This window comes from Ranitomeya imitator, chromosome 4 (genome assembly GCF_032444005.1).
Source record: "Ranitomeya imitator isolate aRanImi1 chromosome 4, aRanImi1.pri, whole genome shotgun sequence".
NCBI classification, from domain to species: Eukaryota; Metazoa; Chordata; class Amphibia; order Anura; family Dendrobatidae; genus Ranitomeya; species Ranitomeya imitator.
The window spans coordinates 705,585,369-705,657,457 of record NC_091285.1 but is presented as its reverse complement, the minus strand read 5'-3'; positions in this window follow the sequence as shown (position 1 = coordinate 705,657,457).

Here is a 72,089-nt window from a genome sequence, read left to right as displayed (position 1 = left end):
GCTTCGATCTTCATGCTCTCGTTTAGTAGTTGTTGGAAACTACACTGCATTAGGCCTACAAATTGGGTATGGGGTGTAGAGAGATGGTGTGTTCCACTCCAAGGTGTTCCCCAGGTTTCCTCTCCATTGTTTCGATCTTCATGCTCTCGTTTAGTAGTTGTTGGAAACTACGCTGCATTAGGCCTACAAATTGGGTATGGGGTGTAGAGAGATGGTGTGTTCCACTCCAAGGTGTTCTCCAGGTTGCCTATCCTGAGCTTCGATCTTCTGGCTCTCGTTTAGTAGTTGTTGGAAACTACGCTGCATTAGGCCTACAAATTGGGTATGGGGTGTAGAGAGATGGTGTGTTCCACTCCAAGGTGTTCCCCAGGTTTCCTCTCCATTGCTTCGATCTTCATGCTCTTGTTTAGTAGTTGTTGGAAACTACACTGCATTAGGCCTACAAATTGGGTATGGGGTGTAGAGAGATGGTGTGTTCCACTCCAAGGTGTTCCCCAGGTTTCCTCGCCATTGCTGCGATCTTAATGCTCTCGTTTAGTAGTTGTTGGAAACTACACTGCATTAGGCCTACAAATTGGGTATGGGGTGTAGAGAGACGGTGTGTTACACTCCAAGGTGTTCCCCAGGTTTCGTCCACATTGCATCGATCTTCCGACTCTCGTTTAGTAGTTGTTGAAAACTACACTGCATTAGGCCTACAAATTGGGTATGGGGTGTAGAGAGATGGTGTGTTCCACTCCAAGGTGTTCCCCAGGTTTCCTCTCCATTGCTTCGATCTTCATGCTCTCGTTTAGTAGTTGTTGGAAACTACACTGCATTAGGCCTACAAATTGGGTATGGGGTGTAGAGAGATGGTGTGTTCCACTCCAAGGTGTTCCCCAGGCTTCCTCCCCATTGCTGCAATCTTAATGCTCTCGTTTAGTAGTTGTTGGAAACTACACTGCATTAGGCCTACATATTGGGTATGGGGTGTAGAGAGACGGTGTGTTACACTCCAAGGTGTTCCCCAGGTTTCGTCCACATTGCTTCGATCTTCATGCTCTCGTTTAGTAGTTGTTGGAAACTACACTGCATTAGGCCTACAAATTGGGTATGGGGTGTAGAGAGATGGTGTGTTCCACTCCAAGGTATTCCCCAGGTTTCCTCTCCATTGTTTCGATCTTCATGCTCTCGTTTAGTAGTTGTTGGAAACTACACTGCATTAGGCCTACAAATTGGGTATGGGGTGTAGAGAGATGGTGTGTTCCACTCCAAGGTGTTCCCCAGGTTTCCTCTCCATTGCTTCGATCTTCATGCTCTCGTTTAGTAGTTGTTGGAAACTACACTGCATTAGGCCTACAAATTGGGTATGGGGTATAGAGAGATGGTGTGTTCCACTCCAAGGTGTTCCCCAGGTTTCCTCTCCATTGCTTCGATCTTCATGCTCTCGTTTAGTAGTTGTTGGAAACTACACTGCATTAGGCCTACAAATTGGGTATGGGGTGTAGAGAGATGGTGTGTTCCACTCCAAGGTGTTCCCCAGGTTTCCTCTCCATTGCTTCGATCTTCATGCTCTCGTTTAGTAGTTGTTGGAAACTACGCTGCATTAGGCCTACAAATTGGGTATGGGGTGTAGAGAGATGGTGTGTTCCACTCCAAGGTGTTATCCAGGTTGCCTTTCCTGAGCTTCGATCTTCTGGCTCTCATTTAGTAGTTGTTGGAAACTACGCTGCATTAGGCCTACAAATTGGGTATGGGGTGTAGAGAGATGGTGTGTTCCACTCCAAGGTGTTCCCCAGGTTTCCTCTCCATTGCTTCGATCTTCATGCTCTCGTTTAGTAGTTGTTGGAAACTACACTGCATTAGGCCTACAAATTGGGTATGGGGTGTAGAGAGATGGTGTGTTCCACTCCAAGGTGTTCCCCAGGTTTCCTCTCCATTGTTTCGATCTTCATGCTCTCGTTTAGTAGTTGTTGGAAACTACGCTGCATTAGGCCTACAAATTGGGTATGGGGTGTAGAGAGATGGTGTGTTCCACTCCAAGGTGTTCTCCAGGTTGCCTATCCTGAGCTTCGATCTTCTGGCTCTCGTTTAGTAGTTGTTGGAAACTACGCTGCATTAGGCCTACAAATTGGGTATGGGGTGTAGAGAGATGGTGTGTTCCACTCCAAGGTGTTCCCCAGGTTTCCTCTCCATTGCTTCGATCTTCATGCTCTTGTTTAGTAGTTGTTGGAAACTACACTGCATTAGGCCTACAAATTGGGTATGGGGTGTAGAGAGATGGTGTGTTCCACTCCAAGGTGTTCCCCAGGTTTCCTCGCCATTGCTGCGATCTTAATGCTCTCGTTTAGTAGTTGTTGGAAACTACACTGCATTAGGCCTACAAATTGGGTATGGGGTGTAGAGAGACGGTGTGTTACACTCCAAGGTGTTCCCCAGGTTTCGTCCACATTGCATCGATCTTCCGACTCTCGTTTAGTAGTTGTTGAAAACTACACTGCATTAGGCCTACAAATTGGATATGGGGTGTAGAGAGATGGTGTGTTCCACTCCAAGGTGTTCCCCAGGTTTCCTCTCCATTGCTTCGATCTTCATGCTCTCGTTTAGTAGTTGTTGGAAACTACACTGCATTAGGCCTACAAATTGGGTATGGGGTGTAGAGAGATGGTGTGTTCCACTCCAAGGTGTTCCCCAGGCTTCCTCCCCATTGCTGCAATCTTAATGCTCTCGTTTAGTAGTTGTTGGAAACTACACTGCATTAGGCCTACATATTGGGTATGGGGTGTAGAGAGACGGTGTGTTACACTCCAAGGTGTTCCCCAGGTTTCGTCCACATTGCTTCGATCTTCATGCTCTCGTTTAGTAGTTGTTGGAAACTACACTGCATTAGGCCTACAAATTGGGTATGGGGTGTAGAGAGATGGTGTGTTCCACTCCAAGGTATTCCCCAGGTTTCCTCTCCATTGTTTCGATCTTCATGCTCTCGTTTAGTAGTTGTTGGAAACTACACTGAATTAGGCCTACAAATTGGGTATGGGGTGTAGAGAGATGGTGTGTTCCACTCCAAGGTGTTCCCCAGGTTTCCTCTCCATTGCTTCGATCTTCATGCTCTCGTTTAGTAGTTGTTGGAAACTACACTGCATTAGGCCTACAAATTGGGTATGGGGTGTAGAGAGATGGTGTGTTCCACTCCAAGGTGTTCCCCAGGTTTCCTCTCCATTGCTTCGATCTTCATGCTCTTGTTTAGTAGTTGTTGGAAACTACGCTGCATTAGGCCTACAAATTGGGTATGGGGTGTAGAGAGATGGTGTGTTCCACTCCAAGGTGTTCTCCAGGTTGCCTTTCCTGAGCTTCGATCTTCTGGCTCTCGTTTAGTAGTTGTTGGAAACTACGCTGCATTCGGCCTACAAATTGGGTATGGGGTGTAGAGAGATGGTGTGTTCCACTCCAAGGTGTTCCCCAGGTTTCCTCTCCATTGCTTCGATCTTCATGCTCTCGTTTAGTAGTTGTTGGAAACTACACTGCATTAGGCCTACAAATTGGGTATGGGGTATAGAGAGATGGTGTGTTCCACTCCAAGGTGTTCCCCAGGTTTCCTCTCCATTGCTTCGATCTTCATGCTCTCGTTTAGTAGTTGTTGGAAACTACACTGCATTAGGCCTACAAATTGGGTATGGGGTGTAGAGAGATGGTGTGTTCCACTCCAAGGTGTTCCCCAGGTTTCCTCTCCATTGCTTCGATCTTCATGCTCTCGTTTAGTAGTTGTTGGAAACTACGCTGCATTAGGCCTACAAATTGGGTATGGGGTGTAGAGAGATGGTGTGTTCCACTCCAAGGTGTTCTCCAGGTTGCCTTTCCTGAGCTTCGATCTTCTGGCTCTCATTTAGTAGTTGTTGGAAACTACGCTGCATTAGGCCTACAAATTGGGTATGGGGTGTAGAGAGATGGTGTGTTCCACTCCAAGGTGTTCCCCAGGTTTCCTCTCCATTGCTTCGATCTTCATGCTCTCGTTTAGTAGTTGTTGGAAACTACACTGCATTAGGCCTACAAATTTGGTATGGGGTGTAGAGAGATGGTGTGTTCCACTCCAAGGTGTTCCCCAGGTTTCCTCTCCATTGTTTCGATCTTCATGCTCTCGTTTAGTAGTTGTTGGAAACTACACTGCATTAGGCCTACAAATTGGGTATGGGGTGTAGAGAGATGGTGTGTTCCACTCCAAGGTGTTCTCCAGGTTGCCTATCCTGAGCTTCGATCTTCTGGCTCTCGTTTAGTAGTTGTTGGAAACAACGCTGCATTAGGCCTACAAATTGGGTATGGGGTGTAGAGAGATGGTGTGTTCCACTCCAAGGTGTTCCCCAGGTTTCCTCTCCATTGCTTCGATCTTCATGCTCTCGTTTAGTAGTTGTTGGAAACTACACTGCATTAGGCCTACAAATTGGGTATGGGGTGTAGAGAGATGGTGTGTTCCACTCCAAGGTGTTCCCCAGGTTTCCTCGCCATTGCTGCGATCTTAATGCTCTCGTTTAGTAGTTGTTGGAAACTACACTGCATTAGGCCTACAAATTGGGTATGGGGTGTAGAGAGACGGTGTGTTACACTCCAAGGTGTTCCCCTGGTTTCGTCCACATTGCTTCGATCTTCCGACTCTCGTTTAGTAGTTGTTGAAAACTACACTGCATTAGGCCTACAAATTGGGTATGGGGTGTAGAGAGATGGTGTGTTCCACTCCAAGGTGTTCCCCAGGTTTCCTCTCCATTGCTTCGATCTTCATGCTCTCGTTTAGTAGTTGTTGGAAACTACACTGCATTAGGCCTACAAATTGGGTATGGGGTGTAGAGAGATGGTGTGTTCCACTCCAAGGTGTTCCCCAGGCTTCCTCGCCATTGCTGCGATCTTAATGCTCTCGTTTAGTAGTTGTTGGAAACTACACTGCATTAGGCCTACATATTGGGTATGGGGTGTAGAGAGACGGTGTGTTACACTCCAAGGTGTTCCCCAGGTTTCGTCCACATTGCTTCGATCTTCATGCTCTCGTTTAGTAGTTGTTGGAAACTACACTGCATTAGGCCTACAAATTGGGTATGGGGTGTAGAGAGATGGTGTGTTCCACTCCAAGGTGTTCCCCAGGTTTCCTCTCCATTGTTTCGATCTTCATGCTCTCGTATAGTAGTTGTTGGAAACTACACTGAATTAGGCCTACAAATTGGGTATGGGGTGTAGAGAGATGGTGTGTTCCACTCCAAGGTGTTCCCCAGGTTTCCTCTCCATTGTTTCGATCTTCATGCTCTCGTATAGTAGTTGTTGGAAACTACACTGAATTAGGCCTACAAATTGGGTATGGGGTGTAGAGAGATGGTGTGTTCCACTCCAAGGTGTTCCCCAGGTTTCCTCTCCATTGCTTCGATCTTCATGCTCTCGTTTAGTAGTTGTTGGAAACTACACTGCATTAGGCCTACAAATTGGGTATGGGGTGTAGAGAGATGGTGTGTTCCACTCCAAGGTGTTCTCCAGGTTGCCTTTCCTGAGCTTCGATCTTCTGGCTCTCGTTTAGTAGTTGTTGGAAACTACGCTGCATTAGGCCTACAAATTGGGTATGGGGTGTAGAGAGATGGTGTGTTCCACTCCAAGGTGTTCCCCAGGTTTCCTCTCCATTGCTTCGATCTTCATGCTCTCGTTTAGTAGTTGTTGGAAACTACACTGCATTAGGCCTACAAATTGGGTATGGGGTGTAGAGAGATGGTGTGTTCCACTCCAAGGTGTTCCCCAGGTTTCCTCGCCATTGCTGCGATCTTAATGCTCTCGTTTAGTAGTTGTTGGAAACTACACTGCATTAGGCCTACAAATTGGGTATGGGGTGTAGAGAGACGGTGTGTTAGACTCCAAGGTGTTCCCCAGGTTTCGTCCACATTGTTTCGATCTTCCGACTCTCGTTTAGTAGTTGTTGAAAACTACACTGCATTAGGCCTACAAATTGGGTATGGGGTGTAGAGAGATGGTGTGTTCCACTCCAAGGTGTTCCCCAGGTTTCCTCTCCATTGCTTCGATCTTCATGCTCTCGTTTAGTAGTTGTTGGAAACTACACTGCATTAGGCCTACAAATTGGGTATGGGGTGTAGAGAGATGGTGTGTTCCACTCCAAGGTGTTCCCCAGGCTTCCTCGCCATTGCTGCGATCTTAATGCTCTCGTTTAGTAGTTGTTGGAAACTACACTGCATTAGGCCTACAAATTGGGTATGGGGTGTAGAGAGATGGTGTGTTCCACTCCAAGGTGTTCCCCAGGTTTCCTCTCCATTGCTTCGATCTTCATGCTCTCGTTTAGTAGTTGTTGGAAACTACACTGCATTAGGCCTACATATTGGGTATGGGGTGTAGAGAGACGGTGTGTTACACTCCAAGGTGTTCCCCAGGTTTCGTCCACATTGCTTCGATCTTCATGCTCTCGTTTAGTAGTTGTTGGAAACTACACTGCATTAGGCCTACAAATTGGGTATGGGGTGTAGAGAGATGGTGTGTTCCACTCCAAGGTGTTCCCCAGGTTTCCTCTCCATTGTTTCGATCTTCATGCTCTCGATTAGTAGTTGTTGGAAACTACACTGCTTTAGGCCTACAAATTGGGTATGGGGTGTAGAGAGATGGTGTGTTCCACTCCAAGGTGTTCCCCAGGTTTCCTCTCCATTGCTTCGATCTTCATGCTCTCGTTTAGTAGTTGTTGGAAACTACACTGCATTAGGCCTACAAATTGGGTATGGGGTGTAGAGAGATGGTGTGTTCCACTCCAAGGTGTTCCCCAGGTTTCCTCTCCATTGCTTCGATCTTCATGCTCTCGTTTAGTAGTTGTTGGAAACTACACTGCATTAGGCCTACAAATTGGGTATGGGGTGTAGAGAGATGGTGTGTTCCACTCCAAGGTGTTCCCCAGGTTTCCTCTCCATTGCTTCGATCTTCATGCTCTCGTTTAGTAGTTGTTGGAAACTACGCTGCATTAGGCCTACAAATTGGGTATGGGGTGTAGAGAGATGGTGTGTTCCACTCCAAGGTGTTCTCCAGGTTGCCTTTCCTGAGCTTCGATCTTCTGGCTCTCATTTAGTAGTTGTTGGAAACTACACTGCATTAGGCCTACAAATTGGGTATGGGGTGTAGAGAGATGGTGTGTTCCACTCCAAGGTGTTCCCCAGGCTTCCTCGCCATTGCTGCGATCTTAATGCTCTCGTTTAGTAGTTGTTGGAAACTACACTGCATTAGGCCTACAAATTGGGTATGGGGTGTAGAGAGACGGTGTGTTACACTCCAAGGTGTTCCCCAGGTTTTGTCCACATTGCTTCGATCTTCATGCTCTCGTTTAGTAGTTGTTGGAAACTACACTGCATTAGGCCTACAAATTGGGTATGGGGTGTAGAGAGATGGTGTGTTCCACTCCAAGGTGTTCCCCAGGCTTCCTCGCCATTGCTGCGATCTTAATGCTCTCGTTTAGTAGTTGTTGGAAACTACACTGCATTAGGCCTACATATTGGGTATGGGGTGTAGAGAGACGGTGTGTTACACTCCAAGGTGTTCCCCAGGTTTTGTCCACATTGCTTCGATCTTCATGCTCTCGTTTAGTAGTTGTTGGAAACTACACTGCATTAGGCCTACAAATTGGGTATGGGGTGTAGAGAGATGGTGTGTTCCACTCCAAGGTGTTCCCCAGGTTTCCTCTCCATTGTTTCGATCTTCATGCTCTCGTTTAGTAGTTGTTGGAAACTACACTGAATTAGGCCTACAAATTGGGTATGGGGTGTAGAGAGATGGTGTGTTCCACTCCAAGGTGTTCCCCAAGTTTCCTCTCCATTGCTTCGATCTTCATGCTCTCGTTTAGTAGTTGTTGGAAACTACACTGCATTAGGCCTACAAATTGGGTATGGGGTGTAGAGAGATGGTGTGTTCCACTCCAAGGTGTTCCCCAGGCTTCCTCGCCATTGCTGCGATCTTAATGCTCTCGTTTAGTAGTTGTTGGAAACTACACTGCATTAGGCCTACATATTGGGTATGGGGTGTAGAGAGACGGTGTGTTACACTCCAAGGTGTTCCCCAGGTTTTGTCCACATTGCTTCGATCTTCATGCTCTCGTTTAGTAGTTGTTGGAAACTACACTGCATTAGGCCTACAAATTGGGTATGGGGTGTAGAGAGATGGTGTGTTCCACTCCAAGGTGTTCCCCAGGTTTCCTCTCCATTGCTTCGATCTTCATGCTCTCATTTAGTAGTTGTTGGAAACTACGCTGCATTAGGCCTACAAATTGGGTATGGGGTGTAGAGAGATGGTGTGTTCCACTCTAAGGTGTTCCCCATGTTTCCTCTCCATTGCTTCGATGTTCATGCTCTCGTTTAGTAGTTGTTGGAAACTACACTGCATTAGGCCTACAAATTGGGTATGGGGTATAGCGAGATGGTGTGTTCCACTCCAAGGTGTTCCCCAGGTTTCCTCTCCATTGCTTCGATCTTCATGCTCTCGTTTAGTAGTTGTTGGAAACTACACTGCATTAGGCCTACAAATTGGGTATGGGGTGTAGAGAGATGGTGTGTTCCACTCCAAGGTGTTCCCCAGGTTTCCTCTCCATTGCTTCAATCTTCATGCTCTCGTTTAGTAGTTGTTGGAAACTACGCTGCATTAGGCCTACAAATTGGGTATGGGGTGTAGAGAGATGGTGTGTTCCACTCCAAGGTGTTCTCCAGGTTGCCTTTCCTGAGCTTCGATCTTCTGGCTCTCGTTTAGTAGTTGTTGGAAACTACGCTGCATTAGGCCTACAAATTGGGTATGGGGTGTAGAGAGATGGTGTGTTCCACTCCAAGGTGTTCCCCAGGTTTCCTCTCCATTGCTTCGATCTTCATGCTCTCGTTTAGTAGTTGTTGGAAACTACACTGCATTAGGCCTACAAATTGGGTATGGGGTGTAGAGAGATGGTGTGTTACACTCCAAGGTGTTCCCCAGGTTTCCTCGCCATTGCTGCGATCTTAATGCTCTCGTTTAGTAGTTGTTGGAAACTACACTGCATCAGGCCTACAAATTGGGTATGGGGTGTAGAGAGACGGTGTGTTACACTCCAAGGTGTTCCCCAGGTTTCGTCCACATTGCTTCGATCTTCCGACTCTCGTTTAGTAGTTGTTGAAAACTACACTGCATTAGGCCTACAAATTGGGTATGGGGTGTAGAGAGATGGTGTGTTCCACTCCAAGGTGTTCCCCAGGTTTCCTCTCCATTGCTTCGATCTTCATGCTCTCGTTTAGTAGTTGTTGGAAACTACACTGCATTAGGCCTACAAATTGGGTATGGGGTGTAGAGAGATGGTGTGTTCTACTCCAAGGTGTTCCCCAGGCTTCCTCGCCATTGCTGCGATCTTAATGCTCTCGTTTAGTAGTTGTTGGAAACTACACTGCATTAGGCCTACAAATTGGGTATGGGGTGTAGAGAGATGGTGTGTTCCACTCCAAGGTGTTCCCCAGGTTTCCTCGCCATTGCTGCGATCTTAATGCTCTCGTTTAGTAGTTGTTGGAAACTACACTGCATTAGGCCTACAAATTGGGTATGGGGTGTAGAGAGACGGTGTGTTACACTCCAAGGTGTTCCCCAGGTTTCGTCCACATTGCTCCGATCTTCCGACTCTCGTTTAGTAGTTGTTGGAAACCACACTGTATTAGGCCTACAAATTGGGTATGGGGTATAGAGAGATGGTGTGTTCCACTCCAAGGTGTTCCCCAGGTTTCCTCTCCATTGCTTCGATCTTCATGCTCTCGTTTAGTAGTTGTTGGAAACTACACTGCATTAGGCCTACAAATTGGGTATGGGGTGTAGAGAGATGGTGTGTTCCACTCCAAGGTGTTCCCCAGGTTTCCTCTCCATTGCTTCGATCTTCATGCTCTCGTTTAGTAGTTGTTGGAAACTACGCTGCATTAGGCCTACAAATTGGGTATGGGGTGTAGAGAGATGGTGTGTTCCACTCCAAGGTGTTCTCCAGGTTGCCTTTCCTGAGCTTCGATCTTCTGGCTCTCGTTTAGTAGTTGTTGGAAACTACGCTGCATTAGGCCTACAAATTGGGTATGGGGTGTAGAGAGATGGTGTGTTCCACTCCAAGGTGTTCCCCAGGTTTCCTCTCCATTGCTTCGATCTTCATGCTCTCGTTTAGTAGTTGTTGGAAACTACACTGCATTAGGCCTACAAATTGGGTATGGGGTGTAGAGAGATGGTGTGTTCCACTCCAAGGTGTTCCCCAGGTTTCCTCGCCATTGCTGCGATCTTAATGCTCTCGTTTAGTAGTTGTTGGAAACTACACTGCATTAGGCCTACAAATTGGGTATGGGGTGTAGAGAGACGGTGTGTTACACTCCAAGGTGTACCCCAGGTATCGTCCACATTGCTTCGATTTTCCGACTCTCGTTTAGTAGTTGTTGAAAACTACACTGCATTAGGCCTACAAATTGGGTATGGGGTGTAGAGAGATGGTGTGTTCCACTCCAAGGTGTTCCCCAGGTTTCCTCTCCATTGCTTCGATCTTCATGCTCTCGTTTAGTAGTTGTTGGAAACTACACTGCATTAGGCCTACATATTGGGTATGGGGTGTAGAGAGACGGTGTGTTACACTCCAAGGTGTTCCCCAGGTTTCGTCCACATTGCTTCGATCTTCATGCTCTCGTTTAGTAGTTGTTGGAAACTACACTGCATTAGGCCTACAAATTGGGTATGGGGTGTAGAGAGATGGTGTGTTCCACTCCAAGGTGTTCCCCAGGTTTCCTCTCCATTGTTTCGATCTTCATGCTCTCGTTTAATAGTTGTTGGAAACTACACTGCTTTAGGCCTACAAATTGGGTATGGGGTGTAGAGAGATGGTGTGTTCCACTCCAAGGTGTTCCCCAGGTTTCCTCTCCATTGCTTCGATCTTCATGCTCTCGTTTAGTAGTTTTTGGAAACTACACTGCATTAGGCCTACAAATTGGGTATGGGGTGTAGAGAGATGGTGTGTTCCACTCCAAGGTGTTCCCCAGGTTTCCTCTCCATTGCTTTGATCTTCATGCTCTCGTTTAGTAGTTGTTTTAAACTACGCTGCATTAGGCCTACAAATTGGGTATGGGGTGTAGAGAGATGGTGTTTTCCTCTCCAAGGTGTTCTCCAGGTTGCCTTTCCTGAGCTTCGATCTTCTGGCTCTCGTTTAGTAGTTGTTGGAAACTACGCTGCATTAGGCCTACAAATTGGGTATGCGGTGTAGAGAGATGGTGTGTTCCACTCCAAGGTGTTCCCCAGGTTTCCTCTCCATTGCTTCGATCTTCATGCTCTCGTTTAGTAGTTGTTGGAAACTACACTGCATTAGGCCTACAAATTGGGTATGGGGTGTAGAGAGATGGTGTGTTCCACTCCAAGGTGTTCCCCAGGCTTCCTCGCCATTGCTGCGATCTTAATGCTCTCGTTTAGTAGTTGTTGGAAACTACACTGCATTAGGCCTACATATTGGGTATGGGGTGTAGAGAGACGGTGTGTTACACTCCAAGGTGTTCCCCAGGTTTCGTCCACATTGCTTCGATCTTCATGCTCTCGTTTAGTAGTTGTTGGAAACTACACTGCATTAGGCCTACAAATTGGGTATGGGGTGTAGAGAGATGGTGTGTTCCACTCCAAGGTGTTCCCCAGGTTTCCTCTCCATTGTTTCGATCTTCATGCTCTCGTTTAGTAGTTGTTGGAAACTACACTGCATTAGGCCTACAAATTGGGTATGGGGTGTAGAGAGATGGTGTGTTCCACTCCAAGGTGTTCCCCAGGTTTCCTCTCCATTGTTTCGATCTTCATGCTCTCGTTTAGTAGTTGTTGGAAACTACACTGCATTAGGCCTACAAATTGGGTATGGGGTGTAGAGAGATGGTGTGTTCCACTCCAAGGTGTTCCCCAGGTTTCCTCGCCATTGCTGCGATCTTAATGCTCTCGTTTAGTAGTTGTTGGAAACTACACTGCATTAGGCCTACAAATTGGGTATGGTGTGTAGAGAGATGGTGTGTTCCACTCCAAGGTGTTCCCCAGGTTTCCTCTCCATTGCTTCGATCTTCATGCTCTCGTTTAGTAGTTGTTGGAAACTACGCTGCATTAGGCCTACAAATTGGGTATGGGGTGTAGAGAGATGGTGTGTTCCACTCCAAGGTGATCTCCAGGTTGCCTTTCCTGATCTTCGATCTTCTGGCTCTCGTTTAGTAATTGTTGGAAACTACGCTGCATTAGGCCTACAAATTGGGTATGGGGTGTAGAGAGATGGTGTGTTCCACTCCAAGGTGTTCCCCAGGTTTCCTCTCCATTGCTTCGATCTTCATGCTCTCGTTTAGTAGTTGTTGGAAACTACACTGCATTAGGCCTACAAATTGGGTATGGGGTATAGAGAGATGGTGTGTTCCACTCCAAGGTGTTCCCCAGGTTTCCTCTCCATTGCTTCGATCTTCATGCTCTCGTTTAGTAGTTGTTGGAAACTACACTGCATTAGGCCTACAAATTGGGTATGGGGTGTAGAGAGATGGTGTGTTCCACTCCAAGGTGTTCCCCAGGTTTCCTCTCCATTGCTTCGATCTTCATGCTCTCGTTTAGTAGTTGTTGGAAACTACGCTGCATTAGGCCTACAAATTGGGTATGGGGTGTAGAGAGATGGTGTGTTCCACTCCAAGGTGTTCCCCAGGTTTCCTCTCCATTGCTTCGATCTTCATGCTCTCGTTTAGTAGTTGTTGGAAACTACACTGCATTAGGCCTACAAATTGGGTATGGGGTGTAGAGAGATGGTGTGTTCCACTCCAAGGTGTTCCCCAGGTTTCCTCTCCATTGTTTCGATCTTCATGCTCTCGTTTAGTAGTTGTTGGAAACTACACTGCTTTAGGCCTACAAATTGGGTATGGGGTGTAGAGAGATGGTGTGTTCCACTCCAAGGTGTTCCCCAGGTTTCCTCTCCATTGCTTCGATCTTCATGCTCTCGTTTAGTAGTTGTTGGAAACTACACTGCATTAGGCCTACAAATTGGGTATGGGGTGTAGAGAGATGGTGTGTTCCACTCCAAGGTGTTCCCCAGGTTTCCTCTCCATTGCTTCGATCTTCATGCTCTCGTTTAGTAGTTGTTGGAAACTACACTGCATTAGGCCTACAAATTGGGTATGGGGTGTAGAGAGATGGTGTTTTCCTCTCCAAGGTGTTCTCCAGGTTGCCTTTCCTGAGCTTCGATCTTCTGGCTCTCGTTTAGTAGTTGTTGGAAACTACGCTGCATTAGGCCTACAAATTGGGTATGCGGTGTAGAGAGATGGTGTGTTCCACTCCAAGGTGTTCCCCAGGTTTCCTCTCCATTGCTTCGATCTTCATGCTCTCGTTTAGTAGTTGTTGGAAACTACACTGCATTAGGCCTACAAATTGGGTATGGGGTGTAGAGAGATGGTGTGTTCCACTCCAAGGTGTTCCCCAGGCTTCCTCGCCATTGCTGCGATCTTAATGCTCTCGTTTAGTAGTTGTTGGAAACTACACTGCATTAGGCCTACATATTGGGTATGGGGTGTAGAGAGACGGTGTGTTACACTCCAAGGTGTTCCCCAGGTTTCGTCCACATTGCTTCGATCTTCATGCTCTCGTTTAGTAGTTGTTGGAAACTACACTGCATTAGGCCTACAAATTGGGTATGGGGTGTAGAGAGATGGTGTGTTCCACTCCAAGGTGTTCCCCAGGTTTCCTCTCCATTGTTTCGATCTTCATGCTCTCGTTTAGTAGTTGTTGGAAACTACACTGCATTAGGCCTACAAATTGGGTATGGGGTGTAGAGAGATGGTGTGTTCCACTCCAAGGTGTTCCCCAGGTTTCCTCTCCATTGTTTCGATCTTCATGCTCTCGTTTAGTAGTTGTTGGAAACTACACTGCATTAGGCCTACAAATTGGGTATGGGGTGTAGAGAGATGGTGTGTTCCACTCCAAGGAGTTCCCCAGGTTTCCTCGCCATTGCTGCGATCTTAATGCTCTCGTTTAGTAGTTGTTGGAAACTACACTGCATTAGGCCTACAAATTGGGTATGGGGTGTAGAGAGATGGTGTGTTCCACTCCAAGGTGTTCCCCAGGTTTCCTCTCCATTGCTTCGATCTTCATGCTCTCGTTTAGTAGTTGTTGGAAACTACGCTGCATTAGGCCTACAAATTGGGTATGGGGTGTAGAGAGATGGTGTGTTCCACTCCAAGGTGTTCTCCAGGTTGCCTTTCCTGATCTTCGATCTTCTGGCTCTCGTTTAGTAATTGTTGGAAACTACGCTGCATTAGGCCTACAAATTGGGTATGGGGTGTAGAGAGATGGTGTGTTCCACTCCAAGGTGTTCCCCAGGTTTCCTCTCCATTGCTTCGATCTTCATGCTCTCGTTTAGTAGTTGTTGGAAACTACACTGCATTAGGCCTACAAATTGGGTATGGGGTATAGAGAGATGGTGTGTTCCACTCCAAGGTGTTCCCCAGGTTTCCTCTCCATTGCTTCGATCTTCATGCTCTCGTTTAGTAGTTGTTGGAAACTACACTGCATTAGGCCTACAAATTGGGTATGGGGTGTAGAGAGATGCTGTGTTCCACTCCAAGGTGTTCCCCAGGTTTCCTCTCCATTGCTTCGATCTTCATGCTCTCGTTTAGTAGTTGTTGGAAACTACGCTGCATTAGGCCTACAAATTGGGTATGGGGTGTAGAGAGATGGTGTGTTCCACTCCAAGGTGTTCCCCAGGTTTCCTCTCCATTGCTTCGATCTTCATGCTCTCGTTTAGTAGTTGTTGGAAACTACGCTGCATTAGGCCTACAAATTGGGTATCGGGTGTAGAGAGATGGTGTGTTCCACTCCAAGGTGTTCTCCAGGTTGCCTTTCCTGAGCTTCGATCTTCATGCTCTCGTTTAGTAGTTGTTGGAAACTACACTGCATTAGGCCTACAAATTGGGTATGGGGTGTAGAGAGATGGTGTGTTCCACTCCAAGGTGTTCCCCAGGTTTCCTCGCCATTGCTGCGATCTTAATGCTCTCGTTTAGTAGTTGTTGGAAACTACACTGCATTAGGCCTACAAATTGGGTATGGGGTGTAGAGAGACGGTGTGTTACACTCCAAGGTGTTCCCCAGGTTTCGTCCACATTGCTCCGATCTTCCGACTCTCGTTTAGTAGTTGTTGGAAACCACACTGTATTAGGCCTACAAATTGGGTATGGGGTATAGAGAGATGGTGTGTTCCACTCCAAGGTGTTCCCCAGGTTTCCTCTCCATTGCTTCGATCTTCATGCTCTCGTTTAGTAGTTGTTGGAAACTACACTGCATTAGGCCTACAAATTGGGTATGGGGTGTAGAGAGATGGTGTGTTCCACTCCAAGGTGTTCCCCAGGTTTCCTCTCCATTGCTTCGATCTTCATGCTCTCGTTTAGTAGTTGTTGGAAACTACGCTGCATTAGGCCTACAAATTGGGTATGGGGTGTAGAGAGATGGTGTGTTCCACTCCAAGGTGTTCTCCAGGTTGCCTTTCCTGAGCTTCGATCTTCTGGCTCTCGTTTAGTAGTTGTTGGAAACTACGCTGCATTAGGCCTACAAATTGGGTATGGGGTGTAGAGAGATGGTGTGTTCCACTCCAAGGTGTTCCCCAGGTTTCCTCTCCATTGCTTCGATCTTCATGCTCTCGTTTAGTAGTTGTTGGAAACTACACTGCATTAGGCCTACAAATTGGGTATGGGGTGTAGAGAGATGGTGTGTTCCACTCCAAGGTGTTCCCCAGGTTTCCTCGCCATTGCTGCGATCTTAATGCTCTCGTTTAGTAGTTGTTGGAAACTACACTGCATTAGGCCTACAAATTGGGTATGGGGTGTAGAGAGACGGTGTGTTACACTCCAAGGTGTACCCCAGGTATCGTCCACATTGCTTCGATTTTCCGACTCTCGTTTAGTAGTTGTTGAAAACTACACTGCATTAGGCCTACAAATTGGGTATGGGGTGTAGAGAGATGGTGTGTTCCACTCCAAGGTGTTCCCCAGGTTTCCTCTCCATTGCTTCGATCTTCATGCTCTCGTTTAGTAGTTGTTGGAAACTACACTGCATTAGGCCTACATATTGGGTATGGGGTGTAGAGAGACGGTGTGTTACACTCCAAGGTGTTCCCCAGGTTTCGTCCACATTGCTTCGATCTTCATGCTCTCGTTTAGTAGTTGTTGGAAACTACACTGCATTAGGCCTACAAATTGGGTATGGGGTGTAGAGAGATGGTGTGTTCCACTCCAAGGTGTTCCCCAGGTTTCCTCTCCATTGTTTCGATCTTCATGCTCTCGTTTAGTAGTTGTTGGAAACTACACTGCTTTAGGCCTACAAATTGGGTATGGGGTGTAGAGAGATGGTGTGTTCCACTCCAAGGTGTTCCCCAGGTTTCCTCTCCATTGCTTCGATCTTCATGCTCTCGTTTAGTAGTTTTTGGAAACTACACTGCATTAGGCCTACAAATTGGGTATGGGGTGTAGAGAGATGGTGTGTTCCACTCCAAGGTGTTCCCCAGGTTTCCTCTCCATTGCTTTGATCTTCATGCTCTCGTTTAGTAGTTGTTTTAAACTACGCTGCATTAGGCCTACAAATTGGGTATGGGGTGTAGAGAGATGGTGTTTTCCTCTCCAAGGTGTTCTCCAGGTTGCCTTTCCTGAGCTTCGATCTTCTGGCTCTCGTTTAGTAGTTGTTGGAAACTACGCTGCATTAGGCCTACAAATTGGGTATGCGGTGTAGAGAGATGGTGTGTTCCACTCCAAGGTGTTCCCCAGGTTTCCTCTCCATTGCTTCGATCTTCATGCTCTCGTTTAGTAGTTGTTGGAAACTACACTGCATTAGGCCTACAAATTGGGTATGGGGTGTAGAGAGATGGTGTGTTCCACTCCAAGGTGTTCCCCAGGCTTCCTCGCCATTGCTGCGATCTTAATGCTCTCGTTTAGTAGTTGTTGGAAACTACACTGCATTAGGCCTACATATTGGGTATGGGGTGTAGAGAGACGGTGTGTTACACTCCAAGGTGTTCCCCAGGTTTCGTCCACATTGCTTCGATCTTCATGCTCTCGTTTAGTAGTTGTTGGAAACTACACTGCATTAGGCCTACAAATTGGGTATGGGGTGTAGAGAGATGGTGTGTTCCACTCCAAGGTGTTCCCCAGGTTTCCTCTCCATTGTTTCGATCTTCATGCTCTCGTTTAGTAGTTGTTGGAAACTACACTGCATTAGGCCTACAAATTGGGTATGGGGTGTAGAGAGATGGTGTGTTCCACTCCAAGGTGTTCCCCAGGTTTCCTCTCCATTGTTTCGATCTTCATGCTCTCGTTTAGTAGTTGTTGGAAACTACACTGCATTAGGCCTACAAATTGGGTATGGGGTGTAGAGAGATGGTGTGTTCCACTCCAAGGTGTTCCCCAGGTTTCCTCGCCATTGCTGCGATCTTAATGCTCTCGTTTAGTAGTTGTTGGAAACTACACTGCATTAGGCCTACAAATTGGGTATGGTGTGTAGAGAGATGGTGTGTTCCACTCCAAGGTGTTCCCCAGGTTTCCTCTCCATTGCTTCGATCTTCATGCTCTCGTTTAGTAGTTGTTGGAAACTACGCTGCATTAGGCCTACAAATTGGGTATGGGGTGTAGAGAGATGGTGTGTTCCACTCCAAGGTGTTCTCCAGGTTGCCTTTCCTGATCTTCGATCTTCTGGCTCTCGTTTAGTAATTGTTGGAAACTACGCTGCATTAGGCCTACAAATTGGGTATGGGGTGTAGAGAGATGGTGTGTTCCACTCCAAGGTGTTCCCCAGGTTTCCTCTCCATTGCTTCGATCTTCATGCTCTCGTTTAGTAGTTGTTGGAAACTACACTGCATTAGGCCTACAAATTGGGTATGGGGTATAGAGAGATGGTGTGTTCCACTCCAAGGTGTTCCCCAGGTTTCCTCTCCATTGCTTCGATCTTCATGCTCTCGTTTAGTAGTTGTTGGAAACTACACTGCATTAGGCCTACAAATTGGGTATGGGGTGTAGAGAGATGGTGTGTTCCACTCCAAGGTGTTCCCCAGGTTTCCTCTCCATTGCTTCGATCTTCATGCTCTCGTTTAGTAGTTGTTGGAAACTACGCTGCATTAGGCCTACAAATTGGGTATGGGGTGTAGAGAGATGGTGTGTTCCACTCCAAGGTGTTCCCCAGGTTTCCTCTCCATTGCTTCGATCTTCATGCTCTCGTTTAGTAGTTGTTGGAAACTACACTGCATTAGGCCTACAAATTGGGTATGGGGTGTAGAGAGATGGTGTGTTCCACTCCAAGGTGTTCCCCAGGTTTCCTCTCCATTGTTTCGATCTTCATGCTCTCGTTTAGTAGTTGTTGGAAACTACACTGCTTTAGGCCTACAAATTGGGTATGGGGTGTAGAGAGATGGTGTGTTCCACTCCAAGGTGTTCCCCAGGTTTCCTCTCCATTGCTTCGATCTTCATGCTCTCGTTTAGTAGTTGTTGGAAACTACACTGCATTAGGCCTACAAATTGGGTATGGGGTGTAGAGAGATGGTGTGTTCCACTCCAAGGTGTTCCCCAGGTTTCCTCTCCATTGCTTCGATCTTCATGCTCTCGTTTAGTAGTTGTTTTAAACTACGCTGCATTAGGCCTACAAATTGGGTATGGGGTGTAGAGAGATGGTGTTTTCCTCTCCAAGGTGTTCTCCAGGTTGCCTTTCCTGAGCTTCGATCTTCTGGCTCTCGTTTAGTAGTTGTTGGAAACTACGCTGCATTAGGCCTACAAATTGGGTATGCGGTGTAGAGAGATGGTGTGTTCCACTCCAAGGTGTTCCCCAGGTTTCCTCTCCATTGCTTCGATCTTCATGCTCTCGTTTAGTAGTTGTTGGAAACTACACTGCATTAGGCCTACAAATTGGGTATGGGGTGTAGAGAGATGGTGTGTTCCACTCCAAGGTGTTCCCCAGGCTTCCTCGCCATTGCTGCGATCTTAATGCTCTCGTTTAGTAGTTGTTGGAAACTACACTGCATTAGGCCTACATATTGGGTATGGGGTGTAGAGAGACGGTGTGTTACACTCCAAGGTGTTCCCCAGGTTTCGTCCACATTGCTTCGATCTTCATGCTCTCGTTTAGTAGTTGTTGGAAACTACACTGCATTAGGCCTACAAATTGGGTATGGGGTGTAGAGAGATGGTGTGTTCCACTCCAAGGTGTTCCCCAGGTTTCCTCTCCATTGTTTCGATCTTCATGCTCTCGTTTAGTAGTTGTTGGAAACTACACTGCATTAGGCCTACAAATTGGGTATGGGGTGTAGAGAGATGGTGTGTTCCACTCCAAGGTGTTCCCCAGGTTTCCTCTCCATTGTTTCGATCTTCATGCTCTCGTTTAGTAGTTGTTGGAAACTACACTGCATTAGGCCTACAAATTGGGTATGGGGTGTAGAGAGATGGTGTGTTCCACTCCAAGGTGTTCCCCAGGTTTCCTCGCCATTGCTGCGATCTTAATGCTCTCGTTTAGTAGTTGTTGGAAACTACACTGCATTAGGCCTACAAATTGGGTATGGGGTGTAGAGAGATGGTGTGTTCCACTCCAAGGTGTTCCCCAGGTTTCCTCTCCATTGCTTCGATCTTCATGCTCTCGTTTAGTAGTTGTTGGAAACTACGCTGCATTAGGCCTACAAATTGGGTATGGGGTGTAGAGAGATGGTGTGTTCCACTCCAAGGTGTTCTCCAGGTTGCCTTTCCTGATCTTCGATCTTCTGGCTCTCGTTTAGTAATTGTTGGAAACTACGCTGCATTAGGCCTACAAATGGGGTATGGGGTGTAGAGAGATGGTGTGTTCCACTCCAAGGTGTTCCCCAGGTTTCCTCTCCATTGCTTCGATCTTCATGCTCTCGTTTAGTAGTTGTTGGAAACTACACTGCATTAGGCCTACAAATTGGGTATGGGGTATAGAGAGATGGTGTGTTCCACTCCAAGGTGTTCCCCAGGTTTCCTCTCCATTGCTTCGATCTTCATGCTCTCGTTTAGTAGTTGTTGGAAACTACACTGCGTTAGGCCTACAAATTGGGTATGGGGTGTAGAGAGATGCTGTGTTCCACTCCAAGGTGTTCCCCAGGTTTCCTCTCCATTGCTTCGATCTTCATGCTCTCGTTTAGTAGTTGTTGGAAACTACGCTGCATTAGGCCTACAAATTGGGTATGGGGTGTAGAGAGATGGTGTGTTCCACTCCAAGGTGTTCCCCAGGTTTCCTCTCCATTGCTTCGATCTTCATGCTCTCGTTTAGTAGTTGTTGGAAACTACGCTGCATTAGGCCTACAAATTGGGTATCGGGTGTAGAGAGATGGTGTGTTCCACTCCAAGGTGTTCTCCAGGTTGCCTTTCCTGAGCTTCGATCTTCATGCTCTCGTTTAGTAGTTGTTGGAAACTACACTGCATTAGGCCTACAAATTGGGTATGGGGTGTAGAGAGATGGTGTGTTCCACTCCAAGGTGTTCCCCAGGTTTCCTCCCCATTGCTGCGATCTTAATGCTCTCGTTTAGTAGTTGTTGGAAACTACGCTGCATTAGGCCTACAAATTGGGTATGGGGTGTAGAGAGACGGTGTGTTACACTCCAAGGTGTTCCCCAGGTTTCGTCCACATTGCTTCGATCTTCCGACTCTCGTTTAGTAGTTGTTAAAAACTACACTGCATTAGGCCTACAAATTGGGTATGGGGTGTAGAGAGATGGTGTGTTCCACTCCAAGGTGTTCCCCAGGTTTCCTCTCCATTGCTTCGATCTTCATGCTCTCGTTTAGTAGTTGTTGGAACCTACACTGCATTAGGCCTACAAATTGGGTATGGGGTGTAGAGAGATGGTGTGTTCCACTCCAAGGTGTTCCCCAGGCTTCCTCGCCATTGCTGCGATCTTAATGCTCTCGTTTAGTAGTTGTTGGAAACTACACTGCATTAGGCCTACAAATTAGGTATGGGGTGTAGAGAGATGGTGTGTTCCACTCCAAGGTGTTCCCCAGGTTTCCTCTCCATTGCTTCGATCTTCATGCTCTCGTTTAGTAGTTGTTGGAAACTACGCTGCATTAGGCCTACAAATTGGGTATGGGGTGTAGAGAGATGGTGTGTTCCACTCCAAGGTGTTCCCCAGGTTTCCTCTCCATTGCTTCGATCTTCATGCTCTCGTTTAGTAGTTGTTGGAAACTACGCTGCATTAGGCCTACAAATTGGGTATGGGGTGTAGAGAGATGGTGTGTTCCACTCCAAGGTGTTCCCCAGGTTTCCTCGCCATTGCTGCGATCTTAATGCTCTCGTTTAGTAGTTGTTGGAAACTACACTGCATTAGGCCTACAAATTGGGTATGGGGTGTAGAGAGATGGTGTGTTCCACTCCAAGGTGTTCCCCAGGTTTCCTCTCCATTGCTTCGATCTTCATGCTCTCGTTTAGTAGTTGTTGGAAACTACGCTGCATTAGGCCTACAAATTGGGTATGGGGTGTAGAGAGATGGTGTGTTCCACTCCAAGGTGTTCTCCAGGTTGCCTTTCCTGATCTTCGATCTTCTGGCTCTCGTTTAGTAATTGTTGGAAACTACGCTGCATTAGGCCTACAAATTGGGTATGGGGTGTAGAGAGATGGTGTGTTCCACTCCAAGGTGTTCCCCAGGTTTCCTCTCCATTGCTTCGATCTTCATGCTCTCGTTTAGTAGTTGTTGGAAACTACACTGCATTAGGCCTACAAATTGGGTATGGGGTATAGAGAGATGGTGTGTTCCACTCCAAGGTGTTCCCCAGGTTTCCTCTCCATTGCTTCGATCTTCATGCTCTCGTTTAGTAGTTGTTGGAAACTACACTGCATTAGGCCTACAAATTGGGTATGGGGTGTAGAGAGATGCTGTGTTCCACTCCAAGGTGTTCCCCAGGTTTCCTCTCCATTGCTTCGATCTTCATGCTCTCGTTTAGTAGTTGTTGGAAACTACGCTGCATTAGGCCTACAAATTGGGTATGGGGTGTAGAGAGATGGTGTGTTCCACTCCAAGGTGTTCCCCAGGTTTCCTCTCCATTGCTTCGATCTTCATGCTCTCGTTTAGTAGTTGTTGGAAACTACGCTGCATTAGGCCTACAAATTGGGTATCGGGTGTAGAGAGATGGTGTGTTCCACTCCAAGGTGTTCTCCAGGTTGCCTTTCCTGAGCTTCGATCTTCATGCTCTCGTTTAGTAGTTGTTGGAAACTACACTGCATTAGGCCTACAAATTGGGTATGGGGTGTAGAGAGATGGTGTGTTCCACTCCAAGGTGTTCCCCAGGTTTCCTCCCCATTGCTGCGATCTTAATGCTCTCGTTTAGTAGTTGTTGGAAACTACGCTGCATTAGGCCTACAAATTGGGTATGGGGTGTAGAGAGACGGTGTGTTACACTCCAAGGTGTTCCCCAGGTTTCGTCCACATTGCTTCGATCTTCCGACTCTCGTTTAGTAGTTGTTAAAAACTACACTGCATTAGGCCTACAAATTGGGTATGGGGTGTAGAGAGATGGTGTGTTCCACTCCAAGGTGTTCCCCAGGTTTCCTCTCCATTGCTTCGATCTTCATGCTCTCGTTTAGTAGTTGTTGGAACCTACACTGCATTAGGCCTACAAATTGGGTATGGGGTGTAGAGAGATGGTGTGTTCCATTCCAAGGTGTTCCCCAGGCTTCCTCGCCATTGCTGCAATCTTAATGCTCTCGTTTAGTAGTTGTTGGAAACTACACTGCATTAGGCCTACAAATTAGGTATGGGGTGTAGAGAGATGGTGTGTTCCACTCCAAGGTGTTCCCCAGGTTTCCTCTCCATTGCTTCGATCTTCATGCTCTCGTTTAGTAGTTGTTGGAAACTACGCTGCATTAGGCCTACAAATTGGGTATGGGGTGTAGAGAGATGGTGTGTTCCACTCCAAGGTGTTCCCCAGGTTTCCTCTCCATTGCTTCGATCTTCATGCTCTCGTTTAGTAGTTGTTGGAAACTACGCTGCATTAGGCCTACAAATTGGGTATGGGGTGTAGAGAGATGGTGTGTTCCACTCCAAGGTGTTCCCCAGGTTTCCTCGCCATTGCTGCGATCTTAATGCTCTCGTTTAGTAGTTGTTGGAAACTACACTGCATTAGGCCTACAAATTGGGTATGGGGTGTAGAGAGACGGTGTGTTACACTCCAAGGTGTTCCCCAGGTTTCGTCCACATTGCTTCGATCTTCCGACTCTCGTTTAGTAGTTGTTGAAAACTACACTGCATTAGGCCTACAAATTGGGTATGGGGTGTAGAGAGATGGTGTGTTCCACTCCAAGGTGTTCCCCAGGTTTCCTCTCCATTGCTTCGATCTTCATGCTCTCGTTTAGCAGTTGGTGGAAACTACACTGCATTAGGCCTACAAATTGGGTATGGGGTGTAGAGAGATGGTGTGTTCCACTCCAAGGTGTTCCCCAGGCTTCCTCGCCATTGCTGCGATCTTAATGCTCTCGTTTAGTAGTTGTTGGAAACTACACTGCATTAGGCCTACATATTGGGTATGGGGTGTAGAGAGACGGTGTGTTACACTCCAAGGTGTTCCCCAGGTTTCGTCCACATTGCTTCGATCTTCATGCTCTCGTTTAGTAGTTGTTGGAAACTACACTGCATTAGTCCTACAAATTGGGTATGGGGTGTAGAGAGATGGTGTGTTCCACTCCAAGGTGTTCCCCAGGTTTCCTCTCCATTGTTTCGATCTTCATGCTCTCGTTTAGTAGTTGTTTGAAACTACACTGCATTAGGCCTACAAATTGGGTATGGGGTGTAGAGAGATGGTGTGTTCCACTCCAAGGTGTTCCCCAGGTTTCCTCTCCATTGCTTCGATCTTCATGCTCTCGTTTAGTAGTTGTTGGAAACTACACTGCATTAGGCCTACAAATTGGGTATGGGGTGTAGAGAGATGGTGTGTTCCACTCCAAGGTGTTCCCCAGGTTTCCTCTCCATTGCTTCGATCTTCATGCTCTCGTTTAGTAGTTGTTTTAAACTACGCTGCATTAGGCCTACAAATTGGGTATGGGGTGTAGAGAGATGGTGTTTTCCTCTCCAAGGTGTTCTCCAGGTTGCCTTTCCTGAGCTTCGATCTTCTGGCTCTCGTTTAGTAGTTGTTGGAAACTACGCTGCATTAGGCCTACAAATTGGGTATGCGGTGTAGAGAGATGGTGTGTTCCACTCCAAGGTGTTCCCCAGGTTTCCTCTCCATTGCTTCGATCTTCATGCTCTTGTTTAGTAGTTGTTGGAAACTACACTGCATTAGGCCTACAAATTGGGTATGGGGTGTAGAGAGATGGTGTGTACCACTCCAAGGTGTTCCCCAGGTTTCCTCTCCATTGCTTCGATCTTCATGCTCTCGTTTAGTAGTTTTTGGAAACTACACTGCATTAGGCCTACAAATTGGGTATGGGGTGTAGAGAGATGGTGTGTTCCACTCCAAGGTGTTCCCCAGGTTTCCTCGCCATTGCTGCGATCTTAATGCTCTCGTTTAGTAGTTGTTGGAAACTACACTGCATTAGGCCTACAAATTGGGTATGGGGTGTAGAGAGACAGTGTGTTCCACTCCAAGGTGTTCCCCAGGTTTCCTCTCCATTGCTTCGATCTTCATGCTCTCGTTTAGTAGTTGTTGGAAACTACGCTGCATCAGGCCTACAAATTGGGTATGGGGTGTAGAGAGATGGTGTGTTCCACTCCAAGGTGTTCTCCAGGTTGCCTTTCCTGAGCTTCGATCTTCTGGCTCTTGTTTAGTAGTTGTTGGAAACTACGCGGCATTAGGCCTACAAATTGGGTATGGGGTGTAGAGAGATGGTGTGTTCCACTGTAGAGAGATGGTGTGTTCCACTCCAAGGTGTTCCCCAGGTTTCCTCTCCATTGCTTCGATCTTCATGCTCTCGTTTAGTAGTTGTTGGAAACTACACTGCATTAGGCCTACAAATTGGGTATGGGGTGTAGAGAGATGGTGTGTTCCACTCCAAGGTGTTCCCCAGGTTTCCTCTCCATTGCTTCGATCTTCATGCTCTCGTTTAGTAGTTGTTGGAAACTACACTGCATTAGGCCTACAAATTGGGTATGGGGTGTAGAGAGATGGTGTGTTACACTCCAAGGTGTTCTCCAGGTTGCCTTTCCTGAGCTTCTATCTTCAGGCTCTCATTAAATTGTGGTTAAATGGAACAACTGCATTTGGCGTACTAGTTGGTTTGGGGCCTACTAACAGTGTCTGCCGCTCCTTGCTGTTCTCCTGGTTTCCTGTCCTGAAATTCCATTTTCAGGCTCTCGTTAAGTAGTTGTTAATGTTAGACTGCATTTGGCCTACTAGTTGGGTTGGGGCCTACTATCGGTGTCTGCCACTCCTTGCTGTTCTCCTCCACTGAACAAAGCTGTGCCGCCTGTTTACTACGGTTGCCAATTTTGAACTGCATTTCGACTACTTACTGATTTGGGCCTACTCTCTGTGTCAGCCTCTCATTCCAGTTGTCCTCCACTGCAATGCCCCCTGGTTAGTCCTGTGTTACCAATTTTGAACTGCATTTAGCCAACTTTATTCTTTGGGCCTATATCTGTGTTTCCTCCTCATCCTGCCCATTGCCCAGCCAGTGATAGATGAGTCTGCTGGTACATTGACCCATAACGCAAAATTCCCCGTGCATGCTACACAGCAAGATTGTGACCCTGCTGAAAGTCAGGTTCCTCTTCCCGCATACCATACCACCTTACACGGGGACAAAGAGGAAGGTGCAGATGAAAATGCAGGTTCCTTCATCAGGTGGGGGGAGGAATACTAGTTGGCGACGTCACTGGCACAGGGCCTCTCATAGTACGCAAAAGTGTTGCTGCCGGTGGGAGGTGCCCCCGCCGTGCAAACACACCGCTGTACTTTGAGGGGCCCTGTGCCAGTGCCAATGCCAACGAGTGGGCCCCCCCTGCTTGCTCAGGATCACAGCACTTGCAAAGTTGAAATACTTACCTCTCCCTGCTCCACTGCCGTGACGTGGTCCAGATTTACTGGGCCCACTAATTACTTGAACCAGCCCTTCCCCCCACAACTTTAGCCAAATGACCCCCAATTTCAAATGCCTTCCAATTATTATAAGCTAAATTACGATTGACAAGCTTCTGTAACAAGAATGGATGTTTTTGCCATTAAAATGGGCAGTGTAGGTGTTTTCCTGGCCTCCACTCACTGCCGACTATGCTCCCCCATTGACTTGCATTGGGTTTCGTGTTTCGGGCGATACCCGACTTTTCGCCATAATCGGCCGATTCCACTCGACTCGACTTCTAAGATAGTCGGGTTTCGCGAAACACGACTCGACTCTAAAAAGGTCAAGGTCGCTCAACCCTAGTTAAGCTTACTGGCCTATAATTTCCGAGTTCAGTTTTTGTCCCCTTTTTGAATATTGGCACCACATTTGCTCTACGCCAGTCCTGTGGTACAGACCCTGTTATTATGGAGTCTTTAAAGATTAAAAATAACTCGGGGGTGTATCCCATCCGGGCCTGGAGACTTGTTAATTTTAGTGATTTTTAGACGCCGCCGCACTTCCTGCTGGGTTAAGCAGGTGACACTTAATGGGGAATTTTTATCACTACTTATTTTGTCTGCCATGGGATTTTCTTGTGTAAACACTGATGAAAAAAGTCATTTAGCATATTGGCTTTTTCCTCATCCTCATCCACCATTTCACACAGACTATTTTTAAGGGGGCCAACACTATCATTTTTTAGTTTCTTACTATTTATGTAGTTAAAGAATATTTTGGGATTATTTTTACTCTCTCTGGCAATGAGCCTCTCTGTCTCAATCTTTGCTGCCTTGATTTGCTTTTTACAGAATTTATTTAATTTTTTGTATTTATTTAATGCCTCCTCACTACCTACTTCCTTTAATTCTCTAAATGCTTTCTTTTTGTCACTTATTGCGCCCCTTACAGCTCTATTTAGCCATATTGGTTTCCTCCTATTTCTAGTATGTTTATTCCCATATGGTATATACTGTGCACAGGTCCTATCCAGGATGCTAATAAATGTCTCCCATTGTCTTTGTGTATTTTTCTGTCTCAGGATATCATCCCAGTTAATTGCACCAAGATCATCTCTCATCCATTGGAAATTTGCCCTCCTGAAGTTTAGTGTCCTTGTTACCCCTCTACTACACATCTTATTGAAGGATACATGAAAACTTATTATTTTGTGATCGCTATTCCCCAAGTGACCCCCAACCCTTATATTTGCTATGCGGTCTGGCCTGTTAGTTAATATTAGGTCTAGCAGTGCCCCCCTTCTTGTTGGGTCCTGAACCAGTTGTGAAAGGTAATTGTCTCTCATAGTTGTCAAAAAACAATTACCTTTGCTGGATCTGCTGATTTCCATTCCCAATCTATTTCAGGGTAGTTGAAGTCCCCCATAATAATGACTTCCCCTTCATTTATTTGCTTTAAGAGGATATTCTCCATTGCTTCCATCATTTTTGGAGATTTATAACAAACCCCTATCAGTAATTTATAATTTTTTCCCCCTCCCCTTATCTCCAACCACAGGGACTCTGCATTTTCATTAGATTCACCTATAATATCACGCCTGATGGGTTTTAAGGACGAATTTACACATAGACACACTCCTCCCCCTAAACATTATTCCGTCTTCCATTGCCGGATAAGTTTGCTGGCAACAGTACGCTGTGTTGGGGATTCGTGAGCCAGTGTGCCAGACACCTTGAGCTCCTGGCTGCACGTTTTCCCACGGAATTGGCTAGAGTGGGATTTATTATATCCCTTCTGTTGGGCAGGGCATTGGATTGGGCAATGCCGCTGTGGGAGCGTGACGATCATGTGGTGCAGAGTGCTTTGAGTTTCCTGGACACTCTAAAACAAGTCTTTATGGGACCTCATGTCACCCATGATTCGACGCTCCAACTGCTGGCATTGATACAGGATTTGTCCATGGTCAGCCATTTTGCTATCCACTTCCGGACATTGGCATATGAGCTGGACTGGTCGGATAAAGTCCTTATCCCAGTATTCTAGAGGGGACTGGCTGACCATGTGAAGGACGCCTTGGCCACTAGGGAGATTCCTGCTAGGGAGGAGCTAATAGCTATAGCTATATATACCTGCATTGATCTTTATTTTAATTAGTGAAGGTTGGAGCAAGCCCAGAGTAGGCAGAGGTTTCGCTTGGCTCCCACCTTCACCAAACCTTTGGAATCTCTGGTCCAGGAGTCTGAGCCACCTAAGGCAATGGAAGTGTCACGGGTGGCACCGCTCGTGCACCCAAGGTCTGTCCTGTATGACAGCAGTCTGGACATTATGCTAGGAAATGTCCCAGGGGTCGGGAAAACATCAGCGTCTAGTGGTTATAGGAGGAGGTACACAAGACACTGTGACGTTTTTCTCCAAACTGTCCTTCAAGGGGACAATTGTTAGAGAAAAAAAAATTCCTTTCTAGGCGCTTCCGGAAGACAAAGATAATTTGAACGTTGAGATAATTTGATCAGTACCAAATTTATTAGGACACTTTAATAAGAACAAAACAACGCGTTTCAGCCCACAACGGCCTTCATCAGGTATAATATGTGCTTTTAAAAATGTTTTACAAGAAAGTTATTATTATAGACTGCTGACTCCTAACACATAGCAGGGGTGTGCCTGAATTGATTAGGATTAACACTTCACCCCAAGTGAGTCAGTGTGATCTTAAACCAATCCTGGTATAATAAAAAAAAATATATATATATATGTAAATAAATATACAAGACATATTATAAATTGTAGAGTTACACAGTAAATCCTTTCAAAAAGTATTTAAAAAGCAATTAAATTACATATCGTCTTAGCAAAATTTAAAAGTTAGGAAAGGAGAGAATAATAAAAAATGAAAAATAAAAATAAAATGAATAAATAAATTAATAAATATGCGAAGCACATTATAAAATGCAAAATTGCACAGTGGATTCTGTAATCCTTTCCACAAATATTTATAAAACAATTCAATTACATAACATTATAGCAGAATTCAGAAGGGAGAAAAAATACATATACCTATATGAACATACATACATATATATATATATATATATATATATATATATATATACCTCTTTTTTTTAAATTCTTTACTCCTTTTTCTCTTTTCTTCTCTCCCTTATTCCCTTCATCTTTCATTTACCTCTTATCCCTCTCCCTCCTCCTCCCCTCTCCATTGCGAATCTCTATACATTTTCCACTGTTTCATTGAGGCCGTCGGGATATAAGGTTTTTAATCGAAAAATCCAATAGGACTCCTTTCTATTTAATTTCTGGATTCTGTTGATGTCATTCTGTGGTATTTGCTCCACAGGGGTTACCTTTATGTCAAATTTTTGGTGATGTTTGACCAGAAGGTGTCTGGACAGACTATGTTTTAAAAAACCTTTTTTGGTGTTGTGCCTGTGGCCATTCATACGCAATCGCACTGTCTGTGTGGTGCGACCCACGTATTGAAGGCCACAAGCACAAGTGATCACATAAATAACATAGTCACTATCACAAGTGAGGTGTCGATTTATAGTTATGGTTTCTCCTGTACTGCTTGATATTATACAGTTTTGTTTATGGCTGATGATGTTGCAGCAGTGACACTTTTTAGATCCACATTTGAAAACTCCAAAAGGATGTTGTATAGGAGTCTCTTTAGTATTTAGAGAGGAAAGGGGTTTCCCCAAATTACTAGGAGCAATGATGTTTTTATTTGTAACTCCCCTCCGAAATGTGATACCGGGATTCTTGGGTAACCATTGTTTTAAAAAAGAATCCTTTCTTAGGATGTACCAATACTTATTTAAAATCTGTCTTACTTGCACACTTCCCTGATTAAAAGCTGTGCTGAAATTATATTCCCATCTAGTATTTTTTTCTATAGTGTTTTCATTTTTGTTTTTGCACATCTTCGGTTGTTCGAGTCTATCCCCTGTCTCTCCCGGAGATGGAGGCTATGTCCCAATACATCCAGGAGAATCTGGCAAGAGTATTCATCAGGAAGTCAGTGTCACCTGCAGGGGCTGGGTTCTTCTTCATGCAGAAGAAGAACGGAGAACTACATCCATGCATTGATTACACATGTATTAATGCTATCACCGTTAAGAACAAATACCCTCTGCCTCTGATATCAGAGCTATTCGATAGTTTGCAGGGAACGAGGGCATTGACTAAACTTGATCTGCAGAGTGCTTACAACCTGATTCGCATCCATGAGGGGGATGAATGGAAGACAGCATTTAACACCAGGGACAGGCACTATGAATACCTGGTGATGCTCTTCGGGCTCTATAATGCCCCTGCCTTTTCAAAGATTTTGTGAATGATATCTTTCAGGATATGCTCACCACGTCGGTTCTAGTCTATCTGGATGATATACTCTCCAGATATAGACTCCCACCGGTGAGATGTTTGCAAAGTCTTCAACCTCCTATGGGCAAACTCCCTCTATGCCAAGTTGGAGAAGTGTGTATTTGAACAGGAATCCTTGCCTTTCCTGGGCTATATCATCTCCACCCAGGGATTGGCCTTGAATCCTGCCAAGCTACAGGCTGTGATGGACTGGCAGGAACCCCATTCTCTTAAAGCGGTGAAGTGCTTTATGGGGTTCATTAATTATTATCGCCAGTTCATTCCCCACTTCTCAACTTTGGATGCTCCCTTGGTTGCCCTCAACAAGAAGGGAGCAAATCCTAAATTGTGGTCAGAGGAGGTTTCCAAGGCCTTTCTCTCTATTAAGTCACACTTTGCTAGCGCTCCCATTTTACATTGCCCTGATGTTGATAAACCATTTATCATGGAGTTGGATGCCTCTTCCGTCAATGCTGGAGCAGTCCTCTTCCAGAAGGATGCTCAAGGTTGGAAGCATCCTTGCTTCTTCTTCTCCAAGACCTTCACAAGAGCGGAGAGGAATTATTCCATTGTGGACAGGGAGTTTCTAGCCATGAAGTTGTCTTTCTTGGAGTGGAGACACCTCCTTGAGGGGGCTCGCATTCCCTTTCAAGTTTACACCGACCACAAGAATTTGGTCTATATAAAGACTGCCCTAAATTCTCGCCAGGCCAAATGGTCCCTGTTCTTCTCTCAGTTCCATTTCACTCTCCATTTTCTCTCCGGGGAGAAGAACATTTGTGGCGATGCTCTCTCATGCTCCGTAGTGTCAACAGCAGAGGAGGAGGAGGCACCTGAGCTTATTGTTCCTTCTGAGAGCCTGAGGACCATGGCCCCCATTTCGCTAGAGTCTGTGCCCCGGGTAAGACTTTTGTGCCATCTAATTTGTGATCGGAGGTTCTCTCTTGGGCTCACTTGTCCAGGGTGGGTGGACACTTTGGGACCAAAAGGACATCTTAGCTTCTGGCGAGGACGTACTGGTGGCCGCATATGGCCCGTGACGTCAGAGGCTAAATGTGGGCGGGTGTGGACTTTGTGGTGGGCTTACCCAAGTCCCGTAACTGCAAGATTATTTGGGTAGTCACCGACCATTTTTCCAAAATGGTGCACTTGGTGCCGCTTTCTTGGCTACCTTCTGCATAGGCCTTGGCGGCATTGTTTATCAAGCACATTTTCTGCCTACATGGTATGCCAGACAAAATTGTCAGTGACTTGGGCCCCCAGTTTGCGTCTAAAGTCTGTAGAAAGCTTTGTCGCATTCTCAGCATCAAGCTGAATCTCTCTTCAGCATACCATCCAGCATACCATCCTGAGACGAAGGGGTTGGTAGAGAGGGCCAAACAGACCCTGGTCACATACCTGCGACATTTTGTATCAGCCAGGTAGGATGACTGGGCATCTTTGCTACCATGGGCGGAGCTTGTGCTGAACAATGCTGTAGCCGACTCCACTGGGCAGACCCCATTCCTCTGTACTTACATCCAGCATCCGCAGGTTCCTGTGCCAATGCCAGTGTCTTCCGCTAACTCTGGGGAGACAGACTGGGCTGTGGAGGAACGTGACATTTGGGACCGCACACAGGATACCATCCAGGCCTCCAAGTAGAGAATGAGGGTTTCTGCCGATGCATACCGTCGACCTGCTCTGACCTTTGCTCCTGGCGATTTACTGTGGCTCTCTGTCCATAACATCAGGCTGTAAGTTGAGTCCACTAAGTTTGCACCTCTCTGCTTGGGTCCCTTCAAGGTCCTGGAACAGGTTTTTCCTGTTGGCATCACCAACACCTTTCATGTGTCCCTCTTTAAGCCCGTTCACGTCCCGGTCTACGGACGATTACGAGTTGAACGCCATCATGGGGTCTAAGGTGGTAAGTGGTAAAAGATTCTATTTGGTGGATTGGAAGGATCATGATCCAGAGGACAGGTCCTGGGAGCCTGTGGAGGACATTCAGGCTCCACAGCTCATTGCAGCCTTCGAGCATAGCAAGGTACAAGGAGGGGGGCCTTAAGAGGGGGGTGATGTTATGTGTCTAGTTCCCACCACTGCACAGGAGGAATCGCGAACCATGTCTACTGCGGTCTCCCATTCTCCTCTAGCCGCAGTGGAACCTGCTCAGCAGAGATGTAGATCCCAGCATCTGGCTCAAGCTCATACTGTGCACTTGGTTACTGCTGCCTTTTTCCTGCTCTGCCTTTGTAGCCAGAACTGATCAACAGCAAGCAGGCATTTCTGGGACTAAGTCCAGATTTTCCTATACTGAGCATGCCCATGGGCCGAGCTCCCATTGGAGGTCGGGGGTCACATGCTCAGGTCTATAAAAGGTTTGCATGGCCGCTCAGCCATGCACTAGTATTAACTTGATAATGTGTTTGTGTAGATGAATGTCTGTCGATGGAGGAAAGCTCTTAATGATTTCCATTCCTAGTGTCGATGACTGCTCGCGAATGGTGGAAGCTACCTAGTGCCCGACAGTGCTACCTGCACACTTAGCACACAATTCTGCGTCTATTCGCAATACCCGCCTGTACGGCACCGTGCGCAATCAGTGCGCTTTCCTGACAGCCGGTCAGTGTATGGTGGGAATTCCCGCTTGGACTCAGCATCTGACTCAGGGCATCCTTATGCGCGGGCTCAAGTGCCACCGAGGGTCAGAGAGAGTCCAATCACCAGTTTAGTGGGGGTGATTCATAGGGATCCCACTAGTGTCCTTCAGCTGCACCCTATGACTGTCAACAGGGCGTAGCTTATATACGGCAACTCTGTGAAGCAACAGAGTTCACTTCCATTCACACCGGGTGAGGTCTAACCCACGTGTGAGCAAGCGTCCATCCGCCTGTACTCAGCAGCAGGTGTCATCTCTGCACGGTGGATCCTGGACTTCGAACGCACCTCATATTCTCTAATATCATTATTTGGTGCGTTCCGCCATTCCTAACAGTGCATTTGTCAGAACAAAGGGCATAACCAGGTTCTCAAATAAACCCTCGGAGGTGAGGAAAGCCATTTTCCACTAATCCCCCTCCCGCATGCAGATGAGATTATATGCTTCCCTGAGGTCTAACTTAGAGAACCACCTGGCCCCGATCCCCCGTACAATTGATTGCACAAATCAGGAATAAGTGGGAGGGGGTAAGAATTCCTCACGGTGATCTTGTTTAATTCTTGAAAATAGAGGCATGGGTGTAAACCACCATCTTTTTTGTTCACAAAAAAGAACCCCAACTCCACAGGAGACACAGAGGGGTGAATTACAAAGGCTATCAGAGATATACTCCATCATAGCAGTCCACTCAGGGCCGGAGAGATTGTATAAACAGGCCTTGGACAGTTTGGCACCAAGGACGAGATTAACAGCACAATTGAATGGGCGGTGTGGTGGTAGAACCTCAACCTTCTTTTTGGAGAATACATCCTCAAAATCCTTCAGGTACTTCGGAATACCCTCCAGAGTGACGGATGACACAGACACATTACCAAGGCAATCTTCAGAACAATTAGGACCCCAATTAACAATGCCCCGATATTACCAATCAATGATTGGGTTATTTAACAGAAACTCCAACACCAGTCCTGTAGGTAGATTGTCTATAATAAAACATGTTAAACGTTCTTGATGACAGAACCCCCCACCTTACGGATAAACTCCTCAGAGATAAACTTAACAACATTCTTAGTGAGAGGTGTTTTATCAATGGCCACGATATTAATGGGAGTTTCCAACCTGACTGTCCCTATCTTGCATTTGGCCACCAAATCCAAGTCAATAGAGTTCAAAGATGACCCACAATCCAAAAAAGCTGAAGTGGAGGTACAACCGTTCTTGACACAAAGTTTTTCTTCCAACAGTAGTTTAAGAGATGAGGACAAAGGTACCTGAGAGTCTGAGCAACCTCCTCGACAGTTAACCAGACTTAGGCATTTCCCGGCACCATGGGAGTCGGCGAACAGGAGGGACAGTCCTTCTTCCAGTGTCCTGGACTTCTACAGTAGAAGCAGAATCTCACATCACCTTGTTGTCTCTTCTCCACTTCCTTGATGGTGGTGACCTCCACCTCCATGGGCTCGGACTGAGGCATAGTATCCGGGTTACTTGGAAGCAAAGGACCTTCTCGCTGCGTGACACCCCTCTCCCTTAGTCTTCGATCCTTCCGGAAGGCAGGAGTCATAGCCTCCTCTAAAGAACTAGGTGGTGGATGGAGAACTAGAGCATCCTTCAAATGGTCAGACAGTCCCTTCCGGAACTGGCACCTGAGTACAGAGTCGTTCCATGAGACATCTGGGGACCATCGTCTAAACTCCGAGCAATACCACTCGGCTGAGAGCTTCCCCTGGGCAAGACCCATGATAGTATCCTCTACCTCCCTAACACGGTCTGGTTCATCATAGATATGTCCTAGGGCCTCAAAAAACCTATCCACCAACATCCGTTCAGGGGCAGTGGGGGACAACGAGAAAGCCCAAGATTATGGACCTTCCTGGAGTAAGGAAATAATTATTCCCATCTGCTGACTCTCATCCCCAAACGATTGAGGTCTAAGGGAAAACAATAATTTGCAACTCTCCCTAAACGTACAAAATGTATCCTTCTCACCAGCAAAGGTGTCAGGAAGCTTGACCGAGGGTTCGGAAGAGTGCAAGGTGACATCTACTGAATTGCCAGACCTGCTGACAACATGAGGGGTGGCACCATTCAGTTTTAATCATCTCTGTTAACTCTTTCTCTAACTGACTATGGGATGTGGCCAGGGCGCTATGTTCCACCGACAAATCCATCATCATCGTCGTCAAACTGGACATCTGGTCAGCCAGGTCTCACAGCGTATCCATAGCCAGAGGAAAAAAAATGAATAAACCGCTCTATATAAATTGGTCAGTTATAATGTCATGCCTGCTGCAGCGCAGTAGCACACAAACTCCACCAGTGGGTGCCGGTGAAGGAAAACAGATACACTCACAGTGAAATCACAGAGCAACAGGCAGAAGCCACTAGGAGGCGAAAGAGTAGTCAGAAAAAGACAGGTCAGCTACAGAGAGGGAAAGAAGTACCTGAGGTCACAGCAATACACGTGGCCAGAAACAAGCCAAAGAAGTCAGAGCCGATCGGGAGCAGGAAAGCCAGAGACGCAAGACAGTGAAACATGTCACAGGACAAGCCGAGTCAAATACCAAGGGGTGACAACATGGAGAGCGAGAACTACAATGAGCGAAGTCACAGGGGAACACAGGAATTGGACCTAGGTAAACGGGCAGAGGACAAATCAGGGTGTATTTGGTCAGCTGCTCAAGCCACAGACAGGAACCATAACTGACACTGCTTGCAGGTAACAGCTAACTGAAATAGCCAGACGGGTCCCAAAATGAGGTAATGAAGATTAACCCCCGCATGACTATCCTGGGGAGAGAATAATCAGAAACAAACCCCAAACTGGATCATGGCAGGAATGACCTTAAAATGGTGGCTCATGCTTCGAAACCCTCCAATGTGCCTGAATTACAACAACTCTGCAAAGACGAATGGGCCAAAAATCCTCCAGAATGTTGTAAAAGACTAATTGCAAGTTATCGCAAAAGCTTAACTGCAGTCGTTGCTTCCAAGGGTGGCCTAACCAGTTATTAGGTTTAGGGGGCAATCACTTTTTGAATGAATTACACAATTAAATCAATAAAGATTGTTGGGTGACAATTAGAAGACGGGGTAGAGGAAAGATTATCGGGGAGGCTAGTTCTGATCTGTCACATCCCCAAAATTTTACTAAGTTGACAGAATAGGGGGATATCAGTCCAAGGGCTTGCACTGCTGTAGCAAGACACATCCTCTGACAGCCGGAATAGTGTCTGCTCCTGTAGCAGAGTAAATAGGAGCGCAGGGCAGGCCAGATGTGCTGTCAGTCCACCATTATTTGAAGAATAGATAGGGCAATCTGTCACAAAATAGGGATCGATAGAATGGTGTGCTGTCATCCTGGTGTTTGAATTTGGGACATCGTGTCTCAGGTTGACAGATTGCTGGGCAGGACTGGTGAGGACCCATCGATCACAATGTCCATTGTCATAAATTACAAAGTTAGAGGCAGCTAGAAAGTCCTTAAAGATGATTTCAGGGAATTGGGCTAAACTTCTGTCTGTAACATGTGGTCTACCAGAGAGGCATCTGTATCCTGGAGACCTGTACCAACTTCTCTGTTGGTAAAAGACTCTACGCTAACAAGAAAATGTTACGGAAGAGTGATGATAACAGGTATGTATAGAAACATAAATATCTACAAGGTTAATTACAATGCAATTCTACAAATTAGACATATACAGATTTGTTGCAATATAATGAACAAAAATAAAATCAAAAGTTAAAAGATAAAGTTGCATTATAATCAGATACGCCCCAAAAAAGTAATAATAATACACAGTCATCAAATCCGCCTCCACCTTAGATCACAACACAAATATTGACGCTACTTCATCTGGGGGTCAGAAGTGGAGCCGTATGTGGTGACACAGTCTATTCGAATTTTTGAGAATGTTTAATTATAATGCACCTTTATGTTTTTGCTATTGATGTTTTTGTGGATTACTTTACACCAAATCTCTATATTCGTGGCTATATTTGTGTGAGTATACATACCTGTTATCCTCACTCCTTGGAAGTATTGTGTCTTCTCTTTAAATTGTTTTTTAACTTCATCATTTTGTGCCTCCCATCAGCCTCCCCTAGCTTCCATTGATTCTTGCTGTTGCTAACGTAGACATTTTAATTTTTATTTTTGTGTAGTTGTGAATCTCAATGAAATATTTATTGCATTTATACTTTTGTCTGATTCTAGTTTAATTGGAGTAATATTTTTAAGATATTTTAGGTTCTCTAATTCCGTGTGCTCTTATCGTTGAATTACTTTTTTGGATTATAGTTTTTTTTTTTCATACATATGAAAACGTCTTATCTATTGCTGAATTTTTCACAACTTTGGTTGCCATGTACCTAAGGCAGAAGAGAAAATAAGCAAACTGTACTCAGAATCGATACAAATGCAAACACTGCATGACAAGTATATACCGTACACTGCACACTACACAAGCAGTTCACATATTATACATTACATACAAGCATGCACACCCTCACATTTCCACAAAATTTTGATCCAAACTTTTACATATACTAAAAGTCTAGATAAATCTTTGAAGGTTACATTACAACTACCGGAGGCCGCACATGCAAAGATACATAGATCATAGACATCTTTTGACAGAGTATCACAAAATGTTGTGTTTTTTTATGATAGTCATATCCTCCACTTATCGGGAGATACGTCATACCGAGAGCAAAAGTAAGGAAGAAAATGTCTGCACACTTCATACTCCTTGCAACCACAAAAAAATCCACAATAAGAGGAAAAACCTCCACTATTCTAGACAAAAAAACACCGGTACACAGGCAGAGATGCTTACCTGTCCAGGGCCTCCAAACAATTGCACTAACCAAGGTGCAGCGCACCCAAGTAAAGATGGCAAATACGCAGGTGCAATAATTCCGATAAGGCAGCCAGCCTTTTTCTAATCCTGCAAATCTCAATAATCTAGGGTTTGCATTCTGCTTTTCATGCCTATGTTTAATAAATCTCATTGAGCCTTTCCCAGAAGTTATTGAATTGAAATGTTCCCTTAGTGGACATCCTGCGAATAGTTTTCCCTACATAATAGAAAAAGCTGGGACAATACAATATATATACCACATATTTACTTTTTCATGAGATGAAGACTCTAATTCTATGTTTAATAGGACCTATTTGCAGAGGATTCTCTGTCGTGTGGAATTGACATTAGTTGCAAATTCCACACTTATAATTGCCTTTTTCTTAATTTTGAAAGATATAGACTGGCAAACCAGCTTTTCCCTAAACTCCATAGATGTTGTTAGCTTATACATAGTAACATAGTAACATAGATAGTAAGGCCGAAAAAAGACATTTGTCCATCCAGTTCAGCCTATATTCCATCATAATAAATCCCCAGATCTACGTCCTTCTACAGAACCTAATAATTGTATGATACAATATTGTTCTGCTCCAGGAAGACATCCAGGCCTCTCTTGAACCCCTCGACTTATATACCTTATATACCAGAATCCCCCAAGATGAAGGAATAGAAGCTATTAATAAAATCTTGAAAAATTTGCAATATTGATCAGGATTTAGTCCCTTTCATTTTGGAGGGACTACGATTTGTTTTCTCAGATAATGCCTTTGAGTTCTTAGACAAATGGTATTTACAAAAGACCGGTACCGCGATGAGTACACCTGTCGCATGTGTATTTGCGAACCTGTTGTCCTTGCGCAATAATCAAATGTGAAAATAAAAATATTAATTATGCATTATCTTAATAATATTCACCTTTACCATAAAACGTTAACATTATTTATTCTGTACGATGAACACTGTAAAAATGAAGGACCTGCCTGATGCTGCCTGAAACCTGCACGTGTTCCTTGACAAAATAAAATCTTAACCAGAACATCTTGTGTAGGAGTGTGAGCCCACCACCACCATATGTTAAAACTCTTTTATCATCCAGATTTGATATAACGTATTTCGATGAGTTCCCAGGATCTGCTGTTAACACCTCCAAGTATCAGGTACACCATGTGTCCGCGCTATCATGTTCCGCCATAACGTTGCTTCTTTGCATTTGCTAATCCCCAGATGTAGAGGATAACAAAGGAACCATCATATCCGTTGCACCTGCCATCACCATTGCTCCAGATTCACAGGTCTATCAGATTTTAGGATGAGGAGAGGATCAGCATTGTAGGGTCATGTTAGGATAACATACCGTACCCACAAGTCTTAGCATTCAGGTTCTTTAGTCTGTGTGATTCCTACTTTTGGTCAGACAGGTAATAGACATACTACATGCCTTTCCCCTGTTCCTAAGTCTGCCATGGTTATTCACAATTTCACCCACTGGCTTTATATTCATATCCTATGTTGGGTCTTATATGACAGCAGAAATGTTGACTCTCCTATATCGGTCATCTAAGATCGTAATATCTCCCTCTCTACCATTTTTCAAGAAAGACTAAACCAATGTGTTCTATAAATGTCAGGCAGAGGATCACCCCATGTGCCTGGGTGACTATGGGACATTGGAGTGGCCATTTGTACTGTTGAAATCTCCCTGTCAACCTTTAAAATGTGTTAGGCTACGTTCGCATTTGCGTTGTTGGGCGTTGCGTCGGCGACACGTCGGCGACGCAACGCACAGCGCATGCAAAACGCATGCAAAACGCATTGTTTTGTGATGCATGCGTCCTTTTTTGGCATGATTTTTGGCACACAAAAAATGCAACATGTTGCGTCCTCTGCGCCCTGACGCATGCGTCACAAAACGCAACACAACGCATGTCCATGCGCCCCCATGTTAAATATAGGGGCGCATGACGCATGCATCGCCGCGGCTGCGCCCGACGCAACGCAAATGTGAACATAGCCTTAATGAGATTTTCTTTGCTATCAAGCAAATACATGAACTTTCTATTTTCTCCCCTAATATCCAGTAAAATAAAATACTTCTATGATTGTTTTTGCTTATTTTTCACATTTAAATGTTTCAGATTATCCAACCCATATTACAAGATAAAGACCACATAAGTAAACACACAATGACAATTTTACATGTTTTTTTCCATTTAAGGAATATATAGAATTAGTCAAGAAGATTTATGTCACCAACACGAAAAAGCTCTGTCCCCATCAAACCTATTACGTGCTTGTGCCACTCTTAGCAGGAATAATGCTGATGAGTTTTACATCACTGTGGATGAATTTAGGACAGTCTTCTGTAATGACCAGGCTGAGCTTTCCGGGCTATCCACCCCCACACGGTGTCCGCAGCCGAAGGAATTATTTCACACAAGTCTCGGGGATAACAGTTGCTTTTACTTCAGCAGGAGCATTAAATATAACTTGGAACATATAAGGAACAGTCTCTCGTGGGTAGTCCACGGCAAATACAGTTCACACTTAGATGCTGAGATGTGATTGGGGTCCGGAGATTTAAGAGCACAGGACAGCATCTCCTGGTAGATTATGGAAGGAGGTACATGCAGAAATTAGAGGTTACAGACCTGTATTCCGGGGTTACTTCCACAGAGAGTCACGGCACATGCACAAGTACTTAAAGGTGAATGAAGAAATTTGCACTGAATACATACAGAAAGACTTTAGAATGAAGTCTGAACAGGTTAGGGAGGAAACCCAGGCTCTTAGACATGCAGGAGACCTTGTGTTAGGTGCTGGGATTCTTCCTCTGCACAGGAGGGATCCCAAGCCTTGTCTTCTCCTGCAGTCCCCCATTCACTCTCGAACACAGTGAATGCTGCTGAGCAGAGATGTTGATCTCAGCGTCTTACTCAGAGCTGGGCTGTACGCTGGATTACTGTTGCCTTTCCAGTCTCAGCTATAGTAACTGGCTATTCTCAGCAGTGTGCAGTCACTCCTGAGATTAAGTCCAGGATTTGCTCTACTGAGCATGCTTGCAGGTCGACTTCCCAGTGGTTGTCGCCTGTCACATGCCCAGGTCCTGGTCTGGCTCTGGATTGGCCAGTGAGCAAGGTCCTGTTTGATTCACAGAATCTACAACAAGGATCTTTGGTGCGCCCCTTGGCGCGCTAAGAGCATTTCTGTTGGTGTGCGTGTGTAACTCAGAGCCGGGCTGTACGCTTGATTAATGATGACTCTCCAGTCTCAGCTATAGTAACTGGCTATTCCCAGCAGCGTGCAGTCACTCCTGAGAATAAGTCCAGGATTTGCTCAATTGAGCATGCTTGCGGGTCTACTTCTCAGTGGTGGTCGCCTGTCACATGCACAGGTCCTGGTCTGGCTCTGGATTGGCCAGTGAGCAAGGTCCTTTTTGATTCGCAGAATCTATAAAAGGATTTTTGGTGCGCCCGTCGGCACGCTAATATCCTTTCTGTTGGTGTGCATGTGGAACCTTTGGTAGGTTTGATACTTTTGCATGTGAAAGGGCAGGCTTTAGAATTCCAGCTTAACCGGAGAGGAGCTTGAGTATGTGTATTCAGGGCAGGCACTAGTGCCTATTAAATACTGGCCCCTCCAGTGAGGAGTTCTGTGTGTTTGGAGTCCACTACCGGTTCCCTTGCCTCAGAGTAAGCAAACTCCGGTGAAGTCAGCAGGGTTCGCGTTAGCGTCTATACACTCCGCTGCTGTGTGCCAATAACACAGCTCTGCTGCAGTGCGTTTCCATTGGTGTGTGCGATTGGCAGAGCCACGTGCTACTCCACTGAGCGACCTTAACTCAGTGCGAGTCTGTTTCAGTCACTGCTAGTTTCACCATTGTCTTGCTAGCGGCAGGTTACCATTTCTGTACGGTGGACCCCGGGTGGCAAACACACTGTATTATTATATCTTATTTAGTGCATTCTGCCCACCCTAACACCTTGTAGTTAAAACAGCCTCCACGTGTTTTCTGCTCTCTCTGAAGGTGTGGTGAAGACTAAAGAGAATTCTAGACTTGCAGGAAAACAGCTCCTCTTACTGACTATGTGACTTGGAGCTGGCAATAGGACACCGAATTCACATCTCAGATCCTTACAAAACACAATAATTATAAGTCATTATACACTTTCACCATTAGATGGTGCCAGAACACAACAAATGAGAAATACTACTGAGGAACACCTTGAACTGAAACACGCATGATAAATCCATTGAATCTAAAATTGAGGTGACTAGAAATGGATAATTACAGCTCACAAATGCAGATAATAGGTGTACAGGAGCAGCTAGAGATTGATAGGTAGTAGAGTTGAGCGACCTTGACCTTTTTAGAGTCGAGCCGGGTTTTGCGAAACCCGACTATGTCCAAAGTCGGGTCGAGTGAAATCGGCCGATTATGACGTAAAGTCGGGATCGACCGAAACACGAAACCCAATGCAAGTCAATGGGGCAGCATAGTCGGCAGTGAGTGGGGGCCAGGAAAACACCTAGAGTGCCCATTTTAATGTCAAAACCATCCATTCTTCTTAATGAAGCTTGTCAAGCGTAATTTACCTTAAAATAATTGGAAGGCATTTGAAATTGGGGGTCATTTGGCTAAAGTTGTGGGGGGTAGGGCTGGTTCAAGTAATTAGTGGGCCCAGTAAATCTGGACCACGTCACGGCAGTGGAGCAGGGAGAGGTAAGTATTTCAACTTTGCAAGTGCTGTGATCCTGAGCAAGCAGGGGGGGCCCACTCGTTGGCATTGGCACTGGCACAGGGCCCCTCAAAGTACAGCGGTGTGTTTGCACGGCGGGGGCGCCTCCCACCGGCAGCAACACTTTTGCGTACTATGAGAGGCCCTGTGCCAGTGACGTCGCCAACTAGTATTCCTCCCCCCACCTGATGAAGGAACCTGCACTTTCATCTGCACCTTCCTCTTTGTCCCCGTGTAAGGTGGTATGGTATGCGGGAAGAGCAACCTGACTTTCAGCAGGGTCACAATGTTGTTGTGTAGCGTGCACGGGGAATGTTGCGTTATGGGTCAATGTACCAGCAGACTCATCTATCACTGGCTGGGCAATGGGCACGATGAAGTGGAAACACAGATATAGGCCCAAAGAATAAAGTGGGCTAAATGCAGTTCAAAATTGGTAACACAGGAATAACCAGGGGGCATTGCAGTGGAGGACAACTGGAATGAGAGGCTGACACAGAGAGTAGGGCCAAATCAGTAAGTAGTCGAAATGCAGTTCAAAATTGGCAACCGTAGTAAACAGGCGGCACAGCTTTGTTCAGTGGAGGAGAACAGCAAGGAGTGGCAGACACCGATAGTAGGCCCCAACCCAACTAGTAGGCCAAATGCAGTCTAACATTAACAACTACTTAACGAGAGGCTGAAAATGGAATTTCAGGACAGGAAACCAGGAGAACAGCAAGGAGTGGCAGACACCGATAGTAGGCCCCAAACCAACTAGTACGCCAAATGCAGTTGTTCCATTTAACCACAATTTAATGAGAGCCTGAAGATAGAAGCTCAGGAAAGGCAACCTGGGGAACACCTTGGAGTGTAACACACCATCTCTCTCCACCCGATACCCATTTTGTAGGCCTAATGCAGTGTAGTTTTCTACAACTACTAAACGAGAGTCGGAAGATCGAAGCAATGGCGAGGAAACCTGGAGAACACCTTGGAGTGTAACACACCATCTCTCTCCACCCCATTCCCCATTTTTTAGGCCTAATGCAGCCTACTTTCCGACACCTACTAAACGAGAGCATGAAGATCGAAGCTCAGGAAAGGCAACCTGGGGAACACCTTGGAGTGTAACAACAACCTCTCTCTACACCACGGAAGGGCTGATTCTTAGGAAGGAAGGCTGTTGTAAATAAGCATTGCGCGTCCGAGGGTGATTATATTCTTATTCGGTATCTACTCACCCTCGGACGCGCCATGCTTCTTGATTTGTAATTAATGTTTATTTGCAATGTGCTTTTGACTTACTCAATTATTTTTTTAATTATTGATTTTATTAAATTAATAGTTTAACATCTTATTGGAAATAATTTAAAGGAGACGCGACAGGACAACACTCGGTGGATGCCATATCTGTGTTAACAACTCCAAAAAACTTTCAGTTAACTTCTTGCAGGAGAAAGAAATTGTAGCTGTTGGACCTTTGTAGTACAGTTCCAGATATTTGTTGTGTGTTTGTTTTGATTGTTAAAATGTCTGCATTTGAGATCTCAACACGATCTTATTTTTTATAATCAAATTAATTTTTTAAATATTTTATTAGGTTGGTTCAAGGGGTACACGGGCCGCAGTAGACAGGTCAGTGGAGGCCTAGTGGAAGGAGGGACCGCAGACAGGCATCGAAGGCCTAAAATAATCACACATGGCTGTAGGCAATTTTAAATTGGTTCCAGGGGTACACGGGCAGCAGTGGTGTGGTCAGTGGAGGCCTAGTGGAAGGAGTGACCACAGACAGGCATCGAAGGCCTAAAATATTAACACATGGCTGTAGGCAATTTTAAATTGGTTCCAGGGGTACTTGGGCAGCAGTGCCCTGGTCAGTGTAGTAGTAGTTGAAAGAATGGACCGCAGACAGGCATCGAAGGCCTAAAATAAAAAAATTGGGCTGGCTGTAGGCAATTTTAAATTGGTTCCAGGGTTACACGGGCAGCAGTGGTGTGGTCAGTGGAGGCCTAGTGGAAGGAGTGACCGCAGACAGGCATCGAAGGCCTAAAATAATCACACATGGCTGTAGGCAATTTTAAATTGGTTCCAGGGGTACACGGGCAGCAGTGGTGTGGTCAGTGGAGGCCTAGTGGAAGGAGTGACCACAGACAGGCATCGAAGGCCTAAAATATTAACACATGGCTGTAGGCAATTTTAAATTGGTTCCAGGGGTACTTGGGCAGCAGTGCCCTGGTCAGTGTAGTAGTAGTTGAAAGAATGGACCGCAGACAGGCATCGAAGGCCTAAAATAAAAAAATTGGGCTGGCTGTAGGCAATTTTAAATTGGTTCCAGGGGTACACGGGCAGCAGTGGTGTGGTCAGTGGAGGCCTAGTGGAAGGAGTGACCGCAGACAGGCATCGAAGGCCTAAAATAATAACACATGGCTGTAGGCAATTTTAAATTGGTTCCAGGGTTACACGGGCAGCAGTGGTGTGGTCAGTGGAGGCCTAGTGGAAGGAGTGACCGCAGACAGGCATCGAAGGCCTAAAATAATCACACATGGCTGTAGGCAATTTTAAATTGGTTCCAGGGGTACACGGGCAGCAGTGGTGTGGTCAGTGGAGGCCTAGTGGAAGGAGTGACCACAGACAGGCATCGAAGGCCTAAAATATTAACACATGGCTGTAGGCAATTTTAAATTGGTTCCAGGGGTACACGGGCAGCAGTGGTCTGGTCAGTGGAAGTCTAGTGGAAGGAGTGACCGCAGACAGGCTTCGAAGGCCTAACATAACAAAAATGTCAAAACAATGGTATTGTCAGTGCCAGGCATTGAAGGATGTCAGCGCCTAGACTACACATTGGTGAAGCTGTGAGAGATAATTTTGCTAGTGGTAGAGCACTGTTTGAGCTGGGGGGGGGGAACTGGCTTGTGGCCGGCGGTACAGGCACAGGGCCCCTCATATTACAACGGTGAGTCTGACGTTGGGTGCGCACCACCACCGCCAGAGACACTTTATTGTACTATGAGGGACCCAGTGGCAGTGCCGTCGACCAAAAGCGGCCACACCCACCTCTTCAGACAAACAGCACTCTCAAGGGTCCAAGCGCAAAGTGGCGATAGCACGACCCCGTGTGGGGAGTTTGGCCATTTCGTGAGGTGGAAACATGTCGTATGCTGGACAATCAGGTGAAGAAAATTACGAGATTGGAAAAGTCATTCAGAATAGTCCACAGGCAAGACCTTTTCATAGGAAAGCTAGGTGTCAGCCGGGCAGGGTGGGGCAAAAGATTTTGAAATCCAGTTGTGGTTCATTTTAATGAAGGTTAGATCATCTACATTTTGGGTAGCCAGACGAGTCCTTTTTTCTGTTAGTATTGAACCTGCAGCACTGAATACTCTTTCTGATAGGACACTAGCTGCCGGGCAAGCAAGCTCCTGCAATGCATATTCTGCCAATTCTGGCCAGGTGTCTAATTTGGATGCCCAGTAATCAAATGGGAATGACGGTTGAGGGAGAACGTCGATAAGGGATGAAAAATAGTTTGTAACCATACTGGACAAATGTTGTCTCCTGTCACTTTGAATTGATGCTGCAGTACCTGTCCTGTCTGCGGTCATAGAAAAATCACTCCACAACCTGGTCAGAAAACCCCTCTGGCCAACGCCACTTCTGATTTCTGCCCCTCTAACACCTCTGGTCTGCTGGCCCCTGGAGCTCGTGTGAGAACGATCACGGGCGCTGTGTGCAGGGAATGCCAGAAGCAAACGGTCAACAAGAGTTGATTGTTTTGTTGCTAATATTAGTTCCAAGTTCTCATGTGGCATAATATTTTGCAATTTGCCTTTATAGCGAGGATCAAGGAGGCAGGCCAACCAGTAATCGTCATCGTTCATCATTTTTGTAATGCGTGTGTCCCTTTTGAGGATACGCAAGGCATAATCCGCCATGTGGGCCACAGTTCCCATTGTCAAATCTGCGGTTGTGCTTGGTTGAGGGGCAGTTGCAGGCAAATCTACGTCACTTGTGTCCCTCAAAAAACCAGAACCCGGCCTTGCCACGCCACCAATTTCCCGTGCCCCCGGGAAAGCTTCCTCATTAAAAATATACTCATCCCCATCATCCTCCTCATCCTCCACCTCCTCTTCGCCCGGTACCTCGTCATGTACACTGCCCTGACCAGACAATCGCTGACTGTCATCAAGGCTTTCCTCTTCCTCTGGTGCAGACGCCTGATCCTTTATGTGCGTCAAACTTTGCATCAGCAGACGCATTAGGGGGATGCTCATGCTTATTATGGCGTTGTCTGCACTAACCAGCCGTGTGCATTCCTCAAAACACTGAAGGACTTGACACATGTCTTGAATCTTCGACCACTGCACACCTGACAACTCCATGTCTGCCATCCTACTGCCTGCCCGTGTATGTGTATCCTCCCACAAAAACATAACAGCCCGCCTCTGTTCGCACAGTCTCTGAAGCATGTGCAGTGTTGAGTTCCACCTTGTTGCAACGTCTATGATTAGGCGATGCTGGGGAAGGTTCAAAGAACGCTGATAGGTCTGCATACGGCTGGAGTGTACAGGCGAACGGCGGATATGTGCGCAAAGTCCACGCACTTTGAGGAGCAGGTCGGATAACCCCGGATAACTTTTCAGGAAGCACTGCACCACCAGGTTTAAGGTGTGAGCCAGGCAAGGAATGTGTTTCAGTTGGGAAAGGGAGATGGCAGCCATGAAATTCCTTCCGTTATCACTCACTACCTTGCCTGCCTCAAGATCTACAGTGCCCAGCCACGACTGCGTTTCTTGCTGCAAGAACTCGGACAGAACTTCCGCGGTGTGTCTATTGTCGCCCAAACACTTCATAGCCAATACAGCCTGCTGACGTATGCCAGTAGCTGCCCCATAATGGGAGACCTGGTGTGCAACAGTGGCAGGTGCGGATGGAGTGTTTGTGCGACTGCGGTCTGTGGACGAGCTCTTGCTTCTGCAGGAGGACGAGGAGGAGGAGAAGGAGGAGGGGGTGCGAACGGCTACAGACAACTGTTTACTAGACCGTGGGCTAGGCAGAACTGTCCCAAACTTGCTGTCCCCTGTGGACCCTGAATCCACCACATTTACCCAGTGTGCCGTGATGGACACGTAACGTCCCTGGCCATGCCTACTGGTCCATGCATCTGTTGTCAGGTGCACCTTTGTGCTCACAGATTGCCTGAGTGCATGGACGATGCGCTCTTTAACATGCTGGTGGAGGGCTGGGATGGCTTTTCTGGAAAAAAAGTGTCGACTGGGTAGCTCGTAGCGTGGTACAGCGTAGTCCATCAGGTCTTTGAAAGCTTCGCTTTCAACTAACCGGTAGGGCATCATCTCTAACGAGATTAGTCTAGCTATGTGGGCGTTCAAACCCTGTGTACGCGGATGCGAGGCTAAGTACTTCCTTTTTCTAACCATAGTCTCATGTAGGGTGAGCTGGACTGGAGAGATGGAGATCGTGGAACTAGCGGGGGTGCCGGTGGACATGGCAGACTGAGAGACGGTGGGAGATGGTATTGTTGCCGCCGGTGCCCTAGATGCAGTGTTTCCTACTACGAAACTGGTGATTCCCTGACCCTGACTGCTTTGGCCTGGCAAAGATACCTGCACAGATACAGCAGGTGGTGCGCTAAATGGTGGTCCTACACTGCCGGAAGGGATGTTGCGTTGATGACTAGCTTCATTGGCCGAGGGTGCAACAACCTTAAGGGACGTTTGGTAGTTAGTCCAAGCTTTCAAATGCATGGTGGTTAAATGTCTATGCATGCAACTAGTATTGAGACTTTTCAGATTCTGACCTCTGCTTAAGGAAGTAGAACATTTTTGACAGATGACTTTGCGCTGATCAATTGGATGTTGTTTAAAAAAATGCCAGACTGCACTCTTTCTAGCATCGGATACCTTTTCAGGCATTGCAGACTGAGCTTTAACCGGATGGCCACGCTGTCCTCCACCAGGTTTTGGCTTTGCCACGCGTTTTGGGCAAGATACGGGCCCGGCAGATGGAACCTGTGGCGATGTTGATGCCTGCTGCGGCCCCTCCTCCTCCTCTGCTTCAGAACTGCTGCCGCCTGCACCCTGTTCCCCCAATGGCTGCCAATCGGGGTCAAGAACTGGGTCATCTAATAACTCTTCTTGTACCTCCTGCGCAACTTCGTCTGTGTCACCGTGTCGTTCGGTGGTATAGCGTTCGTGATGGGGCAACATAGTCTCATCAGGGTCTGATTCTTGATCAGCACCCTGCGAGGGCAATGTTGTGGTCTGAGTCAAAGGACCAGCATAGTAGTCTGGCTGTGGCTGTGCGTCAGTGCACTCCATGTCAGATTCAATTTGTAATGGGCATGGACTGTTAACTGCTTCACTTTCTAAGCCAGGGACGGTATGTGTAAAGAGCTCCATGGAGTAACCCGTTGTGTCGCCTGCTGCATTCTTCTCTGTTGTTGTTTTTGCTGAAGAGGACAAGGAAGTGACTTGTCCCTGACCGTGAACATCCACTAACGACGCGCTGCTTTTACTTTTACCAGTTTCACGAGAGGAGGCAAAAGAGCTAGAGGCTGAGTCAGCAAGATAAGCCAAAACTTGCTCTTGCTGCTCCGGCTTTAAAAGCGGTTTTCCTAATCCCAGAAAAGGGAGCGTTCGAGGCCTTGTGTAGCCGGACGACGAACCTGGCTCCACAGCTCCAGACTTAGGTGCAATATTTTTTTCCCCACGACCACCTGATGCTCCACCACTACCACTACCCTCATTACCAGCTGACAATGAACGCCCCCGGCCACGACCTCTTCCACTAGACTTCCTCATTGTTTTAAAAACGTAACCAAACTAACGTTATTTGTTGCAGTCACACAACTTACACGGTGAGCTATAACTTCAGTATGATTTAGCTACCCCTTTACAGGTTGGTGAGACCACCGCGAAAATCAGGCACAATGTTACACACTCTTTTTTTGGTGGCTGCAAATTAGAGAGATGCCCCACACGCAGGACTGTCACTGAAGCACAAATGTTAATATTAATGTCACACTATTATTTGTTTTTTATTTTTATTTTTTTCAGGAACACTTTAGAAACCCCCCCAAAAAAAAAAAATTGATTTTTGCAGGGAGAATTTAGAAAACAAATGTAACAAACTATATGCTTTCTATGGGCCACTGAGTGAGAGATGACGCACACAGGAATCAGGAGTGGCACACAAGCCCAGAGGCCAATATTTTTCTACCAATGATTGATGGAGTTATTTTCTCTGGTAGATTTTGGAACCCAAATCAAGGAAAAAAAATATAGGCTTTCTATGGACCACAATTGGAGAGAGAGAGAGAGAGAGAGAGAGATGGCACACCCAGGAGTCAAGACTGGCACACAAGCAGAAAGGCCAATATTAATCTCCCACTGTTTTTTTTTTTTTTTTTTTTTTTTCAGGGAGACTTTAGAAAAAAAATAAATAAAAAAAATATGATTTTATCAGGAAGAATTTAGAAACCAAATAAAATAAAATGATTTTTTCAGGGAGAATTTAGAAAACAAATAAAACCAAAAATAGGCGTTCTATGGCCCACTGACTGAGAGATGACGCACACAGGAATCAGGAGTGGCACACAAGCCCAGAGGCCAATATTTTTCTACCAATGATTGATGGAGTTATTTTCTCTGGTAGATTTTGGAACCCAAATCAAGGAAAAAAAATATAGGCTTTCTATGGACCACAATTGGAGAGAGAGAGAGAGAGAGAGAGAGATGGCACACCCAGGAGTCAAGACTGGCACACAAGCAGAAAGGCCAATATTAATCTCCCACTGTTTTTTTTTTTTTTTTTTTTTTTTCAGGGAGACTTTAGAAAAAAAAATAATAAAAAAAATATGATTTTATCAGGAAGAATTTAGAAACCAAATAAAATAAAATGATTTTTTCAGGGAGAATTTAGAAAACAAATAAAACCAAAAATAGGCGTTCTATGGCCCACTGACTGAGAGATGACGCACACAGGAATCAGGAGTGGCACACAAGCCCAGAGGCCAATATTTTTCTACCAATGATTGATGGAGTTATTTTCTCTGGTAGATTTTGGAACCCAAATCAAGGAAAAAAAATATAGGCTTTCTATGGACCACAATTGGAGAGAGAGAGAGAGAGAGAGAGAGAGAGAGAGAGAGAGAGAGAGAGAGAGATGGCACACCCAGGAGTCAAGACTGGCACACAAGCAGAAAGGCCAATATTAATCTCCCACTGTTTTTTTTTTTTTTTTTTTTTTTTCAGGGAGACTTTAGAAAAAAAAATAATAAAAAAAATATGATTTTATCAGGAAGAATTTAGAAACCAAATAAAATAAAATGATTTTTTCAGGGAGAATTTAGAAAACAAATAAAACCAAAAATAGGCGTTCTATGGCCCACTGACTGAGAGATGACGCACACAGGAATCAGGAGTGGCACACAAGCCCAGAGGCCAATATTTTTCTACCAATGATTGATGGAGTTATTTTCTCTGGTAGATTTTGGAACCCAAATCAAGGAAAAAAAATATAGGCTTTCTATGGACCACAATTGGAGAGAGAGAGAGAGAGAGAGAGAGAGAGAGATGGCACACCCAGGAGTCAAGACTGGCACACAAGCAGAAAGGCCAATATTAATCTCCCACTGTTTTTTTTTTTTTTTTTTTTTTTTTCAGGGAGACTTTAGAAAAAAAAATAATAAAAAAAATATGATTTTATCAGGAAGAATTTAGAAACCAAATAAAATAAAATGATTTTTTCAGGGAGAATTTAGAAAACAAATAAAACCAAAAATAGGCGTTCTATGGCCCACTGACTAAGAGAGAGAGAGAGAGATGGAACGCTTAGTACTGGCACACAAGCCCAAAGGGCAATATTAATCTCCCTTTTTTTTCCAGGGAGAATTTCTAAAACCCCCCCCCAAAAAAAAATAGGCTTTCTATGGCCCACTATTTGTGAGAGAGATGGGACGCTCAGGACTGGCACAGATGGCACGCTCAGGACTGGCACAGAAGCCCAGAGGCCAATATTAATCTCCCTTTTTTTCTGGGAGAATTTATAAAACCAAAAAAATATTTAAATAGGCTTTCTATGGCCCACTATTTGTGAGAGAGATGGCACGCTCAGGACTGGCACAGATGGCACGCTCACAACTGGCACACAAGCCCAGAGGCCAATATTAATCTCCCTTTTTTCAGGGAAAATTTATAAAACCAAAAAAAAAATTAAATAGGCTTTCTATGGCCCACTATTTGTGAGAGAGATGGCACGCTCAGGACTGGCACAGATGGCACGCTCACAACTGGCACACAAGCCCAGAGGCCAATATTAATCTCCCTTTTTTCAGGGAAAATTTATAAAACCAAAAAAAAAATTAAATAGGCTTTCTATGGCCCACTATTTGTGAGAGAGATGGGACGCTCAGGACTGGCACAGATGGCACGCTCAGGACTGGCACAGAAGCCCAGAGGCCAATATTAATCTCCCTTTTTTTCTGGGAGAATTTATAAAACCAAAAAAATATTTAAATAGGCTTTCTATGGCCCACTATTTGTGAGAGAGATGGCACGCTCAGGACTGGCACAGATGGCACGCTCACAACTGGCACACAAGCCCAGAGGCCAATATTAATCTCCCTTTTTTCAGGGAAAATTTATAAAACCAAAAAAAAAATTAAATAGGCTTTCTATGGCCCACTATTTGTGAGAGAGATGGCACGCTCAGGACTGGCACAGATGGCACGCTCACAACTGGCACACAAGCCCAGAGGCCAATATTAATCTCCCTTTTTTTCTGGGAGAATTTATAAAACCAAAAAAATATTTAAATAGGCTTTCTATGGCCCACTATTTGTGAGAGAGATGGCACGCTCAGGACTGGCACAGATGGCACGCTCACAACTGGCACACAAGCCCAGAGGCCAATATTAATCTCCCTTTTTTCAGGGAAAATTTATAAAACCAAAAAAAAAATTAAATAGGCTTTCTATGGCCCACTATTTGTGAGAGAGATGGCACGCTCAGGACTGGCACAGATGGCACGCTCACAACTGGCATACAAGCCCAGAGGCCAATATTAATCTCCCTTTTTTCAGGGAAAATTTATAAAACCAAAAAAAAAATTAAATAGGCTTTCTATGGCCCACTATTTGTGAGAGAGATGGCACGCTCAGGACTGGCACAGATGGCACGCTCACAACTGGCACACAAGCCCAGAGGCCAATATTAATCTCCCTTTTTTCAGGGAAAATTTATAAAACCAAAAAAAAAATTAAATAGGCTTTCTATGGCCCACTATTTGTGAGAGAGATGGGACGCTCAGGACTGGCACAGATGGCACGCTCAGGACTGGCACAGAAGCCCAGAGGCCAATATTAATCTCCCTTTTTTTCAGGGAGAATTTATAAAACCCAAAAAAAAATAAAATAGGCTTTCTATGGCCCACTATTTGTGAGAGAGATGGCACACTCAGGACTGGCACACAAGCCCAAAGGCCAATATTAATCTCCCACTGTATTTTTATCAGGGAGAATTTATACACCCCACAAAAAAAAATACAGAAAAATGAAAAGGCTTTCTATGGCCCACTATGTGAGAGAGATGGCACACACAGGGATGGCACTCTAGCAGAAATGCCAAATTGCCAATCTTAATCTCCCACCAAAAAAAAAAAAAAAAAAAAAACAGGGAATGTCCTACAATTACTATCTCCCTGCCTGCAGTAATCTCAGCCAGGTATGGCAGGCAGCTACTATCTCCCTGCCTGCAGTAATCTCAGCCAGGTATGGCAGGCAGCAATAAGGAGTGGACTGATGCACAAATGAAATAAAAAGTGTGGACAAACAAAAAAGATAGCTGTGCAGAAAGGAAGGAACAAGAGGATTTGTGCTTTGAAAAAAGCAGTTGGTTTGCACAGCGGCGTACACACAGCAATGCAGCTATCAGGGAGCCTTCTAGGGCAGCCCAATGAGCTACAGCGCTGAGGGGAAAAAAAAAAAAAAAAAACTTCCACTGTCCCTGCACACCGAGGGTGGTGTTGGACAGTGCAAATCGCTGCAGCACTAGCGGTTTTGTGGTTAATGGACCCTGCCTAACGCTATCCCTGCTTCTGACAAAGCGGCAGCAACCTCTCCCTAAGCTCAGATCAGCAGCAGTAAGATGGCGGTCGGCGGGAACGCCTCTTTATAGCCCCTGTGACGTTGCAGACAGCAAGCCAATCACTGCAATGCCCTTCTCTAAGATGGTGGGGACCAGGACCTATGTCATCACGCTGCCCACACTCTGCGTTTACCTTCATTGGCTGAGAAATGGCGCTTTTCGCGTCATTGAAACGCGACTTTGGCGCGAAAGTCGCGTACCGCATGGCCGACCCCGCACAGGGGTCGGATCGGGTTTCATGAAACCCCGACTTAGCCAAAAGTCGGCGACTTTTGAAAATGTTCGACCCGTTTCGCTCAACCCTAATAGGTAGAGTTGAGCGACCTTGACCTTTTTAGAGTCGAGCCGGGTTTTGCGAAACCCGACTATGTCCAAAGTCGGGTCGAGTGAAATCGGCCGATTATGACGTAAAGTCGGGATCGACCGAAACACGAAACCCAATGCAAGTCAATGGGGCAGCATAGTCGGCAGTGAGTGGGGGCCAGGAAAACACCTAGAGTGCCCATTTTAATGTCAAAACCATCCATTCTTCTTAATGAAGCTTGTCAAGCGTAATTTACCTTAAAATAATTGGAAGGCATTTGAAATTGGGGGTCATTTGGCTAAAGTTGTGGGGGGTAGGGCTGGTTCAAGTAATTAGTGGGCCCAGTAAATCTGGACCACGTCACGGCAGTGGAGCAGGGAGAGGTAAGTATTTCAACTTTGCAAGTGCTGTGATCCTGAGCAAGCAGGGGGGGCCCACTCGTTGGCATTGGCACTGGCACAGGGCCCCTCAAAGTACAGCGGTGTGTTTGCACGGCGGGGGCGCCTCCCACCGGCAGCAACACTTTTGCGTACTATGAGAGGCCCTGTGCCAGTGACGTCGCCAACTAGTATTCCTCCCCCCACCTGATGAAGGAACCTGCACTTTCATCTGCACCTTCCTCTTTGTCCCCGTGTAAGGTGGTATGGTATGCGGGAAGAGCAACCTGACTTTCAGCAGGGTCACAATGTTGTTGTGTAGCGTGCACGGGGAATGTTGCGTTATGGGTCAATGTACCAGCAGACTCATCTATCACTGGCTGGGCAATGGGCACGATGAAGTGGAAACACAGATATAGGCCCAAAGAATAAAGTGGGCTAAATGCAGTTCAAAATTGGTAACACAGGAATAACCAGGGGGCATTGCAGTGGAGGACAACTGGAATGAGAGGCTGACACAGAGAGTAGGGCCAAATCAGTAAGTAGTCGAAATGCAGTTCAAAATTGGCAACCGTAGTAAACAGGCGGCACAGCTTTGTTCAGTGGAGGAGAACAGCAAGGAGTGGCAGACACCGATAGTAGGCCCCAACCCAACTAGTAGGCCAAATGCAGTCTAACATTAACAACTACTTAACGAGAGGCTGAAAATGGAATTTCAGGACAGGAAACCAGGAGAACAGCAAGGAGTGGCAGACACCGATAGTAGGCCCCAAACCAACTAGTACGCCAAATGCAGTTGTTCCATTTAACCACAATTTAATGAGAGCCTGAAGATAGAAGCTCAGGAAAGGCAACCTGGGGAACACCTTGGAGTGTAACACACCATCTCTCTCCACCCGATACCCATTTTGTAGGCCTAATGCAGTGTAGTTTTCTACAACTACTAAACGAGAGTCGGAAGATCGAAGCAATGGCGAGGAAACCTGGAGAACACCTTGGAGTGTAACACACCATCTCTCTCCACCCCATTCCCCATTTTTTAGGCCTAATGCAGCCTACTTTCCGACACCTACTAAACGAGAGCATGAAGATCGAAGCTCAGGAAAGGCAACCTGGGGAACACCTTGGAGTGTAACAACAACCTCTCTCTACACCACGGAAGGGCTGATTCTTAGGAAGGAAGGCTGTTGTAAATAAGCATTGCGCGTCCGAGGGTGATTATATTCTTATTCGGTATCTACTCACCCTCGGACGCGCCATGCTTCTTGATTTGTAATTAATGTTTATTTGCAATGTGCTTTTGACTTACTCAATTATTTTTTTAATTATTGATTTTATTAAATTAATAGTTTAACATCTTATTGGAAATAATTTAAAGGAGACGCGACAGGACAACACTCGGTGGATGCCATATCTGTGTTAACAACTCCAAAAAACTTTCAGTTAACTTCTTGCAGGAGAAAGAAATTGTAGCTGTTGGACCTTTGTAGTACAGTTCCAGATATTTGTTGTGTGTTTGTTTTGATTGTTAAAATGTCTGCATTTGAGATCTCAACACGATCTTATTTTTTATAATCAAATTAATTTTTTAAATATTTTATTAGGTTGGTTCAAGGGGTACACGGGCCGCAGTAGACAGGTCAGTGGAGGCCTAGTGGAAGGAGGGACCGCAGATGCGCCACTGTTTCACCCATACACAATTAGTAGGCCTAATGCAGCGTAGTTTCCAACAGCTACTAAACGAGAGCCGGAAGATCGAAGCTCAGGAAAGGCAACCTGGGGAACACCTTGGAGTGTAACAACAACCTCTCTCTACACCACGGAAGGGCTGATTCTTAGGAAGGAAGGCTGTTGTAAATAAGCATTGCGCGTCCGAGGGTGATTATATTCTTATTCGGTATCTACTCACCCTCGGACGCGCCATGCTTCTTGATTTGTAATTAATGTTTATTTGCAATGTGCTTTTGACTTACTCAATTATTTTTTTAATTATTGATTTTATTAAATTAATAGTTTAACATCTTATTGGAAATAATTTAAAGGAGACGCGACAGGACAACACTCGGTGGATGCCATATCTGTGTTAACAACTCCAAAAAACTTTCAGTTAACTTCTTGCAGGAGAAAGAAATTGTAGCTGTTGGACCTTTGTAGTACAGTTCCAGATATTTGTTGTGTGTTTGTTTTGATTGTTAAAATGTCTGCATTTGAGATCTCAACACGATCTTATTTTTTATAATCAAATTAATTTTTTAAATATTTTATTAGGTTGGTTCAAGGGGTACACGGGCCGCAGTAGACAGGTCAGTGGAGGCCTAGTGGAAGGAGGGACCGCAGACAGGCATCGAAGGCCTAAAATAATCACACATGGCTGTAGGCAATTTTAAATTGGTTCCAGGGGTACACGGGCAGCAGTGGTGTGGTCAGTGGAGGCCTAGTGGAAGGAGTGACCACAGACAGGCATCGAAGGCCTAAAATATTAACACATGGCTGTAGGCAATTTTAAATTGGTTCCAGGGGTACTTGGGCAGCAGTGCCCTGGTCAGTGTAGTAGTAGTTGAAAGAATGGACCGCAGACAGGCATCGAAGGCCTAAAATAAAAAAATTGGGCTGGCTGTAGGCAATTTTAAATTGGTTCCAGGGTTACACGGGCAGCAGTGGTGTGGTCAGTGGAGGCCTAGTGGAAGGAGTGACCGCAGACAGGCATCGAAGGCCTAAAATAATCACACATGGCTGTAGGCAATTTTAAATTGGTTCCAGGGGTACACGGGCAGCAGTGGTGTGGTCAGTGGAGGCCTAGTGGAAGGAGTGACCACAGACAGGCATCGAAGGCCTAAAATATTAACACATGGCTGTAGGCAATTTTAAATTGGCTCCAGGGGTACTTGGGCAGCAGTGCCCTGGTCAGTGTAGTAGTAGTTGAAAGAATGGACCGCAGACAGGCATCGAAGGCCTAAAATAAAAAAATTGGGCTGGCTGTAGGCAATTTTAAATTGGTTCCAGGGGTACACGGGCAGCAGTGGTGTGGTCAGTGGAGGCCTAGTGGAAGGAGTGACCGCAGACAGGCATCGAAGGCCTAAAATAATAACACATGGCTGTAGGCAATTTTAAATTGGTTCCAGGGTTACACGGGCAGCAGTGGTGTGGTCAGTGGAGGCCTAGTGGAAGGAGTGACCGCAGACAGGCATCGAAGGCCTAAAATAATCACACATGGCTGTAGGCAATTTTAAATTGGTTCCAGGGGTACACGGGCAGCAGTGGTGTGGTCAGTGGAGGCCTAGTGGAAGGAGTGACCACAGACAGGCATCGAAGGCCTAAAATATTAACACATGGCTGTAGGCAATTTTAAATTGGTTCCAGGGGTACACGGGCAGCAGTGGTCTGGTCAGTGGAAGTCTAGTGGAAGGAGTGACCGCAGACAGGCTTCGAAGGCCTAACATAACAAAAATGTCAAAACAATGGTATTGTCAGTGCCAGGCATTGAAGGATGTCAGCGCCTAGACTACACATTGGTGAAGCTGTGAGAGATAATTTTGCTAGTGGTAGAGCACTGTTTGAGCTGGGGGGGGGGGAACTGGCTTGTGGCCGGCGGTACAGGCACAGGGCCCCTCATATTACAACGGTGAGTCTGACGTTGGGTGCGCACCACCACCGCCAGAGACACTTTATTGTACTATGAGGGACCCAGTGGCAGTGCCGTCGACCAAAAGCGGCCACACCCACCTCTTCAGACAAACAGCACTCTCAAGGGTCCAAGCGCAAAGTGGCGATAGCACGACCCCGTGTGGGGAGTTTGGCCATTTCGTGAGGTGGAAACATGTCGTATGCTGGACAATCAGGTGAAGAAAATTACGAGATTGGAAAAGTCATTCAGAATAGTCCACAGGCAAGACCTTTTCATAGGAAAGCTAGGTGTCAGCCGGGCAGGGTGGGGCAAAAGATTTTGAAATCCAGTTGTGGTTCATTTTAATGAAGGTTAGATCATCCACATTTTGGGTAGCCAGACGAGTCCTTTTTTCTGTTAGTATTGAACCTGCAGCACTGAATACTCTTTCTGATAGGACACTAGCTGCCGGGCAAGCAAGCTCCTGCAATGCATATTCTGCCAATTCTGGCCAGGTGTCTAATTTGGATGCCCAGTAATCAAATGGGAATGACGGTTGAGGGAGAACGTCGATAAGGGATGAAAAATAGTTTGTAACCATACTGGACAAATGTTGTCTCCTGTCACTTTGAATTGATGCTGCAGTACCTGTCCTGTCTGCGGTCATAGAAAAATCACTCCACAACCTGGTCAGAAAACCCCTCTGGCCAACGCCACTTCTGATTTCTGCCCCTCTAACACCTCTGGTCTGCTGGCCCCTGGAGCTCGTGTGAGAACGATCACGGGCGCTGTGTGCAGGGAATGCCAGAAGCAAACGGTCAACAAGAGTTGATTGTTTTGTTGCTAATATTAGTTCCAAGTTCTCATGTGGCATAATATTTTGCAATTTGCCTTTATAGCGAGGATCAAGGAGGCAGGCCAACCAGTAATCGTCATCGTTCATCATTTTTGTAATGCGTGTGTCCCTTTTGAGGATACGCAAGGCATAATCCGCCATGTGGGCCAAAGTTCCCATTGTCAAATCTGCGGTTGTGCTTGGTTGAGGGGCAGTTGCAGGCAAATCTACGTCACTTGTGTCCCTCAAAAAACCAGAACCCGGCCTTGCCACGCCACCAATTTCCCGTGCCCCCGGGAAAGCTTCCTCATTAAAAATATACTCATCCCCATCATCCTCCTCATCCTCCACCTCCTCTTCGCCCGGTACCTCGTCATGTACACTGCCCTGACCAGACAATCGCTGACTGTCATCAAGGCTTTCCTCTTCCTCTGGTGCAGACGCCTGATCCTTTATGTGCGTCAAACTTTGCATCAGCAGACGCATTAGGGGGATGCTCATGCTTATTATGGCGTTGTCTGCACTAACCAGCCGTGTGCATTCCTCAAAACACTGAAGGACTTGACACATGTCTTGAATCTTCGACCACTGCACACCTGACAACTCCATGTCTGCCATCCTACTGCCTGCCCGTGTATGTGTATCCTCCCACAAAAACATAACAGCCCGCCTCTGTTCGCACAGTCTCTGAAGCATGTGCAGTGTTGAGTTCCACCTTGTTGCAACGTCTATGATTAGGCGATGCTGGGGAAGGTTCAAAGAACGCTGATAGGTCTGCATACGGCTGGAGTGTACAGGCGAACGGCGGATATGTGCGCAAAGTCCACGCACTTTGAGGAGCAGGTCGGATAACCCCGGATAACTTTTCAGGAAGCACTGCACCACCAGGTTTAAGGTGTGAGCCAGGCAAGGAATGTGTTTCAGTTGGGAAAGGGAGATGGCAGCCATGAAATTCCTTCCGTTATCACTCACTACCTTGCCTGCCTCAAGATCTACAGTGCCCAGCCACGACTGCGTTTCTTGCTGCAAGAACTCGGACAGAACTTCCGCGGTGTGTCTATTGTCGCCCAAACACTTCATAGCCAATACAGCCTGCTGACGTATGCCAGTAGCTGCCCCATAATGGGAGACCTGGTGTGCAACAGTGGCAGGTGCGGATGGAGTGTTTGTGCGACTGCGGTCTGTGGACGAGCTCTTGCTTCTGCAGGAGGACGAGGAGGAGGAGGAGGAGGAGGGGGTGCGAACGGCTACAGACAACTGTTTACTAGACCGTGGGCTAGGCAGAACTGTCCCAAACTTGCTGTCCCCTGTGGACCCTGAATCCACCACATTTACCCAGTGTGCCGTGATGGACACGTAACGTCCCTGGCCATGCCTACTGGTCCATGCATCTGTTGTCAGGTGCACCTTTGTGCTCACAGATTGCCTGAGTGCATGGACGATGCGCTCTTTAACATGCTGGTGGAGGGCTGGGATGGCTTTTCTGGAAAAAAAGTGTCGACTGGGTAGCTCGTAGCGTGGTACAGCGTAGTCCATCAGGTCTTTGAAAGCTTCGCTTTCAACTAACCGGTAGGGCATCATCTCTAACGAGATTAGTCTAGCTATGTGGGCGTTCAAACCCTGTGTACGCGGATGCGAGGCTAAGTACTTCCTTTTTCTAACCATAGTCTCATGTAGGGTGAGCTGGACTGGAGAGATGGAGATCGTGGAACTAGCGGGGGTGCCGGTGGACATGGCAGACTGAGAGACGGTGGGAGATGGTATTGTTGCCGCCGGTGCCCTAGATGCAGTGTTTCCTACTACGAAACTGGTGATTCCCTGACCCTGACTGCTTTGGCCTGGCAAAGATACCTGCACAGATACAGCAGGTGGTGCGCTAAATGGTGGTCCTACACTGCCGGAAGGGATGTTGCGTTGATGACTAGCTTCATTGGCCGAGGGTGCAACAACCTTAAGGGACGTTTGGTAGTTAGTCCAAGCTTTCAAATGCATGGTGGTTAAATGTCTATGCATGCAACTAGTATTGAGACTTTTCAGATTCTGACCTCTGCTTAAGGAAGTAGAACATTTTTGACAGATGACTTTGCGCTGATCAATTGGATGTTGTTTAAAAAAATGCCAGACTGCACTCTTTCTAGCATCGGATACCTTTTCAGGCATTGCAGACTGAGCTTTAACCGGATGGCCACGCTGTCCTCCACCAGGTTTTGGCTTTGCCACGCGTTTTGGGCAAGATACGGGCCCGGCAGATGGAACCTGTGGCGATGTTGATGCCTGCTGCGGCCCCTCCTCCTCCTCTGCTTCAGAACTGCTGCCGCCTGCACCCTGTTCCCCCAATGGCTGCCAATCGGGGTCAAGAACTGGGTCATCTAATAACTCTTCTTGTACCTCCTGCGCAACTTCGTCTGTGTCACCGTGTCGTTCGGTGGTATAGCGTTCGTGATGGGGCAACATAGTCTCATCAGGGTCTGATTCTTGATCAGCACCCTGCGAGGGCAATGTTGTGGTCTGAGTCAAAGGACCAGCATAGTAGTCTGGCTGTGGCTGTGCGTCAGTGCACTCCATGTCAGATTCAATTTGTAATGGGCATGGACTGTTAACTGCTTCACTTTCTAAGCCAGGGACGGTATGTGTAAAGAGCTCCATGGAGTAACCCGTTGTGTCGCCTGCTGCATTCTTCTCTGTTGTTGTTTTTGCTGAAGAGGACAAGGAAGTGACTTGTCCCTGACCGTGAACATCCACTAACGACGCGCTGCTTTTACTTTTACCAGTTTCACGAGAGGAGGCAAAAGAGCTAGAGGCTGAGTCAGCAAGATAAGCCAAAACTTGCTCTTGCTGCTCCAGCTTTAAAAGCGGTTTTCCTAATCCCAGAAAAGGGAGCGTTCGAGGCCTTGTGTAGCCGGACGACGAACCTGGCTCCACAGCTCCAGACTTAGGTGCAATATTTTTTTCCCCACGACCACCTGATGCTCCACCACTACCACTACCCTCATTACCAGCTGACAATGAACGCCCCCGGCCACGACCTCTTCCACTAGACTTCCTCATTGTTTTAAAAACGTAACCAAACTAACGTTATTTGTTGCAGTCACACAACTTACACGGTGAGCTATAACTTCAGTATGATTTAGCTACCCCTTTACAGGTTGGTGAGACCACCGCGAAAATCAGGCACAATGTTACACACTCTTTTTTTGGTGGCTGCAAATTAGAGAGATGCCCCACACGCAGGACTGTCACTGAAGCACAAATGTTAATATTAATGTCACACTATTATTTGTTTTTTATTTTTATTTTTTTCAGGAACACTTTAGAAACCCCCCCCAAAAAAAAAATTGATTTTTGCAGGGAGAATTTAGAAAACAAATGTAACAAACTATATGCTTTCTATGGGCCACTGAGTGAGAGATGACGCACACAGGAATCAGGAGTGGCACACAAGCCCAGAGGCCAATATTTTTCTACCAATGATTGATGGAGTTATTTTCTCTGGTAGATTTTGGAACCCAAATCAAGGAAAAAAAATATAGGCTTTCTATGGACCACAATTGGAGAGAGAGAGAGAGAGAGAGAGATGGCACACCCAGGAGTCAAGACTGGCACACAAGCAGAAAGGCCAATATTAATCTCCCACTGTTTTTTTTTTTTTTTTTTCAGGGAGACTTTAGAAAAAAAAAAAATAAAAAAAATATGATTTTATCAGGAAGAATTTAGAAACCAAATAAAATAAAATGATTTTTTCAGGGAGAATTTAGAAAACAAATAAAACCAAAAATAGGCGTTCTATGGCCCACTGACTGAGAGATGACGCACACAGGAATCAGGAGTGGCACACAAGCCCAGAGGCCAATATTTTTCTACCAATGATTGATGGAGTTATTTTCTCTGGTAGATTTTGGAACCCAAATCAAGGAAAAAAAATATAGGCTTTCTATGGACCACAATTGGAGAGAGAGAGAGAGAGAGAGAGAGAGAGAGATGGCACACCCAGGAGTCAAGACTGGCACACAAGCAGAAAGGCCAATATTAATCTCCCACTGTTTTTTTTTTTTTTTTTTTTTTTTCAGGGAGACTTTAGAAAAAAAAATAATAAAAAAAATATGATTTTATCAGGAAGAATTTAGAAACCAAATAAAATAAAATGATTTTTTCAGGGAGAATTTAGAAAACAAATAAAACCAAAAATAGGCGTTCTATGGCCCACTGACTGAGAGATGACGCACACAGGAATCAGGAGTGGCACACAAGCCCAGAGGCCAATATTTTTCTACCAATGATTGATGGAGTTATTTTCTCTGGTAGATTTTGGAACCCAAATCAAGGAAAAAAAATATAGGCTTTCTATGGACCACAATTGGAGAGAGAGAGAGAGAGAGAGAGAGAGAGAGATGGCACACCCAGGAGTCAAGACTGGCACACAAGCAGAAAGGCCAATATTAATCTCCCACTGTTTTTTTTTTTTTTTTTTTTTTTTTCAGGGAGACTTTAGAAAAAAAAAAAATAAAAAAAATATGATTTTATCAGGAAGAATTTAGAAACCAAATAAAATAAAATGATTTTTTCAGGGAGAATCTAGAAAACAAATAAAACCAAAAATAGGCGTTCTATGGCCCACTGACTGAGAGATGACGCACACAGGAATCAGGAGTGGCACACAAGCCCAGAGGCCAATATTTTTCTACCAATGATTGATGGAGTTATTTTCTCTGGTAGATTTTGGAACCCAAATCAAGGAAAAAAAATATAGGCTTTCTATGGACCACAATTGGAGAGAGAGAGAGAGAGAGAGAGAGAGAGAGAGAGAGAGAGAGATGGCACACCCAGGAGTCAAGACTGGCACACAAGCAGAAAGGCCAATATTAATCTCCCACTGTTTTTTTTTTTTTTTTTTTTTTTCAGGGAGACTTTAGAAAAAAAAATAATAAAAAAAATATGATTTTATCAGGAAGAATTTAGAAACCAAATAAAATAAAATGATTTTTTCAGGGAGAATTTAGAAAACAAATAAAACCAAAAATAGGCGTTCTATGGCCCACTGACTAAGAGAGAGAGAGAGAGATGGAACGCTTAGTACTGGCACACAAGCCCAAAGGGCAATATTAATCTCCCTTTTTTTTTCCAGGGAGAATTTCTAAAACCCCCCCCAAAAAAAAAATAGGCTTTCTATGGCCCACTATTTGTGAGAGAGATGGGACGCTCAGGACTGGCACAGATGGCACGCTCAGGACTGGCACAGAAGCCCAGAGGCCAATATTAATCTCCCTTTTTTTCTGGGAGAATTTATAAAACCAAAAAAATATTTAAATAGGCTTTCTATGGCCCACTATTTGTGAGAGAGATGGCACGCTCAGGACTGGCACAGATGGCACGCTCACAACTGGCACACAAGCCCAGAGGCCAATATTAATCTCCCTTTTTTCAGGGAAAATTTATAAAACCAAAAAAAAAATTAAATAGGCTTTCTATGGCCCACTATTTGTGAGAGAGATGGCACGCTCAGGACTGGCACAGATGGCACGCTCACAACTGGCACACAAGCCCAGAGGCCAATATTAATCTCCCTTTTTTCAGGGAAAATTTATAAAACCAAAAAAAAAATTAAATAGGCTTTCTATGGCCCACTATTTGTGAGAGAGATGGGACGCTCAGGACTGGCACAGATGGCACGCTCAGGACTGGCACAGAAGCCCAGAGGCCAATATTAATCTCCCTTTTTTTCTGGGAGAATTTATAAAACCAAAAAAATATTTAAATAGGCTTTCTATGGCCCACTATTTGTGAGAGAGATGGCACGCTCAGGACTGGCACAGATGGCACGCTCACAACTGGCACACAAGCCCAGAGGCCAATATTAATCTCCCTTTTTTCAGGGAAAATTTATAAAACAAAAAAAAAAATTAAATAGGCTTTCTATGGCCCACTATTTGTGAGAGAGATGGCACGCTCAGGACTGGCACAGATGGCACGCTCACAACTGGCACACAAGCCCAGAGGCCAATATTAATCTCCCTTTTTTTCTGGGAGAATTTATAAAACCAAAAAAATATTTAAATAGGCTTTCTATGGCCCACTATTTGTGAGAGAGATGGCACGCTCAGGACTGGCACAGATGGCACGCTCACAACTGGCACACAAGCCCAGAGGCCAATATTAATCTCCCTTTTTTCAGGGAAAATTTATAAAACCAAAAAAAAAATTAAATAGGCTTTCTATGGCCCACTATTTGTGAGAGAGATGGCACGCTCAGGACTGGCACAGATGGCACGCTCACAACTGGCATACAAGCCCAGAGGCCAATATTAATCTCCCTTTTTTCAGGGAAAATTTATAAAACCAAAAAAAAAATTAAATAGGCTTTCTATGGCCCACTATTTGTGAGAGAGATGGCACGCTCAGGACTGGCACAGATGGCACGCTCACAACTGGCACACAAACCCAGAGGCCAATATTAATCTCCCTTTTTTCAGGGAAAATTTATAAAACCAAAAAAAAAATTAAATAGGCTTTCTATGGCCCACTATTTGTGAGAGAGATGGGACGCTCAGGACTGGCACAGATGGCACGCTCAGGACTGGCACAGAAGCCCAGAGGCCAATATTAATCTCCCTTTTTTTCAGGGAGAATTTATAAAACCCAAAAAAAAATAAAATAGGCTTTCTATGGCCCACTATTTGTGAGAGAGATGGCACACTCAGGACTGGCACACAAGCCCAAAGGCCAATATTAATCTCCCACTGTATTTTTATCAGGGAGAATTTATACACCCCACAAAAAAAAATACAGAAAAATGAAAAGGCTTTCTATGGCCCACTATGTGAGAGAGATGGCACACACAGGGATGGCACTCTAGCAGAAATGCCAAATTGCCAATCTTAATCTCCCACCAAAAAAAAAAAAAAAAAAAAAACAGGGAATGTCCTACAATTACTATCTCCCTGCCTGCAGTAATCTCAGCCAGGTATGGCAGGCAGCTACTATCTCCCTGCCTGCAGTAATCTCAGCCAGGTATGGCAGGCAGCAATAAGGAGTGGACTGATGCACAAATGAAATAAAAAGTGTGGACAAACAAAAAAGATAGCTGTGCAGAAAGGAAGGAACAAGAGGATTTGTGCTTTGAAAAAAGCAGTTGGTTTGCACAGCGGCGTACACACAGCAATGCAGCTATCAGGGAGCCTTCTAGGGCAGCCCAATGAGCTACAGCGCTGAGGGGAAAAAAAAAAAAAAAAAACTTCCACTGTCCCTGCACACCGAGGGTGGTGTTGGACAGTGCAAATCGCTGCAGCACAAGCGGTTTTGTGGTTAATGGACCCTGCCTAACGCTATCCCTGCTTCTGACAAAGCGGCAGCAACCTCTCCCTAAGCTCAGATCAGCAGCAGTAAGATGGCGGTCGGCGGGAACGCCTCTTTATAGCCCCTGTGACGTTGCAGACAGCAAGCCAATCACTGCAATGCCCTTCTCTAAGATGGTGGGGACCAGGACCTATGTCATCACGCTGCCCACACTCTGCGTTTACCTTCATTGGCTGAGAAATGGCGCTTTTCGCGTCATTGAAACGCGACTTTGGCGCGAAAGTCGCGTACCGCATGGCCGACCCCGCACAGGGGTCGGATCGGGTTTCATGAAACCCCGACTTAGCCAAAAGTCGGCGACTTTTGAAAATGTTCGACCCGTTTCGCTCAACCCTAATAGGTAGTGTACAGAAGCTACTCACAGTCCATGGTTACTTAAAGAGATGGATACACTCTGGACCGGTTCACTAAAAAACTTCCCCTCTGAAGATAAGAAGGAAATATACAGGTAATATAAAGTAACACCAAGGCAAGCATATTCAGATATGCAGTATGGGAGAACAGTATGCAATAAACAGCTGCAAAATATGAAGGTGGTAGTGCCAGTGTGGAATAGAGTTTCTTTCCGCAATATGCTATCAACCATATGAAAGGCTCTGGAAAGGCAAATTAGTGGCAACAAATAGTTCATAATTAGGGTTGAGCGACTTTTCTTTTTATAGGATCGGGTCGGGTTTCACGAAACCCGACTTTTTCAAAAGTCGGGTCGAGTGAATTCGGCCGATCCTATAGAAAAGTCGGGGTCGGGGTCGGCCGAAACACGAAACCCAATGCAGTGCATTGGGTGTCTAATGGTTCCCAGGGTCTGAAGGAGAGGAAACTCTACTTCAGGCCCTGGGATCCATATTTAAGTGTAAAATAAAGAATAAAAATAAAAAATATTGATATACTTACCCTCAGACGCGCCCTGGTTCTCACCGGCAGCCTTCCTTCCTAAGAATCAGAGCCTGAAGGACCTTCGATGACGTCGCGGCTTGTGATTGGTCGCGTGAGCGGTCATATGGGCGTCACGCGACCAATCACAAGCCGCAACGTCATCTAAGGTCCTTCAGGCTCTGATTCTTAGGAAGGAAGGCTGCGGGTTAGAACCAGGGCGTGTCCGAGGGTGAGTATATACCTATTAGGAATATACTCACCCTCAGACGCGCCCTCGGACGCTTCCTTCCTAAGAATTAGCTCCTGAAGGACCTTAGATGACGTCGTGGCTTGTGATTGGTCGCGTGACCGTCCGTGAGACCGCTCACGCGACCAATCACAAGCCGTGACGTCATCGAAGGCCCTTCAGGTGCTCATTCTTAGGAAGGAAGGCTGCCGGTGAGAACCAGGGCGCGTCCAAGGGTGAGTATATCAATATTTTTTTATTTTTATTCTTTATTTTACACATAAATATGAATTCCGATACTGATTCCCGATATCTTAAACATATCGGAACTCGGTATCGGAATTCCGATTCCAGATCAGAAGATTGCCGACCTCATGGCCAACCCCACATAGAGGTCGGTCGGGTTTCATGAAACCCGACTTTGCCAAAAGTCGGCGACTTCTGAATCTGGCCGACCCGTTTAGCTCAACCCTATTCATAATAAGTCCATGACAGCATATGAAAATAATGCAAATAATAAGCAAGGTGTATGGTACTATCGAAGTACAGAGGCGTACACTTTGCTAAGCTGACTGGCTATCTAAATATACACATGAAAAAGGATATGGCTTTTTAGTCTCTGTAGCGGGTTGGAATTGTTCCCAGTAGATTTTCTTTGGTACATGACTTCATGCAGTTTCTTTGCACCATCTGTGGGGCCATTCTGGGTTTCTTCACTTCTCATACATCTGACTCAGGAAATACGATAGCTGTAATTTTTTAGCCATACTTTGTATCCAATTTGAAGTGGGGAGGCAATAGCTCTTTAATTGTTGCTCTCTTACTGTCGACGGTGAGCTTCACCCATGCAGTGATCGATAATCTGCTGGGTTTCGTGTATCCTTTCCTGATGCTTTGAGATCCAATCAGTTTTAGATAGGGGATTGATCACATCAGGCACCTGGATTCCAAAAGAACGATCTTTTGAGAGTTGATCTTGTCTCTCAAAAATCAAGTAATATGGAGATTAGCCTGCAGAACAGTGGACAGTATTGTTGTAGGTTTCCACTAACGCATCAAGTAGTTGAGGCCTTTCAGCTTGTTTGGTAATACTGTTCGCAGCATATTGATGAAGGTTTGGTTGACTGTCTCACAAAGGCCAATCCCTTGTGGATGATAGACGGTGGTTCTTAGCTTCTCGCGCCCATGGAATTGGCAGAGTTCTTTAAATAGTTGTGACTCAAAGGCAGGTCCACGGTCTGTGAGGACTACTTCAGGGCAACCGTAATGTGTCACATATTCATGGTAGAAGGTGATAGCTGTAGTTTGAGCTGTAAGGTCTTTTACTGGTATAGTGGCAACCGATTTAGTACAGTGATCCACCATGGTGAGGGCATACGTGTAGCCCGAACAAGTTGGAGCTAGCTTCATGAGATCAAGAGCAACTAGTTAATTTGGTTTTTGAGAATGGATTGAAGAGGAGCTCTAGCAGCTTTCTTACCAGCTTTGGTAAGGTTGCAAGCAGAACCGGCACTGCACCAATTTTCTATGCCTGAATGCATCCCAATCCAATAGAAGCATTGTCGTATGGTGGCCTCAGTTTCATGTATGCCAAAGTGCCCAGGCTGGTTGTGGTAGGCATCGAGAACTCTGCTCTTGGCATGGAATTAGAATCTGATGTAATATTTCACCTGAGACAGGGTCCAGGGAATTGCACAGGATCAAGCCCTTATGAATGAAGAGTCTTTTGTGCTGTCTCCATAGACGATTAGGCTCAACATCAGGACATTGTCTGTGTCATGCAGGTAATCCACCATTAGTCTGGTATTCATAGAACTCTCCTAGGACACGAGACTGATTTTGAAGAGTTTGCCATCTCGATGCATCTTGGGATTAGGGTTGAGCGACTTTTCCTTTTTTCGGATCGAGTCAGGTTTCGCGAAACCCGACTTTGTCAAAAGTCGGGTCGTGCGAAATCGGCCGATTATTGCAAAAAGTCGGGGGGCCGACTGAAACACGAAACCCAATGCAAGTCAATGGGGAATCAAAGTTGGCAGTGATTGGAGGACAGGAAAACACCTACAGTGCCAATTTTAATGCCAAAAACATCAATTCTTATTACTTAAGCTTGTCAATCTTAATTTACTTTATAATAATAGTTATGCATTGAAAACTGGCGGTCATTTGGCTAAAGTTGTGGGGGGTAGGGCTGGCTCAAGATTTTCGTGGGCCCAGGAAACACGGAATACGTCACGGCGGTGGAGCAGGGAGAGGTAGGTATTTCAACTTTGCAAGTGCTGTGATCCTGAGCAAGCAGGGGGGGCCCACTAGTTGGCACTGGCACAGGACCCCTCATAGTACGGTGGAGTGTTTGACGGCGGGTGGCGCCTCCCACTGCCAGAGACACTTTTTTGTATACTATGAGGGGTCCTGTGCCAGAGCCACCGAGTATTTTCCCCACCTGATGAAGGAACCTGCATTTTCATCTGCACCTCTTTGTAGCCGTGTAAGGTGGTATAGTATGCGGGAAGGGGAACCTGACTTTCAGCAGGGTCAGATTCAGGCTGTGTAGCGTGCAAAGGGAATATAGTGGTCTGTGTCAATGTACCAGCAGACTCATCTAGCAGTGGCTGGGCAATGGGCAGGATGATGAGGAAACACAGATATAGGCCCAAATAATAAAGTAGGCAAAAGCAGTTCAAAATTGGTAACAGGACTAAACAGGCGGCATAGCTTTGTTCAGTGGAGGACAACTGTAATGAGTGGCGCAGACACAGTTAGTAGGCCCAAAATAAAAAAGTAGGCTAAATGCAGTTCAAAATTGCTAACAGGACTAAAGAGGTGTCATAGCTTTGTTCAGTGCACAAGGGGGCACAAGGGGGCATTCTTTGCGTCTGGAGGAGAGAAGGTTTTTCCACCAACATAGAAGAGGATTCTTTACTGTTAGGGCAGTGAGAATCTGGAATTGCTTGCCTGAGGAGGTGGTGATGGCGAACTCAGTCGAGGGGTTCAAGAGAGGCCTGGATGTCTTCCTGGAGCAGAACAATATTGTATCATACAATTATTAGGTTCTGTAGAAGGACGTAGATCTATTTATTATGATGGAATATAGGCTGAACTGGATGGACAAATGTCTTTTTTCGGCCTTACTAACTATGTTACTATGTTACTATGTTACTATGTAGTGGAGGACAACTGTAATGAGTGGCAGACACACAGACACAGTTAGTAGGCCCAAATAATAAAGTGGGCTAAATGTGTGCCCAAAAATAGTTCATAAATAAACTGGTGGCATAGCTAGGTACAGGGGTGGGCTCCTCTGCTGAGTAGCAGACAGTGGTAGTAGGCACAAAGTATTAACTGGTCTAAATGGGGGACAGGGCCCCTGTATATTTTAACTATCATCTATCATTTCAGCAAATTTGTATTGGCAGTGCCATTGAAGGATTTAACAACACAGACTACACAGTGGTGGAGCAGGGAGAGGTAAGTATTGCAAGTGGTAGAGCACTGTTCGAGTTGGGGGGAACACTCTCTCGTGGGTGGCGGTACTGACACAGGGCCCCTCATATTACGACGGTGTGTCTGACATTGGTTGTGCACCACCACCGTCAGAGACACTTCATTGTACTATGAGGGACCCTGGGCCAGTGCCGTCGCCCAAGAGTGGGCGCACACACCTGTCCAGGCAAACGGCACTCATGAGGGTGCTTGCGCCAGGTGGTGACCACGGCCCTGTGGGGGGAGTCAGCCCATTTAAGGAGGTATAAAAATGGCCTATGGTGGACATTCAGCAGCTGCAAATGGAGGAATTGGAGAAGTCAGTAAGAGGAGGCCAAAAGCAAGACATTTTTCAGGCAAGCTACGTGTCAGCAGGGGAAAGTGGGGCAAAATAATTTGAAATCCATGATTGGTTCATTTTAATGAAGGTTAAATCATTAACATTCTTGGTAGCCAGATGAGTCCTTTTTTGCTCAGTATTGAACCAGCAGCACTGAAGACTCTTTCTGATAGCACACTAGAAGCAGGGCAAGCGAGCTCCTGTACTGCATATTCTGCCAATTCAGGCCAGGTGTCTATTTTAGATGCCCAGTAATCAAAGGGGAATGACCTGTGAGGGAGAACATCGATAAGGGAGGAAAAGTAGTTCATAACCATACTGGACAAATGCTGTCTCCTGTCACTTTGAATCGATGCAGCAGTACCTGTCGTGTCAGCGGTCATTGCGAAATCACTCCACAACCTGGTCATAAAACCCCTCTGTCCAATGAGACTTCGGATTTGTGCCCCTCTAACACCTCCGCCATGTTGCCCCCTCCGGCTCGTGTGAGAACCATCGCCGCCGCTGTGTGCTGGGAATTGCTGAACCAAACGGTCTACAAGAGTTGCTTGTTTGGTAGCCAATATTTGCTCAAGGTTCTCATGTGGCATGATATTTTGTAATTTTCCTTTATATCGTGGATCCAGGATGCAGGCCAACCAGTAATTGTCATCATCATCATTTTGATAAAGCGGGGGTCCCTTTTTTTGATTCGCAAGGCATACTCAGCCATGTGGGCCAATGTTCCAGGTGTCAATTCACTGCTTGTGCTGGGTTGAGGAGCACTTTCTTCAACATCACTTGTGTCCCGCAAAAACCCTGTACCTGACCTTGCAACGCCAACAGTTTCTATTGCCCCTTGAGAAGCATCCTCCTCCCATAAATATTCATCCCCATCATCCTGCTCCTCCTCCTCTTCGTCCGCTACCTCGTCCAGGAGAGTTCCCTGAGCAGACAATGGCTGACTGTCATCAAGGCTTCCCTCCT